The sequence below is a fragment of the Budorcas taxicolor genome, chromosome 1, assembly GCF_023091745.1.
Source record: "Budorcas taxicolor isolate Tak-1 chromosome 1, Takin1.1, whole genome shotgun sequence".
Lineage (NCBI taxonomy): Eukaryota > Metazoa > Chordata > Mammalia > Artiodactyla > Bovidae > Budorcas > Budorcas taxicolor.
Genome location: NC_068910.1, coordinates 161,246,238 through 161,305,923, shown reverse-complemented (window position 1 = coordinate 161,305,923; position 59,686 = coordinate 161,246,238). Strand labels below are relative to the sequence as shown.

At 39.7% G+C, this 59,686-nt stretch overlaps 1 protein-coding gene and 1 non-coding gene across 2 annotated transcripts; one reads left to right on the top strand and one right to left on the bottom strand.

Moving 5' to 3' along the window:
* Positions 1-9,983: 9,983 nt before the first annotated feature.
* On the bottom strand, positions 9,984-10,056 carry TRNAG-CCC (transfer RNA glycine (anticodon CCC)). The gene has a single exon. It is a non-coding gene; the product is annotated as a tRNA-Gly (tRNA).
* Positions 10,057-36,799: 26,743 nt separating this feature from the next.
* On the top strand, positions 36,800-58,282 carry SKIL (SKI like proto-oncogene). Its single transcript, XM_052648109.1, has 6 exons — positions 36,800-37,897; positions 51,580-51,677; positions 53,212-53,444; positions 56,699-56,940; positions 57,230-57,454; positions 58,124-58,282. The coding sequence occupies exons 1-6, from the start codon at positions 36,800-36,802 to the stop codon at positions 58,280-58,282; spliced, it is 2,055 nt and encodes a 684-aa protein (XP_052504069.1).
* The last annotated feature ends 1,404 nt before the right edge of the window (positions 58,283-59,686 follow it).

The following is a 59,686-nucleotide window of genomic DNA, read 5'->3' as shown; positions in this document are numbered from 1 at the left end:
TAGGAAAGATACCTAGTCTTAAATTTAAAATGACTTAGTATATGTAGGCATTTAATAAATTGTCTCTTTTTTGACGGGGTTGCTACATTTCATTTGAAATGTAATTTTTCCAAAGTTTCTGTCCATGTACTACTCTCTTTTCTTTAAATAAGTCTGAAAGCAGTGAAACCTCAAAGGAAATGTTTATATAGTTCACATGTTTATTTAAGAAGTATATATGTTTCTCTTAAGACCTGAAACTTGTTTTAGGACAAAAAACAGTATTTACTTCAAATCATAAATTTATAAAAATTTTTGACATATCAGAAAATACTTTGTGATCTTGCTTTTAAATGGTACTATTTCCCTTAGGACATTTGTTCTCAAATTTTAGAATGTGGAATAATCACCTAGTAAGTTTGTTACAAAAAGCACATTGTTGGAACCACCTTAGAATTTTCTTGGGTCTCGGGATCTCAGTTTGAAAAGCAGTTTTTTGTTTTTTTTTAGTTACTTTTATTTTGTCCTTAGTTATATTAGAAAGAGTATTCATGATAAAACATTTTAAGAAGGGTAAGATAGTTACTATCTTATCTATAATTTCAAATAAATTTTGAATATTTGACTTCAAGTTAGATATCTCCTAAAAAAATTTATCAGTTTTCTATCAATGTTACAAATGATGAGACGTTTTTCTGTGATGAGGTTTTAACTGTTATTCAGGGTGGCCTTTTTTTTTTTTTAATTTTTTTTAAACTAAGATTTACTGTGTATATTTTATACAGAATTGCATTACAAATGTGTTTTTAACTGTATTTTGTTTTTTTGTAGTCCTTATGTGCCATGACAGTTCTTTTTATATTACATAGAAGTTGTCTCAAATACTCACCAGGGGACTAAGACAGTTGACAGAATGGTTGGAATTTTGGTGTTCTAAGAAAAAATTTGTTTTACATAAGCATGTATGTGGTCGAATCATTTTCTGTGTATGTAGCCTGAAAAGGATTTCAGGTATTATGCTTGTTTAGTACCTGTACATTTACTTACAATAAATTTTTTTGTTTTGATTTTTGTCACGTAGAATACTGCCTTGGTATAATGTAATCTGTATTTGTGTACCTTTTTTAAAATTTTACTTTAAAATCTTTAAATAAAATGTTTAATACTCATCGGGATTGGAGCATGTTTTCTATGGAGTGTATCAGAGCTTTGTGTAAGAACAAGGTGTATTCAAAATTGGTTCAAGAAGAAAAATGAAAATTTTAGAGTTTGGAATTTTGCTGTACTTAGATCAGCAATTTGGGAGTTCTCATGCCATATTGTAGACATTTACTCATAAAATATTGTTCAGTGTATTTTTAAACTCACCCGTCTATGCATCTCTTATGTTGGAAAACAAATTAGTAAAAAATCAGATGAAGAGAGAGCATTTTAACTAGTTTTAAAACTGAATTTAAAACTAAATTTAAACAGAACAGTATGTTCTCCAGTGAGCTATTCTAGAGTTCCAGAACTTCTCCTTTCTCAGTTGTAGCTAGTGTTCTTACATAAACAAGCGTGAGCCTGGTGTCTCACACTTCCAAACCTCTTCAACATTACTTAACCTTTCTTTTCTTTTACAAGGAGAATGAAATTCGAAGGGCTTTTCTTATTGACTTGTGAGATAGCTAGAGCTGGTATATTAAAACCACCAAAGCCTGATCTCCTGTGTCTTTTCTATTATTTTATCGTAATATCCCCAATGTGTGCATGCGTGTTCAGTTGCTCAGTCATGTCTGACTCTGTGACCCCATGGACTAACTAGCCCACCAGGCTCCTCTGTCCATGGGATTCTCCATGCAAGAATACTGGAGCAGGTTGCTATGCCTTCTTCCAGGAGATCTTCCCGACCAAGGAATTGAACCCTGCTCTCTGGCACTGCAGGCAGATTCTTTACTGTCTGAGCCACCCGGGAAGCCCCAAATAGCCCCTGTACCAAACCATAAATTTGTTTTCTTTGTGTTAGTAAAATACCAAAACAGAGTCCGAAGAGGAGTTTGAAGCTTTTGGGAAATTTTGCATTTGAGCAAATAATCGATAGGGCAACCGGTTTCTCCATGAAAGGTAAAATTAAAAATCAGTCTCCAGTCTTCAACAGGTTGATTTCTGGACAGCACCCAATGGGGAGTCATTGGTATAAGTGGTAGTCTCCCTTCATAAGATTTACCTTCCTCTCCTCTAGGGCTTAAGGAATCAGTTAAGACGCATATAGTCTGAGTAGTTTATATCCAAAGTTCATTGTTCGAGAATGTTCTGGAATTTGCTATGTAAAAAAAGTATTTGTTGCTCAGTCATGTCTCTTTGTGACCCCTTGGACTGTAACCCACTAGGCTCCTCTGTCCAAGGAATTCTCCAGACATTACTGGAGTGGGTTGCCATTCCCCATGCATGGTGCTAAATAAGGCTTATAAACAGAATTTCTGCCCTTGACATTTGAGATAGAGACCAGACATACTGAGAAAGACGGTTGTCATCACAAAAATAGTACAGTGATAAAAGCCAAATAAATGCCATGAAATATGTAGCCATGATAGGTTACCAGCTTTACCAGTAAAACTTGTATGAATTTTACTTGATATTTAGGTTTATGGTAGATTCCAAAAAGCTTTATGAATTCAAATATACATAACTTAGATATTTATGTCTAATATGTATATATATGCACACACAATATATACATAAATACTATATATAGAAAGAGTATTCATATATAAGATGATTTTTGGCTTTTGTGCTCAGAAATATGAGTTGAAAGTTACATGAAAATGGGAGAGAAAATTGTCAGATGCTTCTGCTTAGATTAGATTTTTTAACAGTTCATCTCTGAAATTTATAATTAAGATGAATCCAGCTCAGAATTTGAGATGATTTTTTGCTTGAAATGTGGCAGTGCAGTTCACCTTTACATAGCAATCTGTGCCTTAATGGCATTAACATATATTTGTACTCCAATTACTAGTTTTATTGAAGAAAATGGAATTACAGTTTTTCTAAGAATAAAGCAGCTGTTTCATATGATCTTTTACGGGCTATCTAAAAGTTAAACCCCATGCTGGAGGTATTCACTAGACTTGAGAGAGATTTAGCTCAAGTTTCCATTGACAGTTTAGCAAGTCGGAAGCAAATTCTAATTGTGTAAGAAAGAACCCTGTGGGGGAGAGGGAAAAGAGCCCACTGAAAGGCTCTAGCAAAATCCTTAAAAAATTCGATGCTTTGATTTTCCTGCAAAAGTGAAGTGTTGCTGGGTTTCTAGAAGTAGTGCCATGTAACCAGGTTTAAACCTTCCATCATGTAAACTATCTGCAACATGGGTAGTTTTACTTGATGACTTTTAATGTTATTTATGATATATTTAGGAGGAAAAATCACATAAAGACAGTTAAGTACAGAAACAATTCTAACACATTTTATGATATTTTTTACAGAAAAAATACTTTCTTGGCTCTTGATTTTTACTTAAAAATCAGATATTTAAATTTAAGAAAATGTTTGCATTTGTGAATCATTGAAAGTTTGCTCAATTTGAAACAATATTTTAAAGAAGAAATCTGAATCTTTGTTAAAGAGGATATTTGACTACATTATTCTTACCGTCTTTAGGTTTAAAATTTTACTTCATATCTTTATTGAAGGCTATGTAATGTGTCTAGCACTATGCCGATTCTACAGGATTTGGAGAATTTTTTTTAATTTTAATTTTTGATTAGAGAGTAATTACAATATTGTAATGGAAAAGTTTTATTGTCAGGAATAAATGAATTCTTTCATTCCAGAAAAATTGTCTTAGGTTTAAAAAGAAAAAAAATGTTGATATATATGCTACCCTTTTAGGTAGGGGATATTTCCTATGATTAAAATAAAAACATAATCTCCCAAGTAGTGAGGTCTGACGTGGAAAGGGGAGGTCTCAGCAGCGTTCTGTTGCAGGCTGGTGATTCCATCTGCTTCACCACCACCAGAGGCCAGTCTCTTGCTGTAAGGAAGGTCAGAATTACCAGCACTTTCACCCTCTGAAGGAGGCAGTGTGGTCACAAGCCAAGTTACCAAGAGGTTCCAGGTGCTCATCATGTGTGTGGATTTTACAGAACTATTCAAAGTCAACATTTGAATTGTTCTTTTGAAGGAAATCTCACATAGTTATCTGGGAGTCTGGCAAGCTGCTTTAGAAACTCTTCAGGGTGTTAGATCTTCCATATTTAATCAGCACAAATTAGGACCCACTATGTGCTGGGGACTGGGGATATAACCAGCAAGAGGCCAGTTATGTCATATTTTGTGCTGTCTAGGCAATTTTCCATCTGTGCTTGATACCTTTAGCTGAAAATAAAACCAGAGCTGATTTTTAGTCATTTAAATACAGATTCAATTAAAACAAAATGAAAGAAATTCTCTAGTCTTTAGTTGTGGAAATTTCTATCAACAATTGCGTGTCATCCCAGATTTAACCCATGAATGTTTGTAGACACCCAGATTACCCGTGAAAGACATGATTTCAAGAAACTTTTTAAACTATGTTGTTATTTCACAAATACTAAACACTTTTGTATTGGAAGTAAATAGTTGAAAGAATCAGTTTGCCAAGGAAAGATATTTTCCTGCTAATTCCATTGAAAATTAATTTTGGAGAATGCTTCAGTTCCAGGCAGTTATTTACTTCACTGCTGAAAATAACTCTACAGTGTTGCCGTGAGTTGCGCTAAACAACCTCACACCTCCTTCACAGGTTTTTCATCAACAACTTTTTTTAGATTTGTTGTGATGTTGACACCACTTTATAATCTGCACATTGTAACTTGATAGTAAGAGCAACTAGGAAGTATGAAGTCTGTCCACTTACAACAAAGTATTCTTAAAAGTATAAGAATTCCTTTTTGTGAGTCTGCTTTTTTTTTTTCTTTTTTTGTTATATTCAGTAGTTTGTTGTAAGTGATATCATGCAGTGTATCTAGAAGAAGCTAGTGACTACCAGTGGGAGAGGGAAAGGGGAAGGTTATAATAGGGTAGGAGACTCAGAGGTACAAACTTAGGTACAAATTAAGCTATAAGGATATAGTGTGCAACAGGAATATAGCCAATATTTTATATTAACTATAAGTGGACTATAACCTTTAAAATTGTGAATCACTAGACTTTATAGCTTATATTGTACCACAGCTATACTTCGATAAAGGTTTAAAGGCATATATTTTACCAAAAATTGGGGAATAGGTAAATATATTTTTACAAATTTCTGTAGTGATAGAAATAAAGGAAAGAGGGGGAAAAAAAGAATTCCTTTATGTGTTTCAAAATATAAAAGGAAAGCTTGTACTTATGATGAGGACTGGTGATTTTTACTTCTGTTTAATTTTCAGTGATGCCAAAGGAAGTTAAGTTTTCCAGAGAAAGTTGCTCCTTGCTGTTGGGTCCACCCAAATAGAAATACTATTTATGGGTTTTAATAGCTGACATGGGCCAGGCATGTGCTAAACATTTCACGCACGTCTCATTTATTCCTAACAATCCGGTGACTGTTTCTTATTCCAGAACTACTGAACTGAAGCCTGTGTAGGTGGGAACTGAGGCCAACACCTCAGGTGGTCTCAAGTTCAATTCAGAGACCTGCTAGCCTATATTATGCCCTATTTTCACCAACTGACAGGGGGGGAAATGAAGTTTTAGGGAGCTTAAGTAACTTGCTCAAGGTCCATATGATTCCAATGCCTATGGCCTCTCAAGACAGTTATGTAACATTTGCTCCGAATTCTGTCTCCTGAGAAATTACAACTAAATCAATGCACTGTTCTTCAAACTCTGTCTAGCTAACTCCTTGATGGTCATCTCTGTAAGTGTGGTCTTGGCCTCTTCTCTGCAACCATCCATGTTGGCTCAACCCTGCCAGCCTTTTCCTGAGATAGTGTGCTCCGTCTTTCCATGCTCTGTGCCTCCCACTTCATAAATATATGAAATATATATATATTTTTAAATTGAGGTATAGTTGCTTTTGGAGAAGGAAATGGCAACCCACTCCAATATTCTTGCCTGAAGAACTCCATGGACAGAGGATCCAGGCGGCCTGCAGCCTATAGGGTCACAAACAGTCAGACACAACTGAGTGACTAACACAACAATGTAGTTGCTTTACAATGTTGTGTTAGTTTCTGCTACATAACAAAGTGAATCAACCGTATGTATACATATATCCTTTCCCTCTTGGATCTCCCTCCCTCCCTACCCACTGCCCCATCCCAACCATCTAGGTCACCACAGAACAATGAACTGAGCTCCCTGCACTATACTGTAGCTTCCCACTCAGTTCAGTTCAGTCGCTCAGTCGTGTCCGACTCTTTGTGACCCCATGAATCGCAGCACGCCAGGCCTCCCTGTCCATCACCAACTCCCGGAGTTCACTCGGACTCACGTCCATCGAGTCCGTGATGCCATCCAGCCATCTCATCCTCTGTCGTCCCCTTCTCCTCCTGCCCCCAATCCCTCCCGGCATCAGAGTCTTTTCCAATGAGACAAGTCTTCACATCAGGTGGCCAAAGTACTGGAGTTTCAGCTTTAGCATCATTCCTTCCAAAGAAATCCCAGGGCTGGTCTCCTTCAGAATGGACTGGTTGGATCTCCTTGCAGTCCAAGGGACTCTCAAGAGTCTTCTCCAACACCACAGTTGAAAAGCATCAATTCTTCGGCACTCAGCTTCCTTCACAGTCCAACTCTCACATCCATACATGACCACAGGAAAAACCATAGCCTTGACTAGACGGACCTTTGTTGGCAAAGTAATGTCTCTGCTTTTGAATTTGCTATCTAGGTTGGTCATAACTTTTCTTCCAAGCTTCCCACTAGCTACCTGTTTTACCCTTTCTTGAGCAGCCCAGAACTCTTTTTTCTTTCAAGCATTCAGAACTGTGTGATAGTCCATCAGAAACTGTTGCTTCTGCCCAAGATTTGGTGTGAACCTGACTGTCAGGAAGCATTTAATAGGAGGCTTCCTGTGTGCTGTTCTGGATCTGTCAGGAATCTTCTGTTCCTTATTAATTCCTGAATATTCAGGAATTAAGGGAGAGGCAAGCCTCTCCGAGGGGCTGAGGAATCCAGGCATTTCCTTCATTAGTTTTTGTATACAACGATAAGTACCCTCTTCCTTCTTGTGAACCATACGGTAAAAGTGGTTGTTTACAACTCTCTCTCTTTAATATGGATCGCCTATGTTTTGTAAGTCTGTAATTTTAATCTTCATCTTTGCTGAGAATAACTACCTTGTAAGACAGTATATCGGAGAAGGCAATGGCACCCCACTCCAGCACTCTTGCCTGGAAAATCCTATGGACAGAGGAGCCTGGAAGGCTGCAGTCCATGGTGTCGCTGAGGGTCGGACACAACTGAGCGACTTCACTTTCACCTTTCACTTTCATGCATTGGAGAAGGAAATGGCAACCCACTCCAGTGTTCTTGCCTGGAGTATCCCAGGGACAGGGGAGCCTGCTGGGCTGCTGTCTATGGGGTCGCACAGAGTCGGACACGACTGAAGTGACTTAGCAGCAGTAGCAGCAGCAGCAAGACGGTATATATGCCCACACAATGTTGATTAAAACACCTTTGCTCCATCAGATCTCTGGTCCCTGTGTCTTTCTTTTTCTTTCTCTCTGTCTCTCTCTCCCTCTCTCTTTCAGGCTGATCCCCTGGAGTGCAGAGGCTCTCTGAGTTCACTTTCCTGTCCTGGCTTCTAAGACCCTCTCGAGAAGGCACTCTGCGCCTTCACCCCGTCGAGAAGGTGCCTGAGGCCTTCGTGAACAGGGCAAGCCCTGTGCAGGGGCTTTATTGGCTTTCTGCGTAAATCAAGGAATATCAGCCTCTTTCTCTCTCCTTTACTTTCTTATCGGTCGACTCCGGACCACCAGGTTCCAATCCATTAGAGGACCTCAACACCTGACCAGTGAAATAATCCTGTGGTTGGCCTCACCCAACCACGACTTCCTCTGATCTAGAAGTTCAGGATTAGAGAAGGAAATGGCAAACCACTCCAGTATTCTTGCTTGGGGAATCCCATGGAAAGAGTAGCTTGGCAGGGGTTGCAGAAGAGTTGGACACAAGTGAGCAACTGAACAACAATCAAAACGTGGGAAGGAGACCTAAACAGACGTTTCTCCAAAGAGGACATGCAAACGGCTAATAAGCACATGAAAAGATGCTCAACATGGCTCATTATTAAAGAAATGCAAATCAAAACTACAGTGAGATACCACCTCACACCAGTCAGAATGGTCATCAGCAAAAAGTCTACAAACAGTAAATCCTGGAGAGGGTGTGGAGAAAAGGGAACCCTCTTGCACTATGCTGGCAGGAATGTAAATTGGTACAGCCACTATGGAAGATAGTATGGAGATTCCTTAAAAAACTAGGAAAAAAACCCACCATATGACCCAGCATTCCCACTCCTAGGCATATACACCCTGAGGAAACCAAAACTGAAAAAGACACATGTATCCAAATGCTCACTGCAGCTCTATTTGCAATAGACAGAGCATGGAAGCAACCTAGATGTCCACTGACAGATAATTTGGATAAAGAAGCTGTGGTTCACATACATAATGGAATTAACTACTCAGCCATAAAAGGGAATACATTTGAGTCAGCTCTAATAAGGTGGATGAACCTAGAGCCTATTATATAGAGTGAAGTAATTCAGAAAGAAAAACACTAATATTGTATATTAATGCATATATATGGAATCTAGAAAGATGGTACTGATGAACCTATTTGCACAGAAGCAATGGAGAGGCAGATTAGAGAAAAGACTTGTGGACACAGGTTGGGGAGAAGAGTGTGGGACAGATGGAGAGAGCAGTATGGAACCATATACACTGTCATATGTAACAAGGATAGCCAGTGGGAATTTGCTGTATGACGGAGGGAACCCAAACCGGGACACTGTGACAACTTAGGGGCTGGCATGGGGTGGGAGGTGGGAGGAAGCTTCAAGAGGGAGGGGACATGTGTGTGCCTTTGGCTGATTCATGTTGATGTATGACAAAAACCAGCATAATATTGTAAAGCAATTATCATTCAATTAGAAATAAGTACATTTTTTAAAAAAGAAGAAGACGTTCAGGTTGCTCTGGGAAGCCAGAGTGCCCCCCAAAACACACACACCTCCAATCCACTAGGCGACTGTGGAGGTTTGTTCCTTTAGACATCTGGGAGTTAGTTATACCTGTATGCTTTTTATTTGTGGCGACACTCCAATATGTGACTCCAGCAAGGTAGCCTGCCCTGTCCCTTCATCTACATTCTCTGTTCTCGCCCTTCCCAAATTCAACCCTCTTTCTTCCTTTCCTTCCTAACAGTCCTCGGGGCCCACTGGGACCCTCCTTTCTGGATAAACCGACATTGAGCTCCTCAGCCCATTCGTTGCTCTCTCCTTCCCTTTCCCGTTTCCTGCCTCTCTCTCAAGTGGAGGCTGCTCATTCTGATGGCTCGCATATTGAGCATTCTCCTCCTCCCTGAACACTACTGCACACTATTACTCCTCCTCCTTTGTGTAAAAATCCCTCTCCTTCAGGGCCTGTGCTATATGGCTCTGCCCTTATGTCATACAACATCCTCCTGCTCATTCCATTTCCTCTGAGGAAGATGTGGTTCCTGGCCCAACCAGCTGAGATGCATTGAGCTGCAACCAGCATCTCAATGGACCCGGAATCAACATCCAATCAAACACCAAAATCCCATCCTTTCTTTCAGCCTTTCTTTCTTTGCAAAGAAAACAAAATGCAGTGATAGGGGACAGCCGTGTGAGCATGCTAAGTCGTCTCAATCATGTCGGACTCTTTGCGACTCAGTCTTTTCCTTTTTAAAACGTATTTATTTATTTGGCTGCACCAGGTCTTAGTTGCGGCACACAGGATTTTCTATCTGCATTGCAGCATGAAGGATTTTTGGTTGTGGCATGTGAACTCTGAGTTGCAGCATTTGGGATCTAGCTCCCTGACCAGGGATTGAACCTGGGTCCCCTGCATTGGGAGTGCAGAATCTTAGACACTGGACTACCAGGGAAGTCCCTCTAGTCAATCTTTTTCCTGCCACACTTGTTTCTACCTAAGGGTCTAACATGCTGTCCCAATATCTCCTCTCCTCTTCCCCTTGCTCAGGTGGGCACCTTATATCCTTCAGGCATGTGTGTCTTCTCCCCAGGGAGGACAACCTAGGGGCCCCTTATCTAGCCCTCTCCACTGTCCTCTGGGCTTTCCAGGTGGCGTTAGTGGTAAAGAACCTGTCTGTCAATGCAGGAGACATAAGACATGAATTTGATCCTTGGGTTGAGAAGATACCCCGGAAAAGGACGCAACCCACTCCAGTATTCTTGCCTGGAAAATCCCATGAACAGAGGAGTCTGGGGGGCCACAGTCCATATGGTCCCAAAGAGTCAGACATGACTGAAGCGACTTAGCATGCTCACACGCACTGTCCTCTATCACTACATTTTGTTTTCTTCCCAGCATCTCTCTCAGAACGTATAATGGTGTATTGCCGATTTATTTTACCATCATCTGTCAACTCCACCCATCTGTATGTTCCATGAGGACACGGGCCATGACCATTTCATTTACTATTGCAGTCCCAGCACCTAGAACAATGCTTGGCACAAAGACCTTCCAGAAACATTTATTAAATGAATAAATAAATGAGTGAGTGAGCAAACGTTAGCCCTGTACTTTGGAAAAAGCCCTATACTCCCACTGGCTTGTGGTTTAACTGTGAGTAGAGGTTGGCAGGGAAACTTTCACTGCTCCAGCAGAGCTGGGACTAGGGAACCAGAATTTTTTTATAGACCACGCAGATCCTTTTTATGCTTTAATGAAGTTTGGAAAACAGAACCAGGGAAGGGCCTTCGCCCACGCACTAAATGCTGACCTAGGCTAGAGAACTTGGTGCTGTAGTCGGGAAGGTGAATCATTCTGGGGTTTTGTGGATTCCCCAGCACTGATGTAAACAGAAGCATTTAGAGAAAGTCCTAAGTTACTCAGGCAATAAATGGAAATCAAGGGGAAAGGGATCCCCAAAACTTTGTAGAGACTGGAAAGGGTAGACTAATTTTAGCTTGTTATTAGTTTTCTGTTTTGCATGAGGAATTTTGGGGAGAATTTCAGCATATATATTTCCCCTGTCTCCTTAACCAGATGAATAAGCCTATTGTCACTGTAACCACTGAAAATCCTCCGTGGCAGCATATTTCATGCCCTGAAGACAGATTTCGTTCCCAGAAGTACTCAAAAGCCACTTCAACATAGGTAGCAAAACTGGGAAATATTGTTCTGGAAATCTGAACCTTAATCCTTCCTCACTCACTTCACCCCCTTGCCAAAGAGTCTCTGATGGGATGATGCCTTGAGATGACTTCTAGAGGTAAACAGGACTTATCACCCCTGTGCTTTGGCCAGAGAGGAACTCCAGTTCTTTTCAGGGGCAAAGAAATGATGACCCAGAGAAATTTTTTCCAACATGATTCCCCGAAGCCATGCCCTTTGTCTCTACACTGAGCCGCCCAAGGTATCTTGGGTGCTTGCTCTGGGCCAGGGGAGCGAAGGATCTAGTTCAGAAGCTCTTCCATCAAAATCAGTGTTCACAGACCCAAAAGAGTATTTGATTAGCTCTGTACTCCAGGCTCCTTACGATGGGATTTCGTCGGGGTTGGAGGGGGGATGAGGTTGAAAACAGAGATTTTGCTCTTCTCCTTTAGAATCCTATTCCTAGAAGCTCACAAAACTGCAGGGTCTCACCCACAGGCCGTGGGAGTCCTCATGTGGGAGCCCTCTAAAGAGAGCAACGAATGTCCCACCCAGAATCCCCCGTCTTCTCCCACCCACCTTCTTTACCACAGGAGTAACTGCTCTTCTTACCCCACGCCCATCTCTGCTGCTAAAAAAGGTTGGGGAAACACAGGGGTTGGAGGAGGGGAGAAAAGAACTGAAATTGCCTTACTTTTGTTTTCGGTTTGTTTGTTTTTAATTTGGTCACTTTAAATTTCTTTTAAAAAACTCAGACATCTTGCATGGTGAAGATGAATACCCTATGGTAACATCTGCAGGTCTACATTTAAGATTCGTGCTCTCCTTGCTAGCATGGTTCTTGGGCCCTTGGGATTTAAAAGCGCATTTGTCTCCTTTTAAAACCTGGAGTAACCTTACAAAGTCCCTTTCTATTAATGTTGACTTGACACAAAGCATGTCTGATTTCCCCTTTTCAGTTTTCTATTCCTTTTACCCTCTGCTTTCAGGCAAAGATTTGTGGTAAATGATGGTGGACTGTACTCAGCTACTGCTTTTGGTATTATAGGTTCAACAAGGGTTGGGGTGAGGATCTTCACGCCATTTCTAACACCATCTATATGGGGAAAGATCGTCTACGTTCCAAACAAAGAACAGACAAGCAAACTAGTGGACCTAGTGTTACCATGGAAACAGTCCCTCAGTGTATGCATGGACGGCCATACACTTAACACACAAAAAGGCGGCGCCCTGGAGCAGTCTCTCTATGGCAATTCTTTTGGGACCTTGGGCAACCCCTCGCCTCACTGAGTATTACTCAGGGTAAGCTACGGGGCTTCCCAGGTGGCTCAGTGGTAAAGAAGGTGCCTGCCAATGCCGGAAATGCAAGGGACTTGGGTTAGATCACTGGGTTGGGAAGATCCCCTGGAGAAGGAAATGGCAACCCACTCTAGTGTTCTTGCCTGGGAAATCCCATGGACAGAGGAACCTGGTGGGCTACAGTCCGTGGGCTCACGTAGAGTCCAACACAACTGAGTGAAAGCTTATACACAATGCAAGCTACACTGCTCGAACAAAAAGACCCATCAGGTGATGGAAGTTCATTTCTTCCTCTCCTAATAGCCCAGGTCAGATGCTCTAGCTCTGGAGCTGGGAGGATGAAGTTGTTTCCCATTGACATTCAGGGCACCAGGTCATACGTGACTTAGGAAAGGAAAAAGCTAAGAGGCATGTTCATGGGAAGTGCTAAGGCCCTTGGCTTGGAAGTGACTTGTCTCACGTAGGCTTGCATGGGTTTGGCTAGAGCTCAGTCCTCTGGCTTTTCTTAAAGCAGGAGAGGCTGAGGAATGTCGGGGACTGTGAGTCCAGGAAGATGAGGTGGGTGGATATAGATGGCCTGCTAGCTGCCTCCACCGTGCTGAGGCAGAGTTTCTTTCAGGCTGAATTGCATCAGATGAGAGACCCTGAATTGACCCTTGGAGGGGCATCAGCATAGGTTTGAGACTAAGAAGGAAGGGGTGGGAAGTCCTGAAATGATGCTCACGGGGTCAACAGCACAGCCCCTCTTGTTTCTGGCAGCTGCAACTGCTGTGTCCTGCTTCCACTTCCCTCTTCAGTCCCTGGCTCAGCTAAACTTCCAGCTCCTAAACTGCTCTTCTCCTGGGCCTGCTCCCAGGAGGCCTCAGGCTCACAATCTTTTCTAGCTCCTGGGATCCAATAATTGAGTTTCCTGGTCTCTTATTCAGCTGTCCACTGGAATCCCTGGCTTTCAGCCTTGCACATCCTGTAAGTCCCTTTCTGTTCCTCCTAATGTGGACAACAGTGCCAGGGCTCTGAACCTTGTCCTGATGCCCCACCCCAGGCCACTGTCATTTATGGCCTCCACCTTGGCTTTGGCACGTTGGTCTCCTCTTCATTTCCCTCACCTCGTCTAGACCCCCCATCCTGGCTGGTTTGGGCTTCCTGAAGCTGTCCCTTTCACATTGGAAGACACTCAGCTTTTTGCACCGTCCCTACCCCAAACTCCAGACAGCATCTGTGTTAGGGGCTTTCTCCTGCCTGCAAGATGCTCCCTAGCCAGAAATCATCTGTGATCCAGGCAATTCAGAAGATGTAGAGACATAAAATACAGTCAGTAAGAATCTTTCACTTGTCACTTTGCAGATGTCAACAGCTTTGCAGTGGTGGCATTTTAAATGCAGATGATCTGCCATGTTCTTCCCATCTGAGTTAAAAACCCTTGGTTTATATTTAATTAATTTCTTTTTATGTCCTAAGTATTGTGACACATATATACTTCTTTGTTTACTAGCCCACACTAAGCACTCACTAAATACTACTAGTATCAGCATTTCCCCCATCTATTCACTATTTAAAGGGAAATTATTTTTATAGTGAAGATTTAGAGGATTTTAAATGCCACTGCTTAGCTCTCAAAATAAGTATTACAAATGAAGCAATCATAGAAGGGGCTGAACATATACCTCTACTGAGGAAAATTACATTAAAAAACTAAAAGGCCATTTAAGGACTACATACAAGAAAGAAGTAAAGCTAGATATGTACTATATCATTCTGAAGCTTGCTTTGTCATTGTAGTTATAGTGTGGTCTGGCTGTGTTTTTAACTGTAGTCCTATAACTACATTTTGAAATGAGGATCTGTCTTGATACAAATACAGAAGCTACAAAGAGAAATATGTTTGCAGCCTATAAGTTGGCTTGACCAAAAAATTCATTAGAATTTCATTTATATCTTTTTGCACAGTGGACCTTGAGAAGGAGTTGAAGTTATGGAATGATAGTCCAGGTTTGAAAGGGGAAGTTTGTTAGGTCAGAGACAAATTCTTCTTTCTAGAATCCAACTCATCTGAAATGAGGCCGAAAACTGATAGATGGTTTAAAAGGAAATGTTTGAAGACTGCCTGCTGTACCCATAGCTACCTGCCCACCATGGCTCCCTGGTGACAGCTGTACTAATTATAGAAAAACAAGTTGAGTGGAAGAAGATGAATTATGTAAATTTACATTGACTGAGGATCCTGTTGGAGCCTTTAGGAATTTTGATTAATAAAAATAAACCTAAGATTTTCTTATATTGAAAAGCTATTAAAAGATGAAATATAATTTGCTGTAGTCTTAGAAAGAAATCCAAATCAGCCAAAACAACATTTATTAGCATTTTTTAAATTTCTTACTGATTATTCATTGTAGTACATATAATTACATGTCATCATATGTGTATCATGTATCACTGTGAATCACTTGCTGGTAACAGCCATTTTGTGGATTGGAGAGGAAGTATAAAGGGTGCTTTAGGCTATATGTGTATGTTTTTATTTATGAAAAATAGTGGAAGATGCCCCCAAAGTCATGTTTTTCATAAACCCACGCTGTTAAAAGAGAAGCCTGCAAATTTTTCTCTGCTCCATTTCAACAATTTTCTTATTTAAAAAATATTTCTTATTTTAAAGTATTTAAAAGTATAAACCTAGCTTAAAAGCTGAGGATTAGAAAATATTTTAAATATTTTATAAATATAATATTTTAAATATTTAAATATTTATAAATATTTATTTAAATACTTTAAAATATTTCTCATTTTAAAACAGAAACCTAGTTTAAAAGCTGAAGATTAGAAGACAATCAAGAATGGTAAACCACTCAATCTGCTACAACAAAACATTTTTGTTTGTGTTCATAGATGAGCCATTGAAACAATACCTTAATAAAGTTGCTTAACTCGGTTCTTTACACATTTAGAAATTTGATAAACTCAGACTTCGTGAATATGTTAACAAAAGTAAATGAAACTGGTATTTAAACATTTTTATTATTGAAACATTACTCAACACAATTTAACATGCTGTCATTTTAAATGAATCTTTTTTCCAACTCAGAGAGTTTGGAAATGCTGTTAATGGTTTCAGTCACCCACTCACTGAACCAAAAAAAAAAAAAATGACTTATTACTTGCTACATATCAGGAAGGTGACGGGTCTGCCACTAAAGCTGCCCAATTCACAGGGAAGCTCTGTTCTCACTCTCCATCATCATAGCACTTTGACTAAGAGGGGAAAGCACCGTTATCTCAGGATCAGAAAACCGTGTGAATGCAAAACACTCTACGTTTCTTGCCACTCTTTGTTGCCAAGTATGTGTATTTTAATAGAGTAGTTCAGGGGAGAATACCCTTTTCCGAAGGCAGATAGATCTCTCACGATTTGTGTTACACTGAAAACCTCTGTACAGACAAAGAACAGCTCGAGGATACCTGAGAGTTCATATTTAGCACTGACACAGCACTTTCATCTGTAACGTGCTTTACAAACATTAGCTAATTAAGAGGAACAACACCCCTGCAAGCTATTTAACAGGCTGCAAAAATGAAAAGCTACAAGAAAGCCAGAATGAATAAATCATGAGTTGTTAAATCAACATGACCTGAAAACCAGCAAGACCCCTTTCCCCATTTCTTGCCCTGACAGTCTTTTGGGAAAGGCAAAGTCAGAATTTATGCCAGGTGTTGGGGACAGTGGGATGATGTCTGGATGGGAGGATGGTGATAAATTTCCATGTATCATGTTTGAAAAGGGAAATAAATGTTCTACTAGCTCAAGAGAGGGGGTTTCAAGAATATAACCTTTTTAGAAGTACCCGGGGGAATAGGAAATCAATACAGTATTCAATTAATCTACTGCAGATTGACTTCACATAAAGGAGCCCCAACCAGGAAAGTACCCTGCTAGGAAATCCGACAGTGCACAGTTGGAGAGTCTAAGAGGGCAGGAACACGGCCTGGGGTATAATCTGCATTTTTCATTCTTTCAGGAAGTGGGAGCAGGCATTGTGACGGCCCTGGGGTCTGACTGCAGGCTTCCCTCACCTATCCTGTGACATGAAAGCAGTCTCAATAGGTACCAGTGTTACACAGTGGTTAAGTGGAATCAGTTCCAGTAACTTTTGGAAGACAGAATGGACTGTCATTCAGAGGAATCCGAAGTTTAGGGCTTTGGATGAAGAAGACTGCGATTCTAAATAACCCGAGCTTCTGTTTCTCCTCTTTTTTTCCCGTCGCCGCACCACCCAACATGAGGGATCGTAGTTCCCCCACTAGGAACAAACCCACGTATCCTGCTGTGGAAGCACGGAGTCTTAACCATTGGGAATTCCTCTTCATCTATTTATGGTTTAACAATCTCTCTTTCTCTCAAAGAGGTGCTGGAAAATGAAAGGAAATGGATGTGAGAACTTAAAAGCAGAGTAGATGCTCAATGAACTGTAGTTCTCTTCTGTATACTGCCTTGGGTGAGCTTGGCTATGAGGCAGGTACATAGATAGGGGCTTTCAAGAATATAATTTTTTTATACGGACCCAAGAGAATAGGAGATGGCAACCCACTCCAGTGTTCTTGCCTGGAGAATCCCAAGGACAGGCGAGCCTGCTGGGTTGCCGTCTATGGGGTCACACAGAGGTGGACACGACTGAAGCGACTTAGCAGCAGCAGCAGCAAGAGAACAGGAAATCAATACAGTATTTAATTAATCTACTGCAGATTGACTTCACATAAAGGAGCCCCAACCTGTCTTAGACTTAGGAGGTATGCCATTGGGTAGAAGCAGTTTTAGAGTCAGGACGCATCCCTCTAGTATCCCCAAGAGGCCATATCTAACAGGAGCCCCACAAGTTGCTGAGCACTTTCAATGTGGCTCATCCAAGAGATGAGCTGTCACTGTAGTCTACGCCAGATTCCAAAACTTAGTAAAAGAAAAGGAATGTAAAATATTTTGTTCATAATTTTAATATTTATTACATGTTGAAATGGGAATATTTTGGACATATTGGGTTAAAGAAAATATATGAAAATTAATTCAACCTCTTTTCACTTTTAAAAATTGTGGCTGGGGAAAACAAAGTTGCATATGGAGCTCACATTTGTGGTTCACATTATGTTTCTATCAGGCAATGTTGCCTTGGAACATAACTCTCGAATAGCTTAGTTCATGCACTTCATCAGTGAAAAAGGATTTGAGAATGCATCCCTAAATAGAAAATTTTTAATTTATAAGTATAGTTTATAAACAGAATTCCTAGATGGCTCAGTGGTAAAGAATCCACCTGCCAATAGACTCAGGTGACATGGATTCAATCCCTGGGTCAGGAAGACGCCCTGGAGAAAGAAACGGCAACCCACTCCAGTATTCTTGCCTGGGAAGTTCCACAGACAGAGGAGTCTGGCGGGCTACAGTTCATGGGGTTGCAAAGAGTCAGACACGACTAAGCTCACACACACATATTTTATAAACATTGGCGACATACAACAGTAGAAAACAAACAAATGGATAGAAGTCTGGGTATTTTCTTCTCACCCTGGATGATCATATGTATCCCGTAAAGTGCACTGGCCCTTTGGAAATTGCTGCCTTAGATGAGGCAAAGGACTCCCAGGCTCCTTTGGGGAGCAGGGGCAGTGGGTGATTATAATTGGAAGGAAACAAAATTACAATAAAAATTGTAACAAAACACAGATTGCACAAATACAACCGAAGTAAAATATTAACAATGTAATAACATGGGTAAGGGAGAAAAAAACAACAACAAAACCTGAACAGTAGGCTTCCCTCAGTTGTAGCTGCAGAATTGTTGGTTGGGGGTGTGGCCAAGTGAGGAGGGCCAAGTGAGAGGTCATGAGATCTAGCCAGAAGCTCTGAGTTTCCCTGGTGGCTCAGACAGTAAAGAACCTACCTGCAGTATAGGAGACCTGGGTTTGATCCCTGGGTGGGGAAGATCCCCTGGAAAATGGAATGGCAACCCACTCCAGTATTTTTGCCTGGAGAGTCCCATGGACAGAGGAGCCTGATGGGCTACAGTCCATGAGGTCACAAAGAGTCATGTAGAACTTTATAAGATTATGGAGGAGGGACTAAGGCATATCCTAGGTTTTGTCTGATAACTTCTCTCACTACTTCCCTACAGCAAAGAGAAGCAGATCCTGGGTTTCCTCTTCATTAAGAAGAGGGGAAAGGAAAGTGCTGGGGAGGAAGAGAGTGTAGAAAGACCCAATGCCTATGATTTCAGGTCCTCTGAGCAGAGGCATTGATCCCACTCCACATAGGGCCCCATGAGGTGGCAAGACCTTTCTGATGAGAAGCGTTGGGAGATGGTAAGATCTGCCAGCAGCAAAGAAACTCCTGTGCCCAAGCAGGGCCCAAGAACCAACAAGATTATGGGCTTGGGTGAGGCATGGGGCTCTGTGTGCGCTAGAGACCAGACCACCTGCCCCCTATGTTCTACAGTACACTAGGCCATCTGGGACTCCTGGAGGACCTTAGGGGTGGGAAGAATCTCAAATCGTGACTGAGATTAATCTCCTGGCAGCAGAATTATCTGAACTAAAGATACATAGAAATGTGACACACTTTTAATGAAAAATACTGTAATTAGTAAATATACAAATTTAAATAGTTTAAACAGTGTGTGTATATATATGCCTGATTCATTTTGCCGTTTACCATAAATTAATATAACATTGCAAATCAACTATACTCCCATAAAAATATTTTTAAATGTTTTAAAATAAAATGTGGAATAGAAATGAAATTAAAATTCCCTGTCCCACCTCCACAGTCCAGATTCCCACTTCCTAGGAACAACCACCTTCAGCTTTTTTAGCTGTTTCTTCTCAGGCTTACCTCCATAATTCTAAATAAGGTGTTCTTACTATTCCTAAAATTTTTGAGTTTTATACTGTCTAAGAACTTTTCATATAGAAGATGAAAGTTCATGCACATGCACACACTTTGTCTCCCCTTTCTCCTCTAAATATATTAATAGTTATATTGCAATTTCATCATTTTGGTTATTAATAGAGCATTTACATCATTATTACTATGCCAATTTTATTCACAGCTGAGCCAAGTAATGTATTATAATTTCCTTTCTTGAATAATTTTTTTTCTAGAATTCATAAGTGTCTCCAAAACACTTTGCTTACTTTTTTATTTATCTATGAACCACTCATTCATTATCAGATTTTCTCACTACACAATAAGGCTCTCTCAGTGCATTCAAACATTAGGAAGTGTGTCATTTTTCTGTCATTTCTCATGCTGCTGTGTTACATTGAATTGGCACACACTTGTCATTCTGGGGCTTCCTTTCCCCATCAGTCTCACATTTCCCTTTGCCCACATTTCTTAAATCCTTTTATTTTGTTTGTTTGTTTGTTCTTATGGCTTTATGCTTACTTTATTCATTTACTTCACTTATTTTTTTAGAGGTATCTTTAAAAAATATTTATTTATTTCGGCAGCAATGGGTATTAGTTGCAGCATGCAAGATCTAGATCCCCCAAGAGGGATAGAACCTGGGACCCCTGAACTGGGAATGCAGAGTCTCAGCCACTGGACCACCAGGGAAGTCCTCCATTGACTTCACTTTTAATGAAGGTTCAGGAAGATGCAGATACTAGTAAAAAAATGATACTTTCCAATCTCAGTGTTGTAGCGTAAAGGTCATAGCAGCCTCTCAGAAACAGCATCTGAAAAACAAGACCCTGCATGGGTGCAACACCAGCGACACACGTAAGAGAAGTGTCTCCTCCAGCTGTTGCTGACTCCAAGCATCTGCATGATGGCTGACTCCACAGTCAAGTGTAGGGTCCTCTTACACTGTAGTAACACACTAATTTGGGACTATAAATATCACATTATATACATCCTATCATCTTTCTGTAAGTTCTGGAAAGCAGTTCTTAGTCATATGGGAAAGTAAGTGCTCACACGATTGTGGGTCATACATCTCTAAGAACCAAAGCAGCCCCAATGGGTTCTTAGCAGCCCCAGAGTGGGACATTTTGAGCAAAACCACACTGTAATGGATTGAGATACTAAAATGTGCTGAAATCTATGAGTTCATAAGGACACAAGAAATTAAAACCCCCGAAAACTCCTTGGTTATCTTTGGAGGAGGCTCATCCTTTTGAAAACCAGTAAATAAAAGGAAAGAATCAAATATCCTGCCTTTTCTGAAAACAATAACGAAAAGCTATATTTCAGGTCAAGCAACAGATGGAAAAGGAGAGTTCCTTTTTTTAAGAAAGAGTATTTGGCTGCTGTGCTAGGTTCTAGTTGCGGCATGCAGGATCTCAGATCTTTATCGCAGCATGTGGGATCGTTTTTAGTTGCAGTATGTGGGATCTAGTTCTTCGCAGTATGGGCCACCAAGACATGGGTATCAAACCATGGGTAACTTTCACTTCATGTGTGGGATCTAATCCCCTGAAGTGAAGTGAAGTGAAGTGAAGTTGCTCAGTCGTGTCTGACTCTTTGCAACCCCATGGACAGTAGCCTACCAGGCTCTGCCGTCCATGGGATTTTCCAGGCAAGAATACTGGAGTGGGCTGCCATTTCCTTCTCCAGAGGATCTTCCCAACCCAGGGATCGAACCCGGGTCTCTTGCATTGCAGACAGATGCTTTACCGTCTGAGCCACCAGGAAATCCTCTAATCCCCTGACCAGGGGTCAAACCTGGGCCCCCTGCATTGGGAGCACAGAGTCTTGGCTACTGGAACACCAAGGAAGTCCTGAGAGCTCTTCTTTTTTAAAAACATCCCCGCTAATGTATAAGGAAGGAGTAAATAAGTGCAGCCCCTAAGGAAACAATGGATCCAGGCAATGATCATCAGCGGTTACTCAAATCAATTACTGAAAACTGATGAGGATCTTTGTAATGGAGTGGCTGTAATTGCTGAGTATGAGAATGTGTGCCAGGGTCAGTGATAGGGAGTGGTGGAGCCGTGGTAAATTCTCTCTGAAGTCATTCAAATTCAGTGCCAGAGAGAGAAAGAGAGAATGAGAGAGTATGAACCAACGCTACAGACCAAACAGCATAGCCTAGGCTATATCCTTTAGCCAAAGCAGTGATCCCCACTGCAGACCTGAACCTATACTTGAGCCATATCTCAACTTTTGTCCAGAGGTACTAATTCGACTTTTGCCATTTCCACCTCTTGGACAGTCAGTAGAGAATTCTAGCATCTAGTCAGAATGGATTAAACAATACTATGCTTATTGAACTGACAAAGCAAGAATTGGTAGGAAATGCCCTACCAGGAAAAAGGCAGTCCCTTGGGGAGTCTGTCTGTGTTGATTTAATGATAAAGAATCTGTACACCAAGGGTGTCAACCAGACCGGAAATTCCTTCTGGTGGAGAGTCAGAAGTGCCCCAGTTGGACTGATAGGCTGTGGCCATATTGATTGGCTCCAAAGGGCATCCTTATATACATACAGGCAAAGGGCATATCTAAACTTTGCCGTCACTGGAGACTTTCCTGGCCTCTGAAAGGGAGTGGAAGGAAGTGGATGAAGGGCCTAAGAAAGTGGCAGAAAACCTACCTCTTCTTTCCTCTCTGTGATTAATTATTTTTTATTCAATTTAAAGACAATTCTGAGACTCTTCCTAAATACTAGAGAAATGTCAAAAGTTGGTAGAAATTATTTATTTTTAAAAAATGGGATTTTTGCTCTGTTTCAGGATCTTGCCAAAAGGATTATTAATTTATTTGGTGGGTTAGCAGAAAGACTGATGGTATCAACTTCTGCACAGTCAAGAACGAACACTTCTTGAGAGTATGATGTAAAGAACCATACCAACCCCTGTGGTAAGACAGTTGTAAGTAAGATGCAGTTTCCACCCTGCCAGATCTTAAAATATAGATGAAAATCTGAGATTGTAAAATAACACTGTAAGACATAATGTGGTAAATGTAAATGACTGTGGAATTAGGAAAGGCAGAGATGGACAGACAAAGCTTCACTAAAGACCCGGGGATTGACTCTAGCTTTGAAGGGTGGTCTGAATTTCAGCAGGTGTTAAAGGGAGAGAAAGCTCTATTCCCATCTAATTCTTCCATGGTATACTAGATGTTGTCAGGGCTTGAATGTCTTCATTCCCTCTGAAGAAACTGCCTTGCCCAAAGGCTCTTCTAGGCAGTCATGTTTCAATGCCTGCGACCCCCATCCAGCAGTTTAGGCAAGAGGTGCTTTCCCGTCACTCCCAGTGCAGTCTGACTACTACAGCTGGGCTTAGACAGACATTCTGAGCCCATGAAAGTCTTCTTTTTGATAATGTAAATGTAGGAACATAAAAGAGCTCAAGGTAAACAATGCCAAGAGTGCTCAGTTGGGTCTGACTCTGTGACCCCGTGGACTGTAACCTGATAGGCTTCTTTGTCCATGGAATTTTCCAGGCAAGAATACTGAAGTGGGTTGCCATTCCTGACCCAGGGATGGAACTTGCTTCTCTTGTGTCTCCTGCATTGGCAGGCGGATTCTTTACCACTAGCACCATCTAGGAAGCCCAAAAGGATGCCATATGTAAATCAAAGTTACGAAGGAACGAGGGTGGTACCAGGTTACCTTGGAGCACAAGGGCTTTCTGGTTCCAGTAACAGGTCTTCTTATAATCCTCCATCTCTAAGTGACTTGAAGTAAATGCAATGGATAACTTGTTCCTTAACAAAATTATCTGATTAAATTCTATGGACAAGATGAATGGAAATAGTAACAAAGTTTTTTTCTCTCTTAGCTCTGAGACTGTCTTGGTACAAATACCTTGAAAGTCACTTTAGTAATTATAAGGTGGACATTGGCCTTGCATTTGTATGTGAGAGGATTTGACAAATGGTGTAAGTTAGGCAGAACTTCAGGTTTCTCTCTGTTTTACCTCCAGCTTCTTTCCCACCCTCCTTTATTTCTTGTCTCACGGATGAAATGAGAGCAATGAGAAATTAGGTGGGATATAAAATCAAACCAAGTATAGAGTGAACACACAACTGTGACTGGATGTAGCCTACAAATTTGCTTCTGAGCGTCAAAGTACCTGAAGGAAACCTGGTTAATAACAACCTTTTCAGTATTTTCGATAGAAGCGAAACAGCTGAAGCTCAACAGAAATTTCTCTCATGGGTCCTCATAAAGGGAATACCATTCTCAACTGGCAGATGACAGGTGGCTCTTACAAAAATCCTGCTAAGGAGGGGATCTCTCCTTGTTTCAAGTATGAAGACTTTGAATGGTTGATGTGATCCAAGGGGCGGGGGGAAAATCTGAGGGGGAGAAGACATAACATGCCTAAGAAGAGTGAATGGCTTTCCAGTCCTCAAGGCAATCTTTGATGAATAGCATTCCTCACAATTGTATTTTGATAAGAATTAAAAGGCAGAGGACTTCCCTGTAGCTCAAACAGTAAAGAATCTGCCTGCAATGAAGGAAATCAGGGTTCAATCCTTGGGTCAGGAAGAGCATCTGGAGAAGGGAACGGCAATCCACTCTAGTATTCTTGCCTGGAGAATCCCATGGACAGAGAAGCCTGGTGGGCTACAGTCCGTGGGGTCACAAAGAGTCAGATGCAACTGAGAGACTAACACATATAACATATAAAAGTGCAGAGAGGGACTTCCCTGGTGGTGCAGGGATAGAATCTGCTCATCAAAGCTGGGGACACGCGGTCAACCCCTGCTCCAGGAAGATCCCACATGCCTGGAGCAACTAAGCCTGTGCACCACAACTACTAAGACCCACTCTAGAGCTTGCTAGCAGTGATGACCAAGCCCGCATGCTGCAACTACTGAAGCCTGTGAGCCTAGAACCTGTGCTTTGCAACAAGAGAAGCCACTGTAATGAGAAGCCTGTGCACTGTGACGAAGAGTAGTCCCTGCTCGCTGCAAATAGAGCAAAGCTCACACAAAGCAACAAAGACCTAGCATGGTAAAAAAATTTTTTAAAAAGATTAAGAAAAAGGGGAGGTGGCAAACAGACTGTATCCTGAAGGATAAAAATTGTATCCAGCTGACAACAGCAGATGTGTATTTCTGACATTTTGGTATTGTGGGCTGTCAATGGTGTTAGTGTCAGAGTTGGCGTCACTTTCTGGAAGCAAGGGACCAAACTTGGGAGAGGGGAAACCAGAAGATCTTCCAGTTTAGGTGAAGTTCTCAGTTGAATGTCTGAGCAGATGTGGGGGTGCTGATGATGTTCATAGAGGCCTGTTGGAGACTGGACTCACTTCCTTTTGGGCTGACTGTGCACTTTGCGGTGTACACTTTGTGGAAGGCCTTAGGAGCCTGCAGCAGTGTGGGTAATTGTTTACAGCTAAGTAATTTGGTAACATTTCTTGGCAAGTTGTTATCCATTTTCTTACAATTATGCTAATACAATGTTTATTTTGTCTATTTTTAAATGTGTAAAACATACTGAATGCCTGGCCCTTGTCCATCCAGGAGAAAGCAACAGAAGCTCATGAGGAAAATATTATGCAGAGCTTTTTTTTGACAAACTGATTTATTTAAAAATCAACAAAGTGGCTAATGGAACTTTAGGGTAGTAATTTCACATTTATATTGCCCTTTAATGAGCCCATGTGGTTTCTTTAAAATCTATATTACCTGTGTAAAGAAAACCTATTCATTAGAAGCCCAGTCTCTGATTTCAGTAACAGAGAAAATATTCATATCCCACAGAGACCAATTCTAGTGAGCTTTAAAATTCAAGATATTTAACTTTAAGAATATAAGACTTTATTATCAACACTTATTTCCCATGCTGTCAGCTGAAAGAATATGTTGACCACCTATTGTAACTAGTTTAACTGGTAAATGATTGAGACATTAATGGATAAAACAACAGAGTTGTTAATATTTTTCCTAGGAAAATAACTTTCATACTTATATTAGGCATATTTGCAAATAACCATCTTACTGTCTGAGGTTTTAGTATATGACTTTATAATTAATTTATAAATAAAAATGTATATGCCAATTCCAATTGGCTAAGTCTATATTTTTATGTTAAATCATACAAAGAGAAAGTTTAATTGGCCTAATTAATTATCATCAACTTCTCTGACTCGGCTTTTTGGGTCAGGCTAAGACTGTTGATGACCAGCCTGTGGTTTGGATCCCACTGCTGATTCACTCAGTAATCATCCTTAATCTTTTTGGTTTTGGTTGCCAAACTAGGCATGTAGGATCCCAGTTTCCTAGTTTCCCAGTCAGGGGTCAAACTGGCACCTCCTGCAGTGGATGAGCAGTGTCTAAACCACTGGACTGCCCCCTGCAAAGTCCCAATGATCATCCATCCCTTTGTTCAAAGAAAAGTCTGGGATCACAGTAAAGGAGTGTGAGCAGGGTGGTTTTTGTCGTAAGAGGATGGAGGAGTTGCATGCATCATGATTGATGTATTTCACATTAGAACGGTTCAATCTTTCTGTATTATAAACAACATTGATACACAACCTTATTATACACTTGTCCATGTTTTGCACTTGTCCATTAACTTAGTTAGGATGAATTTCCAGAAGAGTAACTGTTGAATCAATGGGTATAACATTTTTTAATTTTGCTACCTATCTTGTCTCATTTTTACCATTATATTTCCTTTGTTCTCTTAATATTTCAATTATTGAATGCTGTGAATATAATACTCCCTCCCTTCATGTGTATAAACATTTAAGAAATAAAAGTTTCACTTCTGTAATTAACTCACAAATATGGTTGAGTCTTACAACCTTGTGCTTTTCCTTTTTTTTTTTTCTATGACACTGTTTTTGAAAGAATTTTAATATTATTTTGGGAAATATTCCTATTTCTAGATTTTGTTTTTTACTTCAGGAAAAGTTAAGACAGCTTGACTGCTGCTAGGGAGATTACAATCCAAGAAAGAAGGAAAGATAAAATTCAGGTGCTCTTTTTCACTTAATTTGGTAAATTTTGTGAAAGAATAATTAAAACAAAACAAAACAAAAAAAACCAAACTGGTCTCAGCATGGTGGAACAGCTGACAAAGTTTGAAAAGTTGAGCCTGGCTGTTTTCTCAGGGAAGACTCTGCCCTGCCTGCCCAAGCGGCTGGTCTGAGGGATCCTGTTTCTGTGGGCATCCCTGGTCACAGTTCAGGAAGGAGAGTTCTTCCCTGTGCTTTTCTTTATACTGTGTAGAGCTTCTCAGATTGAGAGGGCAGAGGAGCACCTGGGCATTTATGCAAAGTAGCGACTTCTGTGCCCCAACCTCTGAGAGAGTCTAACTAGCAGTTCCGGGGCCCAGGGATCTATTCGTTTAAAAAGTTCTTCAGATAACTGGCCCAGGTGCTTGATAAACCACACTTTGAGAAAAATTGCTTCAGGGACTTAATGGGTACTTTTGGGGTGAGAGGAAATGAAAATTAAAAGTTTTCTATTTAAAAAGAGTATGTTCTATTTTAAAAAATGATTATGCTACTCTTTGTTTTAGTAAGTCAGTTCTGGGTCTTATCAAGCAACTTTCTTTAAGAGTTGTATTGAACTCTGTCTCTCCAATACTTTGCAAACAAGAATGGCAATTGTGCTAAGTCAGTTTTGTCTGACTCTTTGTGACCCCATGGGACTGTAGCCCAGCTGGGTCCTCTGTCCATGGGATTCTCCAGGCTAGAATGCTGGAGTGAATTGCCATGCCCTGCTCCAAGAGATTTCCCCACCCCAGGAGCGATCCTGCATTGACAGATGGGTTCTTTACCACTGGCACCACCTGGGAAGCCCAAGAATGCGATTGGCCCTGGTTTTTTCCTATTATCCATCCTATTTAATTTATTCCTCTGTCTCATAGTCTTCCATTCTTGAATCCTCTGGTTATCCCTCTGGACCATGCCAGAATCCACTGAGGAGCTCTACAGTTTCTCCCGATCCTACTTTAGGAATTAGTATTTCGAAAGACTAGTCACAGGTCAAGGAGTATGTGGGGAGGTCATTTGGCTGTCTGCCAGGAAAGGATCCGGCTGATGTTATCTGGGCTAATTAGAGCCTGGCTCTTTGCCTTGAAGGTTGAGATATTTGATTTTGTCAACAAACAAGACTGGATTTGGACTGTGAGCAGGCAGATTCACTTTAACCAAAGTCACAGCCGGTGGTACACACAACCAGCCTACCACATATTTGTTTACAGTTAGAAAAGAACTGGAATATTTGCACCCTAGTGCTTTGGGAAGTCCAATCATAATCAGAATTTGCTTCCTGGGTAAGAAATCAGAATAAAGGAGGTTCAATACATAATTAGCTTTCTGGGTACCTTAAGGCTGGTGCATTCATTGCCACAGCTGAGATAGCCTTGCTAATCTTGCTGCCTGGATAGCTTACGGAAGGATACATTTATTTTGTAGATTTGTTCATGCTATCAGTTGTTTTACTCTGACCAGAGAACTATCTTTTTTCTTCAAAATGACTTTGTGTATGTTTCCTTCCTTCTTTGTTTTGTTCCTTTCCCTCTTTTTGTATATATTTACAGGTAATTTTTATTATCCTTTTCCCAAGTTATAGCTTAGAGTAGGATGTAAGTGAGGCAGTTTACAATTACTGGGTCGGGTGCTCCATGCTGCTGCTACTGCTGCTGCTGCTAAGTCGCTTCAGTTGTGTCCGACTCTGTGCGACCCCATAGACGGCAGCCCACCAGGCTCCGCCGTCCCTGGGATTCTCCAGGCAAGCACACTGGAGTGGGTTGTCATTTCCTTCTCCAATGCATGAAAGTGAAAAGTGAAAGTGAAGTCACTGAGTCGTGTCCAACTCTCAGCGACCCCATGGACTGCAGCCTACCAGGCTCCTCTGTCCATGGGATTTTCCAGGCAGGAGTACTGGAGTGGGGTGCCATTGGCTTCTCCCAGGCGCTTCTAGTTGTGTCCTAATGTTTCTGCACTGCTCCCAGTTTCCTCTTGATGCTCATCTTGACATTGCAAACAGACTTTACTATTTGTATCTTGTTACAGAAGAAAACCCATTTTCTATAATTAGAGAGCTGTGTTGTCCAATATGGTAGCCACTAACCACACATGGTGGCTATTTAGATATATTTTAAAAATTGGGGGAATTCCCTAGTAGTTCAGTGGTTAGGACTCTGAGTTTTCACTGCCAAGGGCACAGGTTCAATCCCTGTTCAGGGAACTAAGATCTTGCAAGCCACATGGCACAGCCAAAAAAAAAAAAAAAAAATCAGTTTCTTTGTTTCACCAGACACATTTCAAGTGCTCAAGGTTTAGATAGGGATTCCCTGTTGGACAACACAGATATAGAACATATCCATCATGGCAGGAGGTTCTTATTCAACAGGAGGTACTGATCCACAGACTCCTACATTTAAGTGAGAGGATCCTTAAATATTTCATATGCCAAAGACAAAAAAAAAAAGAAAAGGGGTGTTTTCTTAATTGTTTGGTTTGGTTTGGTTGAGGACTCAGTTGCTAATGAGATTTGGCAGTTTATAACTAAGTCCAGTGATACATAAAATTGAAGGGTATGGGTCCTTCTGTCACTACCGTAACCTCCCACTTCTTCAGCCTCCCTGGTGCAGAGTAACAGAAACCTACTCTGACTAGCTCAAGTGAAAAAGGGGATTCAGTTCAAAGCTGCAGGATCATCCAAGGACAGGAGAACAGCTCAGCCTGGAACCAAACTAGAACCTAAGACTTAGGTGTTATCAGCACTCCATCTGCTCCTCTCTTTGGATCTGCCTCATTTTGGCTTCTCTCTGTAGACCAGCTTACACTGCTCTTCTCCATGATACAGCAAGTGTGACCACCAATAACTCCTGAGATTATATCTCCTCCACTCAATAGGCCAGCTAGGCTGAGGCTAGACTCTTTCAGTGCTCATTCCAACCGTCTTTGGGAAAGTGTTCATTGGCCTAGCTTGGCTCAGGTGTCTATTCCTGGTCCAACTGGCTGTGACTGGGGGCAAGGTCAACTATAGCTACATGAAGCCTTGGTTCCATCGCCATGTGGTTTACAGGGTGAGACAGGAGCCAGGACAAGACACAGAGCTTGGCAGCCAACCCCCTGGGAGGCTACTGCAAGTCTCGCTCTATTTTTTGGTGGCCCAAGACTCCCCTCTTTAGTCATTCACCTGAGCTTCCCTGAGAAAATAAAGAATGGAAACTTCACTGATTGGGGGTCAGATGCATTTAGTTCTAACCCCTGCTCTGTTACTGATCAGCAAAGTGGTTTGGCACATGACCTAAACTCTGTTTCAATTTCTCTCTATTAAGGGCATTTTTTTTTTTTTTTTTTTGGTACAGATCTCAAAGGCAAGTAAGCACTGAGAGCTCTATAGTCCAGTACTACCTATAAACTAGACAATACTTCTCAACTTGCAGGTTTGAATTATAGCTTCCTTATAGCAACATTGGGCATTATTTATGACTCTTCTCGCGTTTTTTTTGGAAACCCTCCCCTCTGCTGCCCAGCACACACACACATTTGCAGCAAGTCAAACTTTGCTAAATTCGCTAAACACTCATGAAATTTCCATTAAGTATTTTGATGACAAAATACTTAATATATGTTACATTCATTTTCGAGTTTTTTGAAACTTAAGCTGAAAATTCAAACATTTGTGGCATCACTTTTCTTTATTTTACCCTTTCCAGCTATTTCTTTTTGCTTTCTTCCTCTTACTTCCATTTCAACTGCACAGAGCCCAAGTTAAAACCTGAAGAAAAGAACTGCTATATTACATTCAGGAAGTTACTAGTTTTTAAACATCTGGTTCTCATCTTATTTAAAATGGGAATTGGAATCTTGTAGACCCAGTATTGATTTGGCAGTTAAGAGGAGAATGAAGTCCCAGGGAGGAAGTCTAGTCAGTGAGGGGGAAGGAACTTCGCACTGGCAGAAATAGTAGCATTAAACTAATAAGGGGAGTAAAGTGCAAGGGAGGAGGATTAGTAGGAAAAGATAAAAATGCTCTGAGAAAGCTAAAGAGCATCATCATCATAATCGTGACTAGTAGAAATCAATGAAAAGCTACAGGAAAAAATGAGATGGGAAAAAAATAGTTGCGATTCTTTTGTGAAACTGAAGAAACTTGTAGCATCTGACTTGCTGTTTAAAAATATTTCAAACAAATAATTGTTGATATTAAAAAAAATATTTGTTGTTGTGGATCAAGGAAGCAGGAAGAAGCTTAACTAGTTTCTCTTTCCAACAGAAAAGAGCAGAAAGTATAAATAAAAACAGAAGCCTGTTGCTATGCTTGATAAATATTTACTTTTCTTTCCCATACTTCATAAAAATAAAATGAATTTACATTGAACATTTGCACTTCACCCTATCTTTTTTGCTTTCATGTTCTTCATAATTAATATTAGTATGACAAGTTTGTGAAAGTCGTTCAGTTGTGTCCAATTCTTTGTGACCCCATGGACTGTAGCCCATCAGCCTCCTCTGTCCATGGAATTCTCCAGGCAAGAATAATGGAGTGGGTTGCCATTGCCTTCTCAGCAACTGAACCCAGGTCTCTCACATTGCAGGCAGATTCTTTACCATCTGAGCCACCAGGGAGGCCTATTATTAATAGGCTGTATTAGTAGGTCCCTATCAATACATCATCAAATGGAGACAAGAAGAAAACATCTGCCTCAAACCACTTATCAAATCAGAGTGCAGAACCGGTCTTCAAATTTATAACCTTTAAATACTTGGTTTATATTACTTGAGACATCTATAACCACTGAATTAGACATCTGTAACCACTGAAACTAGACCACCCAGTACCAGTTAGTTTGCATCTAGTATCTGTGCTGCTTAATGGAAGTTGAGAATGTGTTAAGGCCACCATAGCCCCCTGTGTACCCCCATTCTTAGCCATTTGGAATTTTAACATGCACACAGGCACACACTCACACTGTGGTCTTGCTCAGCTCTTACTGACAGCCAACATGGTAGGAGGAGACCATGTAAAACCAGTGTAATAGATATTTACTAACCAATACTTAAACTTACTTTTCAGTGGGATGAAGTGATGAAGTGATAAAGACCATCTGTATGTGGGGATTACAATATTTATCACCAGGCTTCCCTGGTGGCTCAGTTGGTAAAGAGTCTGCCTGCAATGTTTAAGATCTGGGTTCAATCCCTGGATTGGGAAGATCCCCTGGAGAAGGAAATGGCAACCCACTCCAGTATTCTTGCTTGGAGAATTCCCTAGACGGAGAAGCCTGGCAGCTACAGTCCATGGTGGGGTCATAAAAAGTTGGACAGGACTGAGTGACTAACACTTCATTACCTCACCATGATTATTTTTTCTAGGGCCTATATTCTCTGTGTCCATTCAATCCTGTTTCTGAGATAAAGAACCAATATCATTTGTTTCAGGGCTTTTTATGTTATACAATCAATTTTACTGATAATTTCTGAAAATCCTTAAGTAGCCTGCAAAAACTGTAGTTTAGTGTGTACCTTCCCACCTGCATCAGATCTATGCAAAGGTACCCGGCTCAGTTTCACTTGAGTTCTAACCTGTACCTTTGAGGCCAAGGCCTTTGGGAATTCAAGGGAAAAGTGAATTTTAATTCAGTACATATTGTACTTTGATGAAAAAAAAAATCCTCAAAGCTTGATGGGTTCTAGGCACATGTGCCTGTCACTAATTTCTCAAACCATTGTACACAAAACTACAGGCACAAAAGGTCCTTCACTCAAAAAAACAGATTCCTGGGGAAAGCACATCAAAAAAACAGGGGAAGAGGATAAAATGTTTTGATTTTTCGAGTCTATTTACTGTCCAGTTGATTTTGCTGCTTAGGCCTTTGATCGCGCTACCAAGTAATTAATTTCTGTGGTTGATAAAATGCGTACTGTATATTTATTTATCATTAATTCCAGTTTGAAATCACTTTAAAAAAAGATCTGTCATTTTGGCTTCTAAAATTGGTTTCTTCTCGCTAGACACGAGCCAAGTGCCCAGGGCTGACCAGATTGCTCACTCTCAAGACTGTCCAGTCTTCCACACTAAGACCTTCAGCCGGGCCTTGTGATTATTCTCGAGGTTAGAAAACCTGTCCCCCAGTCTCGCAGATGCTGTTCTCCCCCCACTGGCTCTGCACAGAACATCATTATCTTTGCTAAGCTTCTGTCTCTATGGCAATAACAGATGGGAAGTGCTGCGGAATTATTCATGTTCTGGAAAGGAGGCAGTCAAGGAGGGGAAGGTGCGGGGTGGGAGAGGGGGCACGACCTGGGAGCGCGGCGATGGGGGTAGGAGGAATGGAACTTGGGTGTGCAGGGAATGAGAGGCTTGTAAGCCTCGGGTAGGCCCGTTAGGAGCAAAAGAGGAAAAAAAAAAAAAAACTACGAGCACAGGAGTATTCCCAGTCTGCGGGCTCCAAATGTGGATCCCATGAGTGACCTCGAAGCAGTAAAACCAGAAGAAATTGGACGAAAATGCGCAAAAAGGGGGGTGGGGTGGGGGAAGGGGGACAAAGCCAAGTCTTCTGAATTCGGTGCACTGAGATCTGGGGTACTATTTCAGTTCCTAATTTTGCGGTGGGGTGAAAAAAAGGGGTTTTTCTTGGTATTTCGAAATATGACGGAGCAGCTCGGCAGAGTTCAATATGCTAATCCTCCACAGCAGAACACCGACCAGGGAGACGACTCTGTTCGGCCCCGAGGGTCACAGCTGAAAGCGCTTCGGTCATCGCTTTCCTCGTCTCATCTCCTGTTAGCCTCCAAAACAAAATCCCAAACTCCTCAGGAAACACTGTAGAAGCATGTAATTTCTAGCTCCCTTTTGGAACCGAGAGAGCAGTCTGGTGAGGGGGTGGGGGGAGGGAGGCTGAGAAGTAGAGACAAAAATGTTTTCTCTCGGTTTTGCCAGAACTTCTGCCAGCCCTCCAGCCCGGCCCGATGGCGGAGGAGGTCAGCCCAGGGAAGGCGTCTGGGCGGAGGCCGCCCAGGCAAGGCGGGGGCCGCCGGGGTGGGGCGGAGCGCAGCGCAGCGCCGGCAGCTGGCGGGGCGGCCCTCGGGCGAGAGGCCCCGCGGGGGCGGGGGGCAGCCCCCGCGCGCTGGGCCCACACGGGGGGCGCGGCTGGGCGGCCGCCACCCGGCTGCCTCCGGGGCGGGGCGGCCCAGCTGCGGCCCCGCGGGGGGAGGGTCGCCTGTGCCTGACCTCGGGCCGCGGCGCTCGGCCAGGCGGGCCCTGCCTCCGCCCTGCCGGCTGCTGGGGTCGCGCACAGTGCACCGCGCGGTCGCCCTGCCCCCCTCTCTTCGTGTCGCGCGGCGGCCGAGCGACCAGGGCGCCCCCGGGTCTGGCCCGTCTCCACGGAGCAGCGGGTGGGGCGGGGGCGGGGCGGTGGCGGCCCCAGACAGCCGGCTAGGCGACTCGAGGAAGGAAGGAGGGAGGGCGGCGGTGGGGGTGGGGCGGGGAGGGAACATCCTGTCTGCGCCGGGTGCACCGCAGACAGCGCCGCGCGCCAGCCGCCCAGACGGCGCACGGGGCCAGGAGTGCCGGGCGCGCGCCTGGGGGGAGGGGCGCGCGCGCCAGACGCCGGGCCAGGGGAGCCCTAGGGAGCCACTATAGGGCAGACGGCGCGCGCGTCCCCGAGGGGCTAGGAGCCGCGAGGCGGCGGCGGCGGGCTTGCGCGCGCGGTGCTGCCGCTGGCTCAGTTCTCCTCTCCTCCCCTCCCCCTCGCCGCCCTCGCTCTCCCCCGGGCGGCCGGAGACGGCGGCGGCGTCTGCGGGAAGCCGTGTGTCTCCGCAGTGACGTGGGCGGGCCGAGGGCTCGGTGACGTCAGAGGGCTGTGTGTAGCGATGTGTGTGGGGTTCGGAGCGGCGCCGGCACAGCCAAGGGGAGCGGGCGAGCGGCGGCGGCGGCGGCGGCGGCGGCGGCGGGCACAGGTGCGGCCTCGGCTCGCGGGGCGGGGTGGGGGACGCGGCGGTAGGCTAGGGGCGCGCGGCTCCCGGGGTGCCCGACGGCGGCGCCGGGCGTCAAGGGGAGTTAACAAAGCTCGTCGGGCTTCCTAGGGTGCGGAGGCCGTAGTCGGGGGTCCGGATGCTGGGTCCCGGGTGGGGTCGGGGCCACGGGGGGGGCGCGGGCCAGGTGTCCTACGGCGGGTCATGCCTCGCTTATCCCGAGTGATGGGCGCGGGCAGGGGCCGGGTGCTGCACTTGACTGGACCCGTCGGGACCCCGAACCCTGGACGCCCGTCACTGTCCCCTTCCGATTCCCCCCGCCGCCCGTCTGCGCTCCGCGGGGATGCCCCGGGCTCGACCGGGTAGGTCGGCGCTCAGCGACTGGGAGGTCCCGGCTCGTTGCGTCTCCCGCCCGCTGACCCCTCTCTCCTCTGTCCGGGGCAGGCGAGGGGAGGTGCAGCCTTAGGGGTGCTCGGGTAACACCCGAGAACTTCCCGGGCAGAGGGTGCGCGGGGGATTTCCACAGTCCTGCCTGCGGCCCCCTTAGCGGGGCGGTGTTGAGAGGGCACCGGGGTGTTCCGAGACTGCGGGGGGGGGCGGGGTTTGGGGGACTCCTTTTCCTCCACTTCCCACTACCCGCTTGCAAGCCTGAGGCGTCCCGGGTGCCTTGCCCTCCTCTCCCCGCCTCCGCCTCGGGTTTAAGGTGGGTGAGTGGCTTTGCGTGGGCCGAGGATTTCAGGGTTTGAGGGCTCCCCATTCTAAGTCATGCCTCCTGCCCTCTTCCTTGGCCTGCGTAGGCTGAGGTGTTCCTGTGGTGGGCGAAAGTCAGTACGTTGGCTAGTGGCCTTGGTACTTAACCCTTTGGGTCTGTTTTAAGGTAAATTGCTTGGAGTTTGGCTGGCAAAAATTTCTGTGTACTGGATTTTTTTTGCATTTTCTCTCAAGAAGGAAGTGGAAGAAGAATCTTTGCTTTTTCCCTCTTCCTCCATTTGCATTCTTTGTGAGGTCTGTCTGCCTTGTGCTTTTTGTCCCGGATTAGTCTTATTCAAGGATGGAGATTCCCAGGAGTGGAGTCTATAGCTTTTGGCTTCCATTAAGCAAATTCGCTAACCTTTTAAAGGGAAAGTTAATTTTTGCCTATAGTTATTCCAGAAAAATAACGTACACTGACCAGATGAATTATGCACTTAAGATTGTGACTTGCGTGTAGTAGATGTGTTATAACTGGTATTTGATTTTTAGATGAAACTGGTGGGTTTTTCTGTTTGTTCCCCCCCCCCCCCCCGTTTGTTTTTTAATTAAGAGATGAAGTAATAGGTTATTTTAGTTAAAATATATTATTTTAATTAAAATCGCATAACTCAGAAAAAACCTCTAGTACTGAGTTTTGGGTGAGATGATCTGCTTAAGGTTTTTCCTTTTCTGGGTTGGAGTAACCCTCTCCCTTTTGAGGGATATTATTGCTCCCTTTACTCATTCGCCAAATTGCTTTTCTATTTAAATGAAGGTACTTCTAATTAACTGGTGTTAGATTTAAAGAAATCACTCAAGTGTCACCTTTGGTAAAGTGAACTCAGTTTAAGATTAAGAAACTAGTTTCAAACTGACCCTTTGGCCTCTGGAACAAATTCAAATGTAACTCTTCCCCAACCCCCTTCTCTTCCAGATTAATTAAAAGAAGAATGAACAGTAATCCTTGAAGATAACTGGGCAGATTTTTCTTTAGGTTTCATTTTTAATCACAGAAATTCAAGTGGATTCAGAGTCTCTTGTTACTGGTGTGAGGGTTTATTCAAGCCTTCATTTTGTTCACACAGACCAACAGATCATTTTTAGAGACGATATTCCCCCCCCCCCCCCCATTTTTTTTTGGTGTCCTTGGTGCCAAATACTAAATTTGGGTGCATAATTTTGACAGGTGATTTTTGACACAAGCATAAACTTTTTGGGTGTTGTGCCTAAAACTAAACCAAACTGTTGCATTGAACTTGGACATCATGAATTGAGAGAACTGATAACTTTATTTTAGTACATATACCTGAAGATTAAAAAAAAAAGTTTCCTAGGAGGTGTGCCTCTTAAAATTATTCTTTGTTATTAGACATAATTTTTTTTATAGTACTGGCAGTACTTATACTGAAGTATTAGCAGAACCAAACAAAGTTGCAAAATCTATTGAGTAGTGTAGGGATATCTCTTTGGAAATTTAAATTTTCTTTGAGAATAAGTTACCATAAGAATTGGTACACATCAATTCTCTCTCTTAAAATAAGCAACTAAATAATAATGCAAATTTCAGACTTACTTGTTTAACACAATAGTTTTTAGCAATGGAAAACCTACAGGCGAAATTTTCCTTGGTTCAGAGCTCAAATAAAAAATTGAATGGGATGGAAGATGATGGCAGCCCTCCAGTGAAAAAGATGATGACAGACATTCATGCAAATGGAAAAATGATGATAAACAAGTTGCCAACAGTAAAGAAGGAACACTTGGATGACTATGAAACACCAATGGAAACCGACGAAGAGCATGTCAAGAGGACCTGTGCCTCTGTGCCTGAACCTTTACATTTAAATCCTAGTTTGAAACATACTTTGGCACAATTCCATTTAAGTAGTCAGAGCTCTTTGGGTGGACCAGCAGCGTTTTCTGCTCGGTATTCCCAAGAAAGCATGTCACCTACTGTATTTCTGCCTCTTCCATCTCCTCAGGTTCTTCCTGGCCCACTGCTCATCCCTTCTGATAGCTCCACAGAACTCACCCAGACTGTGTTGGAAGGGGAGTCTATTTCTTGTTTTCAGGTTGGAGGAGAAAAGAGACTCTGTTTGCCCCAAGTCCTAAATTCTGTTCTCCGAGAATTTTCACTCCAACAAATAAATACAGTGTGTGATGAATTGTACATTTATTGCTCCAGATGTACATCAGACCAGCTTCATATCTTAAAGGTCCTGGGAATACTTCCATTCAATGCCCCATCCTGTGGGCTGATCACATTAACTGATGCACAAAGACTATGTAACGCTTTATTGCGGCCACGCACCTTTCCTCAAAATGGTAGTATACTACCTGCAAAAAACTCATTGGCCCAGTTGAAGGAAACTGGCAGTGCCTTTGAAGTGGAACATGAATGCTTGGGCAAATGTCAGGGTTTATTTGCACCCCAATTTTATGTTCAGCCAGATGCTCCATGTATTCAGTGTCTAGAGTGCTGTGGAATGTTTGCACCCCAGACGTTTGTGATGCATTCTCACAGATCACCGGACAAAAGGACTTGCCACTGGGGCTTTGAATCAGCCAAATGGCATTGCTATCTTCATGTGAACCAAAAATACTTGGGGACACCTGAAGAAAAGAAACTGAAGATAATTTTAGAAGAAATGAAGGAGAAATTTAGCATGAGGAATGGGAAGAGGACTCAATCCAAGGCAAGTTTTTTTTTTTTAAATTAGCAATGAACATTGGTAATGGTGTACTTTGAAATTGTATATTTAGAATATAACTTAAAGTATTACTGCTCATTCAACAACAGCAAAAAATACTGATCTGTATAATATGTTTGTATTACACGTTTTAGGCTGTTAAGTGCTTCCTTTGTGTGTTCTCATTTGATGTTCCAAATAACCTGCTGAGAGAAATGGGATTATTCCCATTTTACAGATAAAGAGAATGAGGCTCAGAGAGATCACGTGACTTTCCCAACGTTATATAAGCAGGGAGTGGAGGATTTGGGGCTTTTTTCTTGAGTCCGCTTTCTTTTTCACACATTTTGCCTTTTGATGACTGAATCAGTTGTTTTCTTGGGACTCTTAATTTACACTTTGGTCTTATCTCCATTTGCAAATGGTGTATAGCTAGCCAAAACAATTCTGGTGATGGGCTCCAAACAGCATTTTTCAGAGGTATATTTAGGATTTCTGACATTGTTTCTGTAATTGAATATTCAGACTTCATCAATATTGGAAACAAATGCAAAAGACAGATTGATCTGAAGACTTTGTGATTCTGGTCTGCAAGATTTTTTTAAAGAGGAATAATTTAAAAAGTTATGACAGCTAGAATACAGGTTATTCTAGATTAAATAAATATGAATATAAAAATTTACCAGCAAAGAGATTTTAAAGTTATTATTTTCTCACTGCATTATTTGGTAGGCTAAATGAGTATCTTTATTCCAAGAGTTTGAATACCTAGCTAATAAGATTTAGGCTATTAAATATTCAGTGTGTGGATCTGGTTTTAAAATATTTTCCTACTTGAATAAAATCAGTATAATAGCTAACGCTGTTAAAACGTACCAAGCATTGTTCTTGAACAGTTTTACACACATAATTTTATTTTATTGGTACCACAAAAAAGGTGGCTATATTTCATCATAAAAATCTAATCTTTCCACTGTTAATTAGCTTTTATTCCTTGATATAGTCTATCTTTTCTCCTTCACAGAAGAAATGAATGAAGTGTACTGAATGACTGAAGGTTATTTATAGCAAGACTAGAACTTAGACCAGAACCTAAGGTTTAGTGTCCTGTGCTTCAATAGGGTATCTTTCCCTTTGGGGAGATTTAGTTTTCCCAATAGGGAAATTTAGTTACAATGTAGTTCTAAGACAATAATTTGCTTCTGAAGCCCAGTGAAGATACTTTCAGACTTGAATTCAGGGTAGTTTGCCCCTTGCTGAATCCAAAGCATCAGTACTTTGAAATTCCTCGCCTGTGGCTACTAGATAAGTTTATATTGTTCTGGTGCCATTATTAACTGATTTTAAAGCATAGTTGACCTCAAGCCAGTTCTCACATTGTTGGACTTGCTTACAACTGGCCTGGTCACAAGCTGAAGATTGTGCTTATTAGAATTGTCTATATTCTCAAAATGTGGAATGCCCCCCCCCCCCCTTAATATTTATGGTATTTTGCCCTAACCTAACTAGAACTCTTATATGTCCATAGGTGGCCACATTATTTGCCAGATGTTCTTGGTCTGATCTTGATTGCTCTGACATAAGCATTTTGGGGATAAATTGCTTTGCCTAATGTTTCTGCTCTGTGTTTGTGAGAAAAAAATACCTGAGAACCGTGATAAAGGTTAAAAAAAAAAAAGGTGATGAATTTACTTAACTGAAACTGAATGTGCTAGGGTTTGGTTAAAATTGAAACCGTCCTTCATCTGGATGTAGTCCTTTTATTGTATCAGAATTTATTAATTTGAATTCAGTTTTTATTTGGGGAAGATGTGAGATTTTTTTTTTGCCATCTTTTTACTATGTTATTTTTTGCAGTATTTGCTACAATGTTTTTGGCATATTTTGGTATTTTTTCTAATTTAATGTGAATTTTAAGCAATTTAAGAGAATTTAAGAAAACTTTCAATAAACCTTTCAGAAAGAAGTTTGGGGGGAGTTTATGTATAGTGATGTGTGCTTGCCACTTCGCATTTTAGAAATACGTTCCTCAAAACATGTTAAAGTAGTTCTTTTTTGAAGTTCAGATGAGAGACCAGTCCGAGATGGGTTGTATGCTCCTGGATGTGTAACTGATAAGACATTAGAATCAGGAATTGAATACAGGTCTTCTGACTTGAAGTCTAGAAATTTTCACTACTTTTCCGTAACGCACACCCCATAGCAGAAACTGAATTTTGAGAAACATTAACTTTTCTTGTCAACTTACCTTCGTATGATGGTTCTTAAGCTCTTTATTAACTTTTATATAGACTCAGACTAAGGTCTTTTACTGGAAAGGGCGTAAGGAGAAGGTCCTTTGACTGGGAAACATTTTTCATTATCTTCTGTGAGTCATTGAATTGGTTGCCCAACAAACCAAATAGATCCAGAGGAAGCTCATTTCAAAAAGTCAAAATAGACTTAAAAAAAAAATTAAAGAATAATCTACCGTATAGCTCAAGGAACTCTGCTCAATGTTAAGTAGCAGCTAGGATGGGAGGAGAGTTTGTGGGAGAAAGGAAACATGTATATGTATGGCTGAGTCCCTTTGCCACCAACTTGAAACTATTAAAACATTAATCAGTTATGCTCCAATATGAAACATAAAGTTTAAAATGCTTAAAAAAGAATATACTAAATATATTAAGTTCTTATCTAAAGGTCTTTAGGTTTAATATGAACACTAATGTAATTGGGTATGTTTAGCTAAAGAGTAGTTTTTTGGCTTTTAAAAACCCCCCTCAAACTCAGTAGGCAATTGTTTGAAATGTAGCAATTGTTTGAAATGTAGCAACTGTTAAATTATTTCTAAGGATGAAAGTTATATTAATAATGGTTACCAAACTATTTGCAAAACTATATTGACTTTGCATAGTTAGAACTTAGAGGGGAGAAATAAGTGGGATATGGTCAGTGTTCTAAGTGGAGAACTGACTATTCTTTGCAGACACCAAAGATAACAGTATTTTGAATTCTTTCTTAGGTCACCACAAAAAATAATACTTGATATGGGATCTGCCTAGCTTGCTTTGCAAAATGGTGTTATGAAAACTAAACTACCTCTTCATATCATTTCGGCTTTTTATGTTTTTATTATAAAAATGATTATAGTATTTTACAGTGTGCAAATATATGCAAGAATATCATTTTTGATTATTTTCCAAGCTTCCAGTGTTATTTGATCTAATTCTGATTTTGTTGAATCTTATGTTTCTATCTGGAAAAAGGTTTGCCAAGCAAACTGATCATTTGTAAATAAAATTTGAAGGGTAATGTTTACTTTGGATTATTTTCAAGCACATTAGAAAAACCTATTTGTAGTCAATTGATAAGATCTTTATAGGTGATTCTTTCCTGTTACAGCATGTGGCCAGCAATCTCCAGGTCACTAAGTAAAGATGATTTATGCCCTTATTTTTTTTTAGGAGTTAAAATTTAGGTTTCTAGCATTTAGACTTGACTGTAAAATAGTATAGTGTTTATTCCTACTAGGGAAAAGGCCCTATGAATTATCTGTGATGCGAATAGATTACCTAAAGATATCAACTTAGAAGTTTTCCTCTTTATTCAACATTTCACTTTTTTTTTTAGTTTTGCCTTTTACTTACAGTTCATTTCTGTAGAGGTCATTTGGAATAATAATACTACAGAAATTTTCTCCCCTCTTGTAAGCTATTTTTGAGAGCTTCTTTTGTTTAGGAAGTGTGTTTCTTAGTACAAACCTAAATGAGGGAAGGAAATACACTAGAGAGGATAGGTAACTACAAGAGTTGTGTTGGGACAAAATATGTAACAGTAATAATTGTGATAGATTTGATGGTAATTTGTTACATCAGAGGCATAGTTTGCATTTTATAATTAGCATAAACTTTTATCAAGTGGTGGTAAGGTCAGAATCAAATGAAGTATTTGTGCTCATAGAAGGGACCAGTATGAATATTTTTGTCTGACTTCTAAAATTAACAACTATCTTAATGGGTTTAGAGAGTCCCGTTTCCCCAGAATTTAGTCTAGTGCTTGGCATGTCAGTTATTCAGGGAAAAGGAAACTTTTTTAAACTGAACAAATTTTTAAGAAACTACCCTGATTTTAGAATAATTGGGATTTTTTTTTGAAAAATGATGGTTTAACCCTTAATAAACATATAATTTGCAAGTAAACTATTGAATAAGACAACTGATCAAATGAGGAAATGGATGTAAAAGTATTTTCAAAGTTAAGAGTCTAGAAACATAGGATGATACTTCAAACTATGATTGAAATATTTACTAATATGTAATTTTGGATTTTTCCTTTCCTCACTTTTGATTTTTCTAGAATTATCTGAAGATATTTCTAAGTAAGATAACTGAGTATTGGGCTCAAATGTATCTCACATTAATTGTTTGTACACAGTAATTATATTAGTTGGATATTTGTTTACTTACCAAAATGAAGTTTGCAAGAAGAAAGTATAAAACAAGTTTGTTATAAAATATGTTATAGGGACATTTCAGTGGAATCATTAGAATGGCTTTGGGAATAGTGCCCCCTTATGGTTTAGAAATATAGTCTATTCATTTTTATCATTAAAAAATGGTAGAACTTTTAAAAATGTTAACATTTTTAAAAAGGCTTCTGATAAAAAACTTCATCCTTTTGGTCTGAGAAATGTTGAAAAACTTCAAGGAAATCAAGTCTCCTTAAGAAACTTTGAAGAAAAGGGATAGGGCTGAATCAGTGCATAGTCAGCCAATAGTGTTCTCGTAGCTATACATATGTTATAATTTATGCCAGTTGAGAATAAGGAGGAAAGCAAGAATTGGATAATTTTAATGCCTTTAGAATTCTGAAAGCAGAACATATGGAGCCAGGACTCAATTTGATCAAGTAAAGAGGTAAAACTAGTTTGGGAATATGTATTTTGTCCATGTGTAAAATTTTGCTCTTTTGAGGTTTCATGTATGTTACATGTACATTAAAGTAATGTAAGGATTTTATTTGACTACAAAAAACCTAAAGAATATATAATGAAACCTTAACCATTTTTAAGGGTGTGGTTTAGTTCCATCACTAAATAAAGTATAGCCCCATGTTGAGGCAGAAAGAGGAATGAACAGGACAGGTGTAAAGTTAGTTTCCCTGCAGGGGCCAAGATGGCCCATTCCAGTATTCTTGCCTGGAGAATCCTGTGGATGCAGGAGCCTGGTGCACTGTAGTCCATGGGGATGCGAAGAGTTGGCCATGACTGAAATGAATGAGCACACACACACACAGTTAGTTTAAAACTCATTTTGATTCCGAAACTTAGAAACGGGTCACAGAAGTGTGTGTGTAAAGACTAGCTGGAGGCTCCCTAGGGCAGGAATTCATCCTGTAGTTTCTAAATGTAGAAGGTGGTAGATGCTTAACAAAGGTTTGGATAAAACTGAATGAAAAGTCTTACTAGCCATAGAAAGCTACCAGTGATTTTCAAGGAGGAAACAGTTTAGTTTTAAAGCAGTACAGCATTTTGATTTTATTTATTTGTGGTATTGAATTTATTTTGCGATTTCAAGTAGCCTTAAAAGTGTGTATTTTGAGTATCTTATGGGGTGGGGACAAAGAATACAAAAATGAAAGAAACTTAACTAAAAATCACTTTGGTACATAAAAATAAGGCTTTTACTCCTTTTTGAAAAGGTTTTTTGGTGTGATTATGGAAGCACTGTAGGCCCATTATAGTACATCCTAAAAAAAGTGCAAAGAAGAAAACAGAATTTTCTCATCATTTCACCATGGAGTGATAACCACCATTGGAATTTATTTATTCCTTTATATCTGTAATGCTTTGTATTACAGATCTGTGCAAAATCATCTGTAGAGTGCACTTGTTAATTTAGGACTATTTGTTGAAATAATACATTTGGACAAACTGTAAAACTTGCACTTAGAGCAGTAGTCATCAACTTGCAGTTTTTCATCTATATACCCTTTCCCATCTGGGGTTCTCTGAGGAGAATTAAGCCCTTTAGAAAGATTGTATATAGTACTGTTCTAAGTACTTTGGAGAGAAGTTAATTTAATGCATACAGTGGAAACTTTGCAGAATTTAGGCTTAATTCTCTTGAGAACCTCAGTTGAGAAGGATGAGGGGATGTAAAGGAAGTCAATTTAGTGGGTCATCAGCACTTTAAAAATACATGAAATAGAGTAAAATTTTAAACGTGCAATCCATTGCACATAGTAAAATAATTTACATTTTGATGTTAATTTACATTATTTGAAGGTCAAAATAATCTTAGTTTTTTAAAAGCATATATCCTGAAATGGGATAGAAAAGCAAAGCCTTACATTTACATAGATTAACTTTTGACAGATAGTTTAGTGAAAGGATGTATGTGACACATAAATTTTCAAATAATTGCAATATTAAGTGAACTAGACACTGTAGAATTCCACTGTAAAGAAGTTAATTTTTTTTTAAGTCTCAGAAATTAACACAATTTTTATCAGTTTGTTCGGATAGAAAAGGAAGTGATGTCATGCTACTGATTTTTACATGTCTTTGTTTCCATGAAGGATTTAAATGATAATTGCACGTAAGAATGTGAGCCTTTGCTTTTCCTGTGAGAGTTTTTAAGCACTTTAAACCTAAAATTGGCTTTATGAGGTAGATGATACAATTTTGTAGTATTGAGTAGCAGGAGACATTGCTGATTGCTGCTTGTTGTGGTTGTTGCTTAGTTGCTAAGTTGTGTCTGATTCTTTGGGATTCTGTGGACTCGCCAGGCTCCTCTGTTCATGGGATTTCCCAGGTGTGGGTTGCAATTTCCTTCTTCTGGGGATCTTCCCCATCCAGGGATCAAACCCACATCTCCTGCATTGGCAGGTGAATTCTTTACCACTGAGCCACTGGGGAAGCCCATGATTTCCTGCAGATCATCTTTGATAAGTTAGTGGAAGTTCTTAGATCATATTGTTACAGGTTGATTAATAATTATAGTTAATCATTACAGTGATTATTTTTACAGTGAAATGAGGCACAAAACTAAGGCTTAAAATCTCTTTAAGTACCTATTGCTACCTTGTAACACTATTCCTAGTTCAGTTGTTGAAACACTCATTCACAACATGTTGAAAGTATTGAGGAAACCCGATCCTATTTTGAGAGATTCAGTTTCTTTCAGTAAGAGTATGTTGGCAGCTGTCTGATAGGGTGGTAGGGTGTCTAGTGTCCTGAAATCATTTATGGAGCACTTGAACGACAGAATGATCTCTGTTGGTTTCCAAGGCAAACCGTTCAGTATCACAGTAATCCAAGTCTATGCCCCAACCAGTAACGCTGAAGAAGCTGAAGTTGAACAGTTCTATGAAGACCTACAAGACCTTTTAGAACTAACACCCAAACGGATGTCCTTTTCATTATAGGGGACTGGAATGCAAAGGTAGGAAGTCAAGAAACAGCTGGAGTAACAGGCAAATTTGGCCTTGGAATATGGCATGAAGCAGGGCAAAGACTATTGAGTTTTGCCAAGAAAATGCACTGGTCATAGCAAACACCCTCTTCCAACAACGCAAGAGAAGACTCTACACATGGACATCACCAGATGGTCAACACCGAAATCAGATTGATTATATTTGCAGCCAAAGATGGAGAAGCTCTATACAGTCAACGAAAACAAGACCAGGAGCTGACTATGGCTCAGATCATGGATTGCCAAATTCAGACTTAGATTGAAGAAAGTAGGGAAAACCACTAGACCATTCAGGTATGACCTAAATCAAATCCCTTATGATTATACAGTGGAAGTGAGAAATAGATTTAAGGGCCTAGATCTGATAGATACAGTGCCTGATGAATTATGGACAGAGGTTCGTGAGACAGGGATCAAGACCATCCCCATGGAAAAGAAATGCAAGAAAGCAAAATGGCTGTCTGAGGAGGCCTTACAAATAGCTGTGAAAAGAAGAGAAGTGAAAAGCAAAGGAGAAAAGGAAACATATAAGCATCTGAATGCAGAGTTCCAAAGAATAGCAAGAAGAGATAAGAAAGCCTTCCTCAGCGATCAATGCAAAGAAATAGAGGCAAACAACAGAATGGGAAAGACTAGAGATCTCTTCAAGAAAATTAGAGATACCAAGGGAATAGTTCATGCAAAGTTGGGCTCAATAAAGGACAGAAATGGTATGGACCTAACAGAAGCAGAAGATATTAAGAAGAGGTGGCAAGAATACACAGAAGAACTATACAAAGAAGATCTTCACGACCCAGATAATCACGATGGTGTGATCACTCACCTAGAGCCAGACATCCTGGAATGTGAAGTCAAGTGGGCCTTAGAAAGCATCACTACGAACAAAGCTAGTGGAGGTGATGGAATTCCAGTTGAGCTATTTCAAATTCTGAAAGATGATGCTGTGAAAGTGCTGCACTCAATATGCCAGCAAATTTGGAAACCTCAGCAGTGGCCACAGGACTGGAAAAGGTCAGTTTTCATTCCCATCCCAAAGAAAGGCAATACCAAAGAATGCTCAAACTCCCGAACAATTGCACTCATCTCACACGCTAGTAAAGTAATGTTCAAAATTCTCCAAGCCAGGCTTCAGCAATACGTGAACTGTGAACTCCCAGATGTTCAAGGTGGTTTTAGAAAAGACAGAGGAACCAGAGATCAAATTGCCAACATCCGCTGGATCATGGAAAAAGCAAGAGAGTTCCAGAAAAACATCTGTTTCTGCTTTATTGACTATGCCAAAGCCTTTGACTGTGTGGATCACAATAAACTGTGGAAAATTCTGAAAAAGATGGGAATACCAGACCACCTGACCTGCCTCTTGAGAAACCTGTATGCACGTCAGAAAGCAACAGTTAGAACTGGACATGGACCAACAGACTGGTTCCAAATAGGAAAAGGAGTATGTCAAGGCTGTATATTGTCACCCTGCTTATTTAACTTATATGCAGAGTACATCATGAGAAACACTGGGCTGGAAGAAGCACATGCTGGAATCAAGATTGCCAGGAGAAATACCAATAACCTCAGATATGCAGATGACACCACCCTTATGGCAGAAAGTGAAGAGGAACTCAAAAGCCTCTTGATGAAAGTGAAAGAGGAGAGTGAAAAAATTGGCTTAAAGCTCAACATTCAGAAAATGAAGATCATGGCATCTGGTCCCATCACTTCATGGGGAATAGATGGGGAAACAGTGAAAATAGTGGCAAACTTTATTTTTTGGGGCTCCAAAATCACTGCAGTTGGTGACTGCAGCCATGAAATTAAAAGACGCTTACTCCTTGGAAGGAAAGTTATGACCAACCTAGATAGCATGTTGAAAAAGAGACATTACTTTGTCAACAAAGGTCCGTCTAGTCAAAGCCGTGGTTTTTCCAGTGGTCATGTATGGTTGTGAGAGTTGGACTGTGAAGAAAGCTGAGCGCCGAAGAATTGATGCTTTTGAACTGTGGTGTTGGAGAAGACTCTTGAGAGTCCCTTGGACTGCAAGGAGATCCAACCAGTCCATTCTGAAGGAGATCAGCCCTGGGATTTCTTTGGAAGGAATGATGCTGAAGCTGAAACTCCAATACTTTGGCCACCTCATGTGAAGAGTTGACTCATTGGAAAAGACTCTGATGCTGGGAGGGATTGGGGGCAGGAGGAGAAGGGGATGACAGAGGATGAGATGGCTGGATGGCATCCCCGACTCGATGGATGTGAGTCTGAGTGAACTCCGGGAGTTGGTGATGGACAGGGAGGCCTGGCGTGCTGCGATTCATGGGGTCACAAAGAGTCGGACACGACTGAGCGACTGAACTGAACTGAATGTCTTAGTATTATACATAATAAAAGGAACATGATAGGGATCTTTGCTTTATACCTAAGGAATTATTGCTTAACAGTGTGTTCAGTCATGTATTTACTAAGGTTACTAACAATTTATGTTTGGCTGTACAACATAATGTGTATTCAATATGCATTATATTTTACTTAATGTAAGCACACCATTATAGAAGGATAGACTATGAAATTTACCAGTCTACCAGTCCTTCATACATATACTGGCTTATAAATACCAAAATGTACAAATTAATTTTTGTCTTTCTAAATTCTAATTTAAAAAGTTCTTTTCCCACATATTGCAAAAATTTAATCCACATTTTTTGAGGGGAACTTTTAAAATCCCATCAATACTGAGATATTGTTTTGATTAGTTCATCAATGTTTGTCATTAGGGTTAATTAAAGATCACAATATTAATCTGCAACTATAATTAGAAACTAACAGTGCCACCTAAAATCAAAGTTTACTACTGAAGATAAGTCTGGGAGTTTTAAACGGTTTTTGTCTTATTTGTCTATATTTTTTTTAGTGCAAATTGGCATGTATATGTACTAACGGTGCTGAGTGGATGCAGTTGCTTTTGTTACTAAAAAGTGATGACAGAAATACTTATTGGTCTTTTTGTAAATGAAACCAGGTTCTCTATATTATTTGTCATTGTGAGACTAATAAGCATTGTACCGAAATGCAGTAGTTCTTTATCAGGATACCTGATTATTAAAAGGTCATGTATACATAACACAGTAAGTTGAAATTTAGAGAAACTTTGTGTAAAACATCTTCTAATATTTACTTATTTAGAATTAATTCTTCTACTATACATTTTGGACTTGTTTAAATTTTGCTTTCTTAGATGTATTTGTTGTTTTATGACTTAGAGAAAGAACTTTCGGAATGAAATCATGCCTGAAATTTTTCTTATGTGTTTCAGATGAGGATGCCATCTGTTCATTTTGTGGTAGATAATGATGGGGAAGTTGAATGATAAAAGTATTTTAAAATGTTAAGGCTCTAACTTGAGCTACTAAATGATCTATTTCTTTTCTTTGCCAAATAATGTAATATAGTCTGTTTTAGTGTTCAATTACTTGAAGGGAATAAATTATCCTCATATTGAAAGGTAAAAGAAAAGGCAATACCTGTGTGCATCTTGGTGTCTCATTTTTATTCCTGATCAGTAGTAGCATTACTGCTGTGCCAATTAATTATACTGTTATTTTTTTGAAGACCTAATTTGTATGTTGCCACAAATGCAGAATAGATGAGAAAATCTGGCATGACTGTGAATGTTCTGTTGTGTTCTTTTCTTAATTGTTTTTAACATGCAGTTAGGATAATTTGTTGTCAATGTGTTTATGGCTTACCACAGAATAATAGGTAAAATTAACTCCCAACATTTTATCATGGTTAGTGTTGTGCATTTCCCCATCAATTATACTATTTAATTTGTAAATCTGATCTCTAAAAATGCACCCAGAGACAGTTGAGATTCTTCAGCACTTCATGGAATAAAGGGGTATTAGTAAATGTGAAAGAGACTAGTAGCAGAGTAAGCTTAAAAGGGGCCACCCTGGGAATTTAATGAGCTACACTGTCATTCAGAATTCATTCAACGAATATTTATCGAGTCCCTACTGCATTGCCAGGCGTGGTGCTAGGTACTGAAAATACGAAAGTAATTAAGACAGTCCTTGACCTCAAGCTGCTACTTAAGCAGAGGCCAGATAACCACTCCATCAGGAGTTTTGTAGAGGAAATTCAGACATTTGCTAGAGGACTGCACTAGATGGTCTTAAAGGTAGGTTTTTTTTAAGAACCCCCTCCTCCGGGTCTCTTCGTGGGTAGGTGCAAGAATAGGAAACAAAGATCAGAAACAAGAGAGGGATGGGTGTTTAAATAGAAACGAATGTGCTAACAGTTATTTAAGGTGGCATTTGAAGTTCAGAGATGTCATAAAAGCAAAACTATACTGAGTTTGGATTATGAATAAAAAAGTAAAACTTATACAAACTTATCAAGCTACAGAATTTTGAAATGAACATGATCAAAATTGAGTCAGATTTGAAGTCAAGATCTTTGGCTGAAGAAGTTTAGAATTTTGTTATTCTGAAGATTTAAAATCCCAGCTATCCATAATAGGAATAACTTTTAAATATAAATATCAATTTTAATAGTTTTAATTTAAAAAATCTGGAAACAGTTGATTTCTTGGGCAGTAGAACATCCAGGATGTCTCAGATATAAAACTGATGTAAAGTGGAGCTTTCTTTATTTTCTAAATAATGAACTTAACAAATGACCTCTAAAAAGGAATTTCTCATTTAATTTGAGCTGATCTTATATTTCATTGATTTGTTAGAATGAGCTTTTTGTTCATTAACACCTCTTTTATTACAGTGTTAGGGTGAAAAATGTTCTGCCTAAATGAGTTTTCTGGATAATGAAACTTCTCTTCTCAGCACTGTGTCTTTTTAAAAAACTTTAACCTTTTTTAAAATCTAAAATGTCAAATACTTTTCAGTCTGAGTGTATGTATGAATATATGTGTATATGGTATACTACTTGTAAATGTTGATTATAACTATGTCATATTGACTCAAGACTTCTTAAACATTAGATACTCTTTTGGAATAAAGATAGGGAACAGTTGAGATATATTGTTTTTCCTAGCCTATGTATGAGAAAGCCCTCAGATTGCCTTGCTTTTTGAATCAGTTTTTGTGTTTGTGTCTTGTAATTCTTCTCTCTCTTTAGGCTATCAGCTGGCACCTGGTATTTATCATTTAGTATTTCTGTTGCCAGTAGTCAGTTCCCCTTCTAATTTATGATAGAACTAAGCTATAGGCTGAGAAACTATGTAAATAAATGATTGTTGTATTTTATAAATAAGCAGTTGATTTTGCCCCAGATCCTGAACTTCTTTAGAAGACTTGACCAGGATTGTGAAGTTTTAAAACAAATTCTACTCTGTATATAGAGTCTAGAGGCCCTCACTGAATACTCACCTCTTAAATCCTTTCAAAATATTATTCTTTTCCCTATAGTCTTATGGCCTTGTTAGTCTTTTAAATTCTTTGCCCAGTAATTCTTAACAAAATGTTGATCTCCCAATATGTGTATGTAGGGGGAGGGGAGACATGTAAAACAAACCAAATGAGGAAGTTAGTAACCACAGGTTATTTATTCTTTCTCAGTTTCTGAGCCTCAGTTTTCTGATCTGTAAAGTGGAGATAATTGTATCTACTTAATAAGCTATTTGTTAGAATTAAGCAGGATATAAAGTTCTTATCATGAACTTTGAGGTAGCCGGTTACCCTCTCCTTTTCCTTTATTTACAAGGCTAAAAAAGAGCTTTTCATATTTATGATAAAATGTGGTTTACTGATAAGTGTTAGCAGACACAGTGGTTTCAAAATTTGGCAAAGTATTGCTGTAGGATGTTATCTAATTTAGTATGCTGAGAAATACTATAGGGATGGAGGGGGTAGGTTATAGCTGATATAGTAGCAAGAAGAGTCAAAACTTATCAATGCTGTACATTTGTAAAGTACTATTATTTGAAATGGATTTTTAACACAGATTCCATAAGTATGATATTTGATGAAATCATTTCTGGTAGTCCATGTTAATATACATGCTGAAGCTGTTCTTGTGATGAGGTAGTTAATGTCTCTTTGAGTTTTAAGTGACTAGACCTGGTATTTTAAAGAAAGACTGCCCTATTCGAAGATGATTCTTGAATTACATAATTCTTTGCTAGTCAGTGTTCTCCAGAGGCAGCCTACAGCTCTGTCGAATACGCATCTAAGATTAACCATCATATCTTCCTTCAATAAACTTTTCCACTTCTACATTTTTCTACAGATAGATACACCGCCAGGAATGGAATTGCAGTCATGGTATCCAGTTATAAAACAGGAAGGTGACCATGTCTCTCAGACACATTCATTTTTACATCCCAGGTGAGTGGGTATTAGCTTGTTCGTTCCTTCATTCAATATCTATATAGCAGGTGCTTTTCTAGGCTCTGGGAATTCATTATATCATTTTAGTGTTTTGTTTTTTTTTGCCAATCCAGGGAATGAATTCGAATAGGTTGAATATTTGAATTAACTTTTTTTGTATCTTTCCATGTTTTTTCCTGGAAATATGTTATTTCCTTTTTGCCCTAAAGTGGAAAATATGAAAGTTTAAAAATTTTGCTTACTTCCCTTCAAGAGGTAAACCAACTCTCCAAGAGTGCAGTGTGCAACTTTGATTTTTTAAAGTGAACCTTTTTTGGAACTTAGAGGTTTTCATAGTAGTCGCACCCCTCAAAATCAATGTTCATATTTTCAATAAAAATGCACCTTAGATTATAAACTTTTTATTTAAAAAACCTAGACTTTTATTTGCTGCTGTAGATAAAAGCAGCATTTATCTCCTCAAGCACAGTTATGGAGACTCTCAATCTTACTTACATTTATATAGTTCCTTCTATTCCTTTTACATTTGAAATAAACTTTGGAGCAGTATCAAACCTGTCAGTTTTCTTAGCAGGATACTGAGTTTTCACCCTCAGAATTCATGTAATTGGTCAAGAGGGACAATATAGATGTCCTGTACAAAGAAAATGTAATATAAGAGGATATTATTTAGAACTTAGAGGATGAAGTGTTAGGTCACTTAAATGGTTGCATCTTTTGGCTAAAGGTTAAGCAGATTATAGTTAATCATATGGTACTTAAATATCTAGCTCAAATTTGTTCCATGTCTCTCAGATAATCTCTTGCACAATTTTATGTGAGCTTTGAGCAAAATTGGTATTGGTGGTTATCCCTTTGATCTTAGTTTTGCTTGATTTTATTATCGCTGTTTTATCAAATTAAGTAGGAAATATCAAAGTATTTTCAGAAGGTTGCTTGGTGGAGTCTGATCCAAGGAGGATAGCCCAGTAGCTGGGCATTGTTCAGAACACTGATTGTTTTCTTGAAAAGGGAGAAGGGCCTTGGAAGCTGTTCGTTGGGGCTGCAGTGAATCAGGCCATAGCCATGCAGTGTGGCCTGAATCAGCCTCACTATAGCAAAGAGCAAGGACTCCTAGCTTTGGAGGGGTGGCTCACAGGGAAATGGTCCTCCAGAATATCATGTAGTCTGTTTTCTTTTGGCATAAACATTACCTACTGAGGGTTGTTGAACTGCTCTGTAAAGTACTTCATGGTTTTAGTTCTCATGAGGTTTTGAGGGAAGGAAAACTGATTTTCTTTTCAGTGAGTATCTTTTTAAAAACTGTTTAGAAACTACTTTTGGAAAATAACAGGAATATCCTCATAATTTTGCTCTTTGTGCCTCAACTACTTACTGACATTTTTAAGAACTCTTTTCTAAGACCCTTATTTTCTGAATTGTTGCGTTATCTGTTTTGGTTTAAAAAAAATTGTTTAACTATAGAAATTGATGTTAATATATTTTTAACTAAATGTAGTATGTATCTTATTTTGCCATTTTTTGTTTTCAGCTACTACTTATACATGTGTGATAAAGTGGTTGCACCAAATGTGTCACTTACTTCAGCTGTACCTCAGCCTAAAGAGGTCACAAAGGCAGAGGCAAGCAAATCTATACCAAGACAGTCAGAGACGCCTCACAGTAGTGGGAAACATCAAAAAATAGTGTCTTATCCAGATGTCTCACTGGAGGAACAAGAGAAAATGGATCTAAAAGCAAGTAAAGAATTATATAGCCACCTAGGTAAGGATTCAGAAATTACCTTTTTAAAATCATGTCGCTAATCAACATATTTATTCAGCATTTTCAAAGAGAGGGTTTCTTTTAATAAGAGAATTTTCCAGATAAATGAAGCTTATATCTTAAAAAAATACAAAACACCTTTCAAAACTCTGAAGTCTGGGAAGATCCCACATGCTGGGGAATAGCCAAGCCCATGGCCGCAGCTGTTGAGCGTGTGCTCTAGATCTCAGGAGCTGCAGCTGCTGAAGCCCGCACGCCCTACAGCCAGTGCTCTGCAAGAAGGGAAACGACAGCAATGAGAAGCCTGCATGCCGCAATGAAGAGTAGCCTCAACTAGAGAAAAGCCCGTCTAGCAACGAAGAGCCAGCACAATAGATAGCCAAAAATAGATTAATAGAATTATCTTTAAAAAGTATATGATAATCTGTAAAAATATTGAATAATTATGTTGTACACCTGGAGCTAACAGGATACTGTTAATCAACTATGCTTCAATTGAAAAGAGAAAGAAGTGTACTAAGTGTAGTTAGGTATAGGACTCAGAGACATTAAGTTGTAGAATAAGCAAGGATTGAAAATGAATAGCTGTAGGAGCCAGAAATGCAGAATGCTGGCTGGACATGTAAAAAAAAAAGCTGCATAGTTACAGTGCCTTTTAAAATATGGTGGACCAAACAAGATATGTCTGCTCACATGCTGCCTGTGTTACCCTGTCTGTAGCTGCAGAGTTTTGCCTACAGCTTAGGCAAATGTAACAGTTCAGCTTTCTCAGAGCAGTGGAAGAGTCCTTTGGTTATGTAATTGTTTTCATAGATAGTTGTGATTCTTTGGGGGGAGTTTGTACTTTAATTTTGAGATTTTCCTTGGATTTAAGTATGGCAAAGAATAATTAGTAACATACCTTTATACCATGTTTGTATTAAAAAACAGTTTAAAAAAATTGTTGAGGTGTAATTCATATACCATAAAATTTATCCTTTTAGACTGTACAATTGAGTGGTTTTTAGTAAATTCACGAAGTTGTGTAATGATCACAGTTAATTCCAGAACATTTCATGATCCTTAAAAGAAATCCTGTAATCCGGAAGTTACTCTTCATTCTCCCCTTTTACCAGCCTCTAATCTGTTTTCTGTTTTTATGGATTTGCCTGTTCTAGGCGTTTCATATAAAATGATGGTACAGCATGTGGCCTTCTGTTGCCTGGCTTCTTCCACTAAGGATGTTTTCTCAGTAGATGTTATAGCATGTATTAGCACTTCTTCCCTGTTTATGGCTTAGTAACTTTCTGTTGTGTGGATGGATAAGACCCTGTTTTGTTGATCCATTCGTCAGCTGATGGACATTTGGATGTGTCCACATTTGGCTGTTACGACTAATGCTGTTATGAACACTTAAGCACAAGTTTTAATGTGAACATATGTTTTTATTTCTCTTGGCTATATATTTAGGAGTGGAATTGCTGGGTCATATGGTAACTCTATGTTTAATATCTTGAGGGACTGCCAAACTGTTTTTCAAAGCAACCATACCATTTTCATTTCTAGCAACGGTCTCTGAGGTTTCCAGTTTCTGCACATCTTTGCCAACAGTTGTCATTGTTTGTCTTTTGAGGAGAGCCATCCTTGTGGTTGTAAAGTGGTATCTCACAGTTTTGATTTGCAGTTCTCCAAGTTGACTTATGGTACTGAATATCTTTTCATGTTTTTTTTGGACACTGCAAATCTCCCTCTCCTTTTTAATATTTGTTTTACTTATTTGGCTGTGCCAGGTCTTAGTTGCAGCATATAGGTAGGATCTTTAGTTGCATGCGCACTCTCAGTTGCAGCATGTGGACTCTAGTCCTCTGACCAGCGATTGAATCCAGGTCCCCTGTATTAGGAGTGCAGAGTCTTAGCCACTGGACCACCAGGGAAGTCTGCATTGCAAATCTTTGGAGAAGTACCTGTTGAGATCCTTCGCCTATTTTTAAATTGGGTTGTCTCTTTATTATTGAGTTGTAAGAGTTACGTGTACATTCTGGGTACTAGAGCCTTACCAGATAGAGGATTTGCCATTGTGTCAGTTGTCTTCACTTTCTTGGTAGTGTCCTTTGAAACACAGAAGTTTTAAATTCAGATGAAGTCCAGTTTGTTGCTACTTTGGTTGCTTACTTTAGGTGTCATGTCTAAGAAATGATTGCCTAATCCAGTTAAGAATTTTAGCTCTTAAGTTTAAGTCTGTGATCCATTTTTAATTAATTTTTATATAAGATGTAAAGTTCAATCTCAATTGTATATTTTTAATTAATTTTTATATAAGATGTGAAGTTCAACCTCAATCGTATATAGATACAGTTGTCCCAACACGGTTGAAAAAGCTGCTGTTACTCTTTGAATTGTTTTGGCACCCTTGTTAAAAACCAGTTGCCTGTAAAAGTATATGTTTATTTCTGGACTCAGTCTTTATGTCCGTACAACACACGGTTTTGATTTCTGTAGCTTCATAACAAGCTTTGCCATTGGAGATTGTGAGTCCTCCAACTTTGTTTTTCTTTTTCAAGATTACTTTGCCTATCTTGGTTTCCTTTTATTTCCATGAGTTTTAGGATCAGTTTGCCAAATTCTGCCACACAGCCAGGTGAGATTTTGATAGGGTCTGCATTGAAAAAGTAGATCAGTTTGAGACTACCATTTATAACAAAAATAACATGACTGGGTGGCTTATTCCATAGACACTTACCCTTTCACTGTTCTAGAGGCTGGGAAGTCTTAAGATCAAGGCCCTAGTGGATTTGGTCTAGCAAGGGTTTGCCTCCTGGTTCATAGATGGCCGTCTTTTCATTATGTACCCAAATTGTGGGAGAGCTCTCTGGAGTCTCTTTTATAAGCGCATAAATCCCATCAAGGGGTCTCTACCCTTATGAGCTAATTATCTCCTAAAGGTTTCATTTCCTAATACCATCACATTGGGGGTTAGGATTTCAGCATAGGAATTTTGGAGATCATGATATCATCTTAATGATATTAAGTCTTCCAATCCATGAACATAGGATTCCTTTCCATTTATTTAGGTCTTTTATTTCTTTCAATGATATTTTATAGTTTCTGTTGTATAAGTTTTATACTACTTTTGTTAAGTTTATTCCTAAGTATCTTTATTATTTTTTTATTTTGTTTATAAATGAAATTGTTTTCTTAATTTCATTTATGGATCATTCTAGTGACTTTTGACAGAGTGGCATTTATACTTTGTTACTTCTTTTTTGCCTTTGAAGATCCATCAGTCTCGAATAATTCTACCAGCAAAAAGAAACCTGAGTCTACCACTTGCAGCTTAGCCAGAGACACAAGCAAATTAGGAACTGACTGTGATGTTGCAGCTTCATCTCCATTTCTTGTCAAAGATGTCACTTGTGAGGACGATAAGGGAAAAATCATGGAAGAAGTAGTGAGAACTTATGTAAAACAACAGGAAAAACTGAACTCAGTTTTACAGAAGAAGCAACAACTTCAGATGGTAAAACTGTTATTTAAATGATAGTCCATTGTGAAAAAATACTTTTGCATATTCTTCAAGATAAGATGCTGTAAATGTTTAAATATTATTCAGTTTTATACTTATAAGAAATATTAATATACTTTTAAATTTTTAGAGAAAATAGTTTTTAAGATAGCTACTTATGTATAGAATTGATATGACACCTCAGTTTTGTAATAGATACTTTCTGTCCTGTTTTTTTCTGAATTGAAAGGTTTAATGTGATAGAAATAAAGTAAAAATTATATTGTGACTCTTTAAATTACAGGAAGTTGAAATGTTGAGTAGTTCAAAAGCTATGAAGGAACTTACTGAAGAACAGCAGAATTTACAGAAAGAGCTTGAATCTTTGCAGAATGAACATGCTCAAAGAATGGAAGAATTTCATGTTGAACAGAAAGACTTAGAGAAAAAACTAGAGCAGGTAATGAAGCAAAAATGTACCTGTGACTCAAATTTAGAAAAAGATAAAGAGGCTGAATATGCAGCACAGGTAAGAATTACACAGTTTGTATAGTGTTGCCTTTTCAGTGTGGACATTGAAGCTGTTCCTTTAATTTCATTAAAGAAATTACTTTTTGTTAACTTGCTTCATTTAGGCTAGACTTCAAAATAGATAATTCTGTTCAACACAATTTTATGCTATATCATTCAGGATGATTGTTTGGATCTTAGTTGTTGCATTACTTTAAATTTTTATTGGATTTCTATAGTTTAGTTGTCCTAATTGCTAATCTCTAGCTATCTGAGTATCAATGTTATTTTAATGTAATACATGGGCTTTCAAATCAATGGCTTAACAAACATAAACTGTTGCCTACTATGTTCACAAGCCTTGGGGCAAAAGTGGATAGCAGCTCACAACTTGGGAAAGATGAACAAATAACTCCTAATCTGATCATGCTGTGGTCACAGGTATACCAAAGTATAAGGCATAATGAAAGTGTTCTAAGTGTTCATTTCCCTTGACCCTTTGTTTTGCCCTCATTTTAAGGTCATTTCAAAGTCAGATTAATAGTATTGGATATTCAAGAGATTATAATATGCATGAAATAGTTCATTTTTGCAAAAATGATTTGCAAGTAGGTCTTTGCCATGATGTGAGAAGTAATGGAAAACCAAAACTGAATGGAAAACTGACACAGTCTTCTAAATCACACAGCTGGCAGAACTGAGACAGAGACTGGACCATGCTGAGGCTGATAGGCAAGAACTCCAAGACGAACTCAGACAGGAACGGGAGGCAAGGCAGAAGTTAGAGAAGATGATAAAAGAGCTAAAGCTGCAAATTTTGAAATCATCAAAGACTGCTAAAGAATAGAAACCTTCAAAGAAATCCATCTGTGTGTTCCCAACAGGGTTTATTTTTATTTGTTTACTTTGGTAAATGGATTCTGAACAACTTATCTGCATGAAATAATGGCATTCTATCCATTTGTAGATCAGAGAAAGTGAAGAGATTATATATTAGTATATAAATTTTTACATTTTCCAAATGAATGAAAATGTATGTTTCTTTGTACTTTTCCTTTCAACGAGCTTCAAACCAGTACTTTGCAGTTTCAGCTGTTAGATATGATGCCTATATTTCTAATGCAGTTTAACGATTGCATACTTTTTAAAAGCTGCATTGTGTGATGGAAAATAGTTTTGATCAATTTTGTTATCCATATTTTAGACTCAATTTTAGATACAGTGGTGGCTTCATATTTCATATATAGAGCTACTCAAGGAGTTGTCCATTTTATTTTTTTCATTAACAATCTCCTTTCTAAGTTGAAAGTATACTCATTATTCATCTTGTGGCATGAATTTCCACCAGTTCCTTTCTATTTAATGTCTCCTAAGAGACATTTTGTCAGTAGAGGAATTTCATTGATGAAGTTATAGCACACCCCAAGGGAAAAGATAACATGCTTTCTTATACACTGCTGTTAAACTCAAGAACCAGTTATAATTAGATTTTCTGTTTAAATGTGGTTATATTTAGAGAAAGTTTTTTATGCAGCAACTTTAGAAGAGGGAATAAAATGTCATAATTTTTGAACTTTTGTTTATGTTGTTAATAGTGTTGTGAAAATGTTAATGTACTTGAGAAAAACTGATACCATTGATGTACATCGGTTTCTATACAATCCATAATCCTCCTGTACAGTTTTTATATGTAGTTGTGGGTCTTACTGAAATTTATATAATGGATTTGTTTTCCTTTAAATTGTAAGATATTAAACACTTTGAAGGTTATTTTGGACTTTTGTATGTTTAAATGTTAAGTCTTACCAAATGTGCATGAATGGACCATTTTCAATTATTATTTAATATCAAAATCAGGAATTTACAGTCAACTAGTAGTGTATGATAGGCTAATATAGGGAAGTTTACTTATCTGCTAGATAGTTTTTAGAAGACAGAAATTCCATAGTTTGGGGAGGGACAACTTCTTCTGCACTTTTTTTTTTTGCACAGAAAAGTCTATCATTAATGGCAAATTTCATGTTAGTTAATTCTTGGCTTAAAAGATACTAGGTAAAATTCTTAGTATGCATTTTTTAAAAGAAAGTTTCCTGAAGCTACCATTAATTGACATTATTATCCCATGAATTTAATTTTTATATTCTTGTGTATGGTACTGTATGAAATTACTTGAGAGCTAAATTTATTTTATAAATCAGCTAAAGTTAAGGTTATTTACTCTTCCCATCATAGACAATAGATGCTTGGTATA

Coding starts and splice junctions, on each gene's coding strand:
- SKIL (XM_052648109.1), top strand. CDS start 36,800: ATGGAAAACCTACAGGCGAAATTTTCCTTGGTTCAGAGCTCAAATAAA. Junction 37,898..51,579: donor GGAAGAGGACTCAATCCAAG/GCAAGTTTTTTT, acceptor ATTTTTCTACAG/ATAGATACACCGCCAGGAAT. Junction 51,678..53,211: donor CATTCATTTTTACATCCCAG/GTGAGTGGGTAT, acceptor TTTTGTTTTCAG/CTACTACTTATACATGTGTG.